Source organism: Hordeum vulgare, chromosome 6H, assembly GCF_904849725.1.
Source record: "Hordeum vulgare subsp. vulgare chromosome 6H, MorexV3_pseudomolecules_assembly, whole genome shotgun sequence".
In the NCBI taxonomy this organism is placed as follows: domain Eukaryota; kingdom Viridiplantae; phylum Streptophyta; class Magnoliopsida; order Poales; family Poaceae; genus Hordeum; species Hordeum vulgare.
In genome coordinates, this window is record NC_058523.1 from 513920122 (window position 1) to 513992210 (window position 72089).

The 72089-nt window shown below is 45.6% G+C and overlaps 1 protein-coding gene across 5 annotated transcripts; it reads right to left on the reverse strand.

Annotated features, from left to right (window-relative positions):
* Positions 1–21360: 21360 nt before the first annotated feature.
* Positions 21361–26201, reverse strand: LOC123404273 (pentatricopeptide repeat-containing protein At1g73400, mitochondrial-like). 5 transcript variants are annotated; one of them, XM_045098198.1, is made up of 5 exons: positions 24419–26201; positions 22856–22917; positions 22568–22694; positions 22168–22217; positions 21361–21903 (listed from the first exon to the last, which is right to left on the reverse strand). In XM_045098198.1, exon 1 carries the CDS (start codon positions 26140–26142, stop codon positions 24466–24468), a length of 1677 nt encoding a protein of 558 aa, XP_044954133.1. In that variant the 5' UTR covers positions 26143–26201; the 3' UTR covers positions 21361–21903; positions 22168–22217; positions 22568–22694; positions 22856–22917; positions 24419–24465. The 5 variants fall into 5 exon arrangements, with proteins under 5 accessions (XP_044954133.1, XP_044954134.1, XP_044954135.1 ...); XM_045098199.1 differs by lacking the exon at positions 22568–22694; XM_045098200.1 differs by lacking the exon at positions 22168–22217.
* Between the last annotated feature and the right edge of the window lie 45888 nt (positions 26202–72089).

Below are 72089 nucleotides of genomic sequence, written 5' to 3' on the forward strand. Positions count from 1 at the left end.
GACCAGCATAAAATATATCAAGCAATTCATTCTTAGGGACTCCATGTCCCGGTCTAGCCTTGAGTAAAGTGCAATACCTCCCGCAAGCTTTAGGGAGGTGCTCATCCTGCAACTGTTTAAAGTTATATATTCTTTGTAAAGCAGCATGTTGCTTATGAGCAGGAAAATATTTAGCAACAAAAGATTGAGCTAAATCTTGAGGACTCTTAATGGAACCACATGGTAGTGCATCATACCATGCTTTAGCATCTCCCTTCAAAGAGAAAGGAAGCAGCTTAGTAACATAATAATTTCTCTTCTTGTCCTCTCTAGTGAATAAGCCACCCAACTCAATGAGTTTGGTAAGGTGCGCAATAGCGTCGTCATTTTCTCTGCCACAAAAGGGGTCAACTTCAACTGTGGATATGAGTGAAAGATTGACAGAGAAATCAAAATCAACATCCTTAATGCAAATAGGAGATGAAGCAAATTCAGGATCACGAGTAAATTTGTTCTTCATAGAATGCTTTTCAAGCAGCTTCTTAACAGCTGCAGGGTCAGAGTCAGCACACTCTGTCCTGCATAAATCATCATCAAGTTCAGTATAATCATCATCAAGAATTATTTCCTTGAGACCACTCAAGTCTGGGTAACCAAAGGATCTACCAATGGGGTAGCATGTAACACGAATTTCAATTCCAGACTGCTTCACAGCCTTAGCAATCTGAGTCTCAATAGAATAACCAAGTAAACCGGTCTCATCAAGAGTAGTAGAAGCATCATGAAAAGTATCAGACATAGTGACAGACTTGGTAGAAGCAGCATGTGGTGGTGGCGAAGCAAACTTACTCATAACAGAAGGTGAATCAAGCGTAGCACTAGTGTTAAGAACAGTACCTTTTCTTGTAGTGGATGGTAAAATCAGAACCTTGGGGTCTCCTTTCTTACCCATAGCGGATAAATCGCAGCAAGCAAAATAACTCCAAGTAGACTTGTAAATAAAGCTATGCTCCCTGGCAACGGTGCCAGAAAATAGTCTTGATAACCCACAAGTGTAGGGGTTCGCAATAGTCTTCGCGGGTAAGATAACCCAATTTATTGATTCGACACAAGGGGAACCAACGAATAGTATAAGCTTTAACAATTGAGTTGTCAATTCAACTGCACCTGAAAGATACTTGCTTGGCAATGAAATATTAGTAGCAACAGTGATATGGATGTGATGGTGGCAACGGAAATAATGGTGGCAAAGCAACAAAAGTAAAACAGCGAAAGCAAAGCAACTTGTTACTAGCAGGATTAAAACACTGTAGGCTAGGGAGATGGATGGTTGGTCATGGATGAGAGATATCATGTATTTAACTTGGGGCAAGGCACACAGAAAAGTAATGATCATCTAGGCAAATATCAAACATTAGGCATGTATCCCAAGGTAGTCGTGCGTGCTTGCAATAAGAACTTGCATAACATCTTTTGTCCTACCATCCCGCTACCAACGGGGCAAAAAAGAACTTATGGAGATTAAGGTGCTCCTGTCAAAGAGCACCGGAACAACGCATTAACAATCAGTGGATACATGGAATCCTCAAATTATAGTCTATCCCCTTTGGTGTCCCAAGCTGCCACCATTGGGATTGGCGGTTCGGGACTATAATACTCATAGATAGGATCAAGAACACAAATATATTCATGAAAACATAAGGTATTCAGATCTAAAATCATGGCACTCGGGCCCAAAGTGACAAGCATTAAGAGCAACAAGTAGTAGTAAAGATAGCAAAGATGATAAACACCATAGTAGATGATAGGCAACATGCCCCCAACAATCTGACGAACTATTACATGATCTAACTCATCCAATCCCTACCACCCCCTTTGCCTACAGCAGGGAATTACTCACACATGAAAGAGGAAGTCATGGAAGGGTGATGGGGTGGTGATGGTGATGACGATGACGACGATTTCCCCTCTCCACAGGCCAAGGCAGCCTCCAGATTAGCTCTCCCGGAGAAGAACCACGGGTGGCGGCGGCTCCGCGTCGAGAATTGGCGAAACGACCTCTGTTCTGGAATTTCTCCGTCACGAGTAAAAATAGGAGCCAAGGTAGGGCACCAGAGGGGGTGAGCCCCACCCAGGTGGGCTCCCTGCGTGGCTAGGGGGCAGGCCGCGCCACCAGGTCGCCTGGAGGCCTGGTGACCCCCCTCTGGCCCATCTTTTGGTCAAGGGTTCCTCCTGGTGCGTGCATTTATCTATTTTTTATTGGAATATTCCGGACACCTAAAAATCCATTTTCCTGCACACAAGAAAACCAAACAGGCAGCTCTGCTGAAAACAGTGTCAGTCCGGGTTAGTTTCAATCAAATTATGAAAGAATGAGGCCAAAAACATAGCAAAAGTGTTTGCAAAAGTCGATACCTTTGAGACGTATCAGCGACTAGCATTTTTCAGCGTTGTGTCAAATCAGAGAAGGGACTAGAGATCCTCAGAGACATCCACCAGGGTGAGTGTGGGCACCACGCCGCCTCAAGAACCCTAGTGGCCAAGGCCTTTCGCCACGGGTTCTACTGGCCAACGACCTTGGAAGAAGCAAAGCAGCTCGTCGATGAGTGCGAGGGCTACCAGCGTTTCAGCACGTGAAGCCACCTGCCGGCTACGACCCTCAAGACCATTACCCTTTCATGGCCTTTCATCGTCTGGGGGCTCGACATGGTGGGGCCATTCAAGAAAGCTAGAGGCGGCATGACGCACCTCCTGGTAGCCGTCGACAAGTTCACGAAGTGGATAGAAGTAAGACCCATCAAAAAGCTGGATGGCCCCACGACCGTTCGATTCGTCAAAGATATTACCGTACGCTATGGCGTCCCCCACAGCATCATCACCGATAATGACAACAACTTCGCCAAAGGTGCGACGACACTTTTCTGCTCCAAGGAAGGCATCCGGCTCGACCTTGCGTCGGTGTCCCACCCATAGTCGAATGGCGCGGCCGAAAGAGCAAAGAGCTTGATTCTAGACGGCATTAAGCCGCGGCTCGTGACGCCCCTGGTCCGGTTGGCCCACTTCTGGATTGAAGAGCTGTTAGCCGTCTTATGGAGCCTTCGCACCACGCCCAACCGATCAACCTGTTTCAGTCTGCTCTTCCTTGTGTACGGGTCCGAGGCGATCATCCCCATGGACATCGAATTTGACTTGCCTCGGGTCACCTTGTACACGTAGACATATGCAAAAGAAGCAAGAGAAGATGGCGTCGACCTGATTGAGGAAGCACACGAGCTGGCTCAGAGCAGGACGGACATCTACCAACAGAAGCTTCGCCACTACCAAAGCAAGCATATCCGCCCCTTTCCTTCCGTGAAGGGGACTTGGTACTCAGGAGAATCCAACGAACCTCCGGCCAGCACAAGTTGTCCTCCCCATGGGAAGGGCCCTTCATCATCAGCAAGGCACTGCACAACAACGTGTACTACCTGATAGATGCCCAGAAGTCGTAGAAGCACAAGAGAGACACCTTCGGTGAGGAGTCGGAGTGTCCATGGAACTCAGCGCTCCTTCGCCCGTTCTACTGCTGAGAAAGAAAGAACTAGTGTACGTATGTATCCCCTACCCTTTTGGGCTTAATGAACGCAGCGGGTGCCCCAAGCCGATGTTTGGGGCATACCTTTTTGATTCCTTCGATCATGTCGCTTCTTGAGCAAGAACCCCGGTTCGACTCCTTGGACCCGGCTGCTCGCTGGCCGGCCCGAGTCTTCTCTCTGTGTCATAGCCGGTCAAGTAACGCGGGCCGAGCAAAAAACCCTACCACCCTGCCTAGCTGTAGACAGGCTTCAAGCTATCCGGCTAGCACGACTCCGGGACAGAAAAACTTGCCGCTCACCAACGCCGACTACAAAGGAGCATCCAACTCGGGCTAGTCGAACCCTCTGCGATTATTTTCAGCCGGCCTCTGCCGCACTCACCCTAACTCTAAATGTTCCTGCGGCTCCAAAGATCCACGGCCACCCCCAAGGCAGAAGTCCCGTCTTAGTCACAGACCGGCTCCGGCTGTCGGGCTGGCGGTGCGGAAGCCGGAGGAGGGCAAGGTCTTGGTTAAACAGAAGCCAAGGGAACAAAAAACGTAAGACGAGTCTGCAAGCACATTTTTTTCAAACATCCATGCATATATTACAGATAAGCATAAAACGGCCCACGACCATAAGTTTAGTACATCACACCCCCAGTGGGTGGAATTCCACACTAAGAAAAATGCAGGAAAAGAAGAAATTCTACTCGGCGGCGGCTTCGCCCTTGGCTCCGACGTCACGTGCGGCAGCCGAGGCGGACGTCTCGTCGTCGGCTCCGGAACGTCCCGCAATAGCCAAAGTGGACGCTTTGTCTACGGCTCCGGCGCCTCCCGCGTCGGCCTCCGCGCCCGTATCCTCCTCCATCGCGGGGTCGACATACGCAACACCGCTGGAGTCGGTGACCTCAAGCTCCGTCTCACCGGCGCTGCTTTCAGGGTCGTAAAGGGCCAGCCGGTACTGGACCTTCAGAATCACGTACCATCGCGCCTCCGCAAAGGGACGTACTCGTCTCATGGGGCAAACGACGTGAGGTCGCTCGCCTGCAGGAGCAGCTCGTCTTCAACCATCGCCAGCGCCGTCTCCATGCCGACACACTGGGTTGCAAGCTGGCCCAAGTTGAGGTCTGAGTACCATGACTTGGCGACCCAAAGCGCCATGTATGCACCAGCGCGCGCCGCCGAGTCACGCGAGTCGCCCAACCGGGCGCTCTCATCCTCCAGCCACCTCGACAGCCGGCTCATGGATTCTGGCTCCACCGCACCCGGCAAAAGCGCGTGGACCATGGCCAGCCCGGCCTCCTCGAGCCTCGCCAGGGCTCACTCTAGGTCCGCCAAGCGGGCCTTGGCGGCGATGCCCAGCTCCTCCACGGTCCAGCCGGCGAACGCCTCAATGTGCGCGCCCGCGTCCCACTGCTCGTGGGGGTGGAAAACGTACCCCGACCGACTTCTCGAGATGAAGCAACCGCTCCCGCATGGTCTCGGCCACCTGTGCCACGTGGCTGCGACACTGGACAAATTCCACAATCAGCATGGGGACCCCGCTCACTGGCGCACTAGAGGTCCCTCTCACAAGGCACTCGCCGGCTGTGTCCCAGGTCTCCATCGGCCGGCTCCCCGCGCTGGAAATGGCCCCAGATGCAACCGGGCCACGTGCCGATACCATCATGACACCGACTCCTCGAGGAGTATCCCCGACCGGCTCCTTCCATGCATCGGGATGGTGGGGCTCCTTCGTAGTAGGGGCCTCGGCTCCTGGGGCCCCGCCTCCCTCCTCGACCGCCAAATCACCGGCGGCATCCACCACCACCTGGGGCCTCCATCCTGGGCGGTGGGACCTCGACCTTCGGCGCCTCCGGTGCGATGTTTGGCGTGACCTCGGGCACGTCCGGTGCGACATCAGCCCCTCGCAGCGCCACCTCAAGCCCTTATGGTGCAGCATCGGGTCCCTGCGGGGCCACCTCGGGATCCTCCGGAGCATAGTTAGGCCCTTGCTCGGGCCCCGTGGCGGCCTTTGCCGCGCTAGCATCCGGGCGCTCCGCCTCCCGCTGTCGCAGGGGGTCGTGCGTCCGCTTGGACCGCTTCTCCCTAGCCAGCGACTCTGCAATGAAGTCGTCCGACTGCGGCTCCGTGCGGCTCCCCCCGGCTGCCATCTTCTGGGCTGCCTCCTCCCAAGGACGCCGCTCCTGCTCAATTAACGCCCGCTGCACCGACTCCATCTCGGCCCAGTCAGCATGCTCCCTCTCGAAGCTTCCCCCGTCCTCCATCATCGCCGTCCGGGCCGACTTCGCTAGGGCGCCAGGGGCCCTTTCGTCATCTTCCGATGAACACAAAACCTCACAAGGAAAAACAAAGGGGAACAAGCCGGTTGGGAAACTTACCCAGTGCTGACGGGAACTGGTCGTCTGGAGGGCCCAGCTGGCAGAATCCGCCACTTCTTCGTGCTGCCTCCGCGGCCCCCGACCGGAGGACCACAAACGCCTCGTTTGGATGCCACATGGGTCCCCACTAGCAATTTTATTTGCCTCCTGACCTCTGCCTCGTCTCCAGTCGAGCCACGACCGGCTCGGCGCACCCGTCTCCTCGACACGGTGGGGGCGTCTTCTGACGCCTCCGAATCCTCCGCGGCGGCTACATCGCACGACTCTGATGACTCATCATCGTCATTAGGCCAACCCAGCAACACAAACTTAAGGGACTCACCAGCTTGCTCGGATCCATCCGATTATGCCTTGTCGTCTCCCGACATCTCGTCTCCGGCGCGGGCCGCCACTCTCGGCTCCACCTCATCAGCGTCTTTAATCTCCTCCGGATCCAACTCCGACACGTCGACAGCTGGCGGGTTGTAGATCTGGAGCCGGGAAAACAAATGTCGCTGCATTTGGCACCCGACATCAAACACAAGGCGCAACAGAGACACTAAGGAAAAGGGGAGCCGACGCATCGCTTATCATCGAGGCCGGATGGGCCCGGTCATAGGGAACCTTGCCCCGACTCCAGTCGTCCTCGTCCATTGGGTTGTCAGAGATCAGGTTCACCCATCTGGGCACCCAGTGCACCCACAACTCCTTCGTTGAGAGACGCCACGGGTCGTGCCGGCCGCTCATCTGGCAAATGAGGTGTGGCCGGCGCGACACCATGGTGGCCAGCAGATCCACAGCAGTGAGGCCCTCCACTTCGAACATCTGCTCCAGCCGGGTGCAGATCCCTCCCACCTCCTCAACCACAGGCGGCAGCTCCATCTTCCAATTCAGTTTATGAACCAACGGCTCGTCAAAGAAGGCGGGCAGGTTGACGTGGTCATGCGGTAGGTCGAGATTCTTCACATAGAAGAACCCCATCTGCTAGTTCTTCACTGAATCTTGCAGAGGGAGCTGCGGGAAGCCGGATCCAGAGCGATGATACACGACTGTCGCTCCGCAACGGGTCATCCGCTTCTCGCCGGTGGCCTTGTCCATAACCAACGACTGCTTGAAGAAGAAAAGCCGGCACCGAAGGTCCAGTGCGGCTTGATCCCGAGGAAACCCTCGCGGAGGGTGACGAACGCGGCCAGCTACAGGACGACGTTGGGGGCAAGATGATGCGGCTCCAGGCCATAGTGCATCATGAAGCTGGAGAAAAAATGGCTCACCGGCAGCCGAGCCCTCGAGCGAAATGCCCCGCGAACACCACCACCTCGCCATCCCGCGGGGCCGGAGAGTTCTCCGCACTAGGATGCACGCGGCGACGAGCTCGGCCGGCGGCAACTTGCGATGTTGGCGGAGGACATCGATGTGTTCCTCGTCGATGTCGCTGCCGTCCTAGGCGCCGCGGGTCGGTGACATCTTCGGCGACGACTCAGAACGCGGGGCCGATGACGAAGAGCGCACGGTGAGGTGTGACAGGAAACGATGGCTAGTAGTGGCAACAGGTTCAATGACCGGCATATATCTTTGTCTCAGGTGGGGAGGGGTGGCATCAGAGAAGACACGGGCGAGGACGGGAGAGCAAATGGCTCCCTCGGCCTTTCCTCCTACCATTGAAACCCTACGCGGGGTAGTGGGTAGAGAATCCGACATGCATGCCCCCACTACCTCCGGGTTGCGCGGGCGACATAATTACGTCTCAAGAGCACCAACTGTCGCCCCCGAATCCACACAAGATTCGCGTGCGTGGGCTGAGGCTACCTTCGGGCGGGCCTTGCTCCGTAGCCCAGTCTTGTCACGCGTGTGGCCTGTCAGGCCTCGGCCTACGGGGTGCCACATGTGGCACCCTCCATCTGCGCACGAGAGAGCCTCAGGCGGCTCGCGCAACGGTCAGCTACGGCTCGAGCCGGCTCGAGCCGGCTCCGGCGGGCACGCGATCCGATCGCAGCACCGCGACGCGCTTAAGATGAAATCTAAGCCGACGAGGTCCGCCGCTCTGAGTCGCTGGCCCCTGCTTTGGGGACTACTGATGGGGGATAACCTCGGGGTAGGCCAAAAGTCAGGAGTCCTCTAGACCCCCTTTGAAAAACATAACAGGACGGCCGGCTGCGTCTGGCCGACTGCACCGTCGAGCCGGCTCGGGTGATGCCACTCCCCTTCAACTCGACTGCTCCCCGCTAGCCGACGGGTCAGCCTCAGCCACATTGCCCTGACAAGCCGCGTCAGGGGCATCATCAGCAAGGGTATAGCTACAACGTCTAGGGTACCGCTGACCTGATCGTGTGAGACTACAATGAAGGGGACGTACCACTGACCGCCGTCGACTGCGACCAGCCGAGACGGCACAGTGACGAGCACGCCCCCGTCCACTCCATTACCTGCTCCGGCTTAGGCAATAGTGCAACCGGCCGTATGATGACCGAAGCCGACTATGCAAGACGACGCACATAACGCGACGCACGCTGCTGCGTAACAAGCACACACCAATGGCGAGGCCTGACAAGCGGGCCCCGGCTCTAGATGGGGCCCACCAGCCGGTGGCCCCCCACGTGCGACAAGACTTCTCCAACCGGTGGGCCCCTTGCCGGCTCCATATGCTGACAGCCGGGTCCCATCCGGTACCTTCTATTCCTATTGTAAGCAAGGGGGTTGGCATATGAAAACTCCTGACACTACCCCATGCAAGGGGTCGTCCGATCACACACACGCACACACGGGAGAGGAAAAGAGAGATCACAACTCCTTATTCTTCCTCCATCATACAGCTCAGGGAGCATATGGTATTGGCAGCCGGCTCATCAACTAACTCAAGCAAGACTAGGGGTGTTACCTCCTACGAAGGGCCCCGGACCTAGGTACTTTGTGTGTCTCGCACCGCTCGTTCCCAATCCCGTTTTTGGAGCCTGACGGTGTCCTTTCGGTCCCAACCATGTACGATTAGCCACCCCATGGCATGTGTCGTGAGAAAACAACGACAGGAAGAGCTCACGAGCCTCGACGCCATAATGTTGGGAGCGATGGACCGCGTCGCCGAGGCGGCCTCCACCCTGGGTCCGTCCCTAAAGCCCGAACTAGTTGGTACACCCGGATCATCCTGAGCCGAGCACTGCTCCAGCACTACTCTAAACGTCCCTGGAACAGTGATATGGCGGATCAACCCCATGCACTCTAAGAACATGGACGCCAAAAATATCTCGGCCCTAAACGAGTTGTTTGACCGGATCCAGGCCATGGGAATATCAGACGGACAACCTCCGGTCTATGATCAGATCAGGCTTAGACCCGAAGATAGCGAGATTTATGCCCCGCATATCACACACCTAGTTGCCAACATCGAGGACCTAGTCGGAGGTTCGCCCTCTCAGCCACCGGAGCTACGAAAGGTTTATGTTCGGACTCCCGACCATCTAAAACGTCCCTCTAGCTTGGAATCCGTACTTCGCCCGAACTCAATTCGACGCGCGACTCAGATCCCGTGTAGTAGTGTCTGATTGATAAACCGGATCCCAAACGCCGCTTGTCAGACTCCATGATTGTATGAAGCACAACTGCCAAAGCTTGGGATTCACATCCTACCGGGATACAAAGGTTTTCCCCACCCACCTCCTAAGTCAAATACTCTCTAAGTAATTCGGTGGCACCCAATATACATGACCTATTTCTTGTCAAACGACAAAGAGGGGAAATGGTCCAGCACTTCTAGGCTAGATTCCTCCTGGCGAAGAAAAGGATAGCAGACTGCAACGGTCAGAAAATCGTAGCAGCCTTGCGGCATAATTGCCACGATGAAGGAATCCTGAACGCTCTTCGGCATAATCGATGTGGATACCCATGGTGACAATGGGGCATTCTATTGATTCACTTGATATATGCTATGGCATCAACTTGCAGATTCTGGTGACCTTGGGGACCTATGCATAGGGGTTGATTACATGTTTTCATACTATGTTCTTTGATAGAAATCTTGGGGGTACTCTTTGAAGTTCTTTGTGTTGGATTGAATATGATGAGTTTGAAATTGTTGATGCATGTTGTACAAATAATCCAAGGATACTTGACGTGACATTTGAGTGTCTAGGTGACATTAGGGTTGATTGATATGTATCATAGGTGTTATTCTACTACAAACTCTAGGGCTATTTGTGATACTTGTAGGAATAGTCCAATAGATTGATTGGAAATAATAACTTTGAGGTGGTTCTACTACCTACGACAATTTCATCTCATGTTCTCCGCTACTTATGAACTTTGGAGTGATTCTTTGTTGACCGAGTCTGTTTAACTACTTAGGCCAACCAAATCGGTGTCGCTGAGTTTTTACTTCGGTTCCGCCGAGTTGGGCAATAATGTTGTAATGGTCGGATTTTTGGAGATGACTATATATACCCCTCCACCTCTTATCATTCATAGAGAGAGAACTTAGAACAAGCAAACACTTCCACCATTCATCTTTTGAGAGAGAACCACCTACTCATGTGTTGAGATCAAGATATTCCACTCCAACCATATGAATCTTGATTTCTAGCCTCCCCAAGTTGCTTTTCCACCCATTCAAACTTTTCTACCAAGAAAAATCATGTGAGAGAGTGATTGAGTGTTAAGGATACCATATTTTAAAGCACAAGAGCAAGGAATTTACCATCCATACCACATCTATTAACTTTTGGAGAGTGGTGTCTCCTATATTGGTTAGGTGTCGCGTGGGATCCTCCAAATCATGTGGAGTTAAATCAACATGTTTGTAAGGGCAAGGAGATCGCTTACTTCGTGAAGATCTACCCCGAGTGAGGCTAGTCCTTCGTGGACGTAAGCCATGGTGCAATAGACAAGGTTGCTTCTTCATGGACCCTTCGTGGGTGGAGCCCTCCGTGGACTCGCGTAGCTGTTATCCCCCATGGGTTGAAGTCTCCATCGACATGGCCATACAATAGCACCACCTATTGGAACCATGCCAAAAATCTCCATGTCATCTTTGCTTTTGATCTTCCCATCCCTACCCTCTACTTACATGTGCATGTCTTTACTTTTCTCTACTATACTCGTAGACTTTCATGTGTAGGGTGTGCTAGACTTGATAAAATTGCTAAAACTTTCCAATAGCTAAAATTGGGAAAAGGTTAGGTTTTTATCTGGTCAAGTAGTCTAATCACCCCCTCCCCCCTTTAGACATACTTCGAATCCTACACTTTGTAGCGGCTTCCATTTTGTGGTTCTCTAACCCAGTGACAAGAAGGGACAAAACACATATTGTATTGTTGCCACTAATGATAAAACGCAGGCTTTTGTCTTATGGATTGATTTATGTTTGTATTATGTCATCTTGCTTATTGTGATACTCTAATTCTTGCAAACTTAATACCTTGAGATGAATGTTGGATAGCGTTTTTTGGCGCGGAGTACTAATAATAGATGTAGTTGGATTAATGGTCTACTTACCACAAATGTTATGCCTTTATGAGATTATACCATGTACAATCATAGTCATAAATATTGCAATTTGGTTGACTTCCCAACTTTAATTTGTTTACCATGCTACTTGTTTTTTTCCAGAGAGATCTCACTAGTGAACCTATGCCCCCTAGTTTATTCTTCATTGCTGAATTCTTCTACACAACTGCTACCTACTATTTATCGTTTTCACATTGCTGCTATTTTACTCTATCACTTGTGTTTTACCTTGTAACTAGCAAGACAAGGGGCTTGAGAACCCTCTTGCCATGTTAGGATAGGTTTGTCTGTGTCGTTTATGTAGGTGTTGTGACATGTCTAGCTTGGAAGCTCCTACTGGATTGATAATCTTGGTTCTCCAACTAAGGGAAATATTTGTTGCTTGATGCTTCACCCTTCTCTTGAGGGAATCCCAAAAACTCATGCAAGAGTAAGCATTGGGTGGGGAGTCAATTTTCAAAGGTGTGTGTCAATGAGGCATTCGATCTTGCGGCATCTAGGCTCGTCCTCATCAAACATGCCACGACAGGTATCTTGGACGGACTCCATAGACTAGGCAAGGTCAGTGACAAGGTGTGTGTTGTCCTACTGGATGACTAGGTAGTCACGAAGGACCAGCCGCTCTGCCTCATCTCCACCAACGGCGGCGACACGGCCCTGGCATTGGTAGGTCAAGGAGCGCCATGTCTATCCACTCACTCTCTCAATCTAGGCCCCATGTAGGTAGAGAAGATGAGGGACACTGGAGGGACATTTTTTTGTTCTGGCCATTGAGGAAAACAAAATCTAGATTTGACCTCACTTTCAAAAAAATACAATCTAACCTATTCTCGTGATGCCAACATGCCAGGCGTGTGGGTTGCATGGGAGACACTACGAATCCTGGCGTCTGGTGTGGGCCCCGCTCGATCGGCAGCTACGTTGACTCGCTGACGTGGCAAAGGTCGAGATGCCATGGCCATGGCATCTTGTCTTCAGACCGAGACGCCGTGGACTTTGGCATGTGGCCCTCGTAAGTACATCAGCCAATGGGAGAGTGGGTGGGACCCACCCCACTCACTCTCCCCAATCCAACCCGAGCTTGCCCATTCCACTCTCCTCTTCCCCTCTCTCCAACACTCAAGCCCCCCTCAAATCCTCTCCAAAATTTGGTTCCCTTGGGTGGATCTTTCCATCACTTTGTTTGTTGTGGTAATCACCCTTGAATCATCCTTTTTTTGCTTAAATCTTGTTATTTTGCCAGTTTTTTACATCTTGGAGAAATCCTAGTTCATGCTTTCCCCCTATTTTTGGTGTGTTTTAGTATCTTGTTTATCTTTGGTAATATGGACGAGCTTGTTGTAGAAGAAATATTTGCTTCATGAGTAGAAAGTTTGTTGTTTAGGGTTAATTAGTGTTTAGGGTAAATATTCATTAGTGTATCTTAATTAATGTATTTTTTTGAACATCAATAATAATTTAGTGTTGATATGATGTGGATTTTTAGAAAACCCACAATTCTCATTGATGTGTTTAATTGATTCATGTTGTCTTTAGATGAAGGGACTTGTTAATGTTCATTATATGGACAAGGAGTCATTCTTGACTAAGAATGTCGACGCAGATGAGGAAGCAATTGTTTTTTATACGATCCCCCTAGCTATGATGAGCTTGTTGCAAAAGTGAGACATGTCTTAGAGTGGATGGACCCCAATGATGGTGTTAAGTTAATAGGAAGGTAGGATGTTGGAGTTGGAACCAAATCTCGCTTGAAAAGTATGCCTATCACCTCTAACTTGCATTGGGATGTATACAAGGAAAAAGTTTCCCAATCAGAAGACAATTCACTTGAATTGTTTGCCACCAAGTTTGAACCTCATCAGTTTGCAATTGACTTGAACCGGCGTGTCTCTTCCCCAATGACCGAGAGGACAAGTGTGCCTTTTGTTGAGCATAGGATTGTGATTGATGCCTTCAATGCTTATAACCAACCACCAACTAGCCAAGAAAATGAGGTTGAATTGTACGCCCCTAATGCTTGTAGCCAACCACCAACTAGCCAAGCAAATGAAGTTGATGTGATTGCTAGTGACAGAGTAATTTAGGAGGATGGTGATGCTGATGCTGATGGTGATGAGGATGAGCTAGAGGAAGGGTTTCATGGTATTGATGTTGGTGACTTGGATGCGTACATAGCGCAAAAGGAGATGGATCGTGAGTTACCTTTTAGGCGTCTATATGGGTATGACTCAGATGACGAAGGTCTTGACAAACAATTGGATGAGGATGGATTCATGCAGGAGGAAAACCAAAATCACTTTGAGTTAACCGGCTTGGAAAAAAGAACTCACTTGTTTCGAGATCTCAACCTTGCCCATAAATCCATAGTTGATGGTGGCATGAGAAACACGACCATTGAGCCAACACCTTGCCCTGATCCAGGCGAACCAAGGGATGAGAACAAGGACGATAATGTTTATTTGAAAAAAGGAGTGAATTTTATAACTCTGTCTCACATGAAGGTTTGGTTTTGTGACTATGCCATTCGGAACCACATGCCATATTATGTTGATCACTCCGACATAATTTTGCATTACACCGTGAAGTAATGAGAAAGGAAATGAAGGATGCCCATGGAAGGCTCGTGCAAGAAAGTTAAAAGAAACCGAGAGAATGGGTGTTCAGAAGTTGTGTTCCCACTCATAGGTGCAAACCACCAAAGAAATGACTTCGTACGACACACCGTCAGCTCACGTTTGAGTACCTCAGATACAAATTTATGAAATACATAGCTACTGATCCCACTGTCAAAGCGAGGTTTCTCATGAAGATGGTGAAAAAACTATATGATTATCAAGTCAAGTATGGGAAGGCATGGAGGGCCAAGGAACATGCTATTAGGATGTTGTATGGTGGTTGCGAAGAAGCATAGAACCAGCTCCCGAGATTGTTGGGAGAGATTGCACATAGGAACCCACACATGTATCATGTGGTCGATGATAATCACGGAGTGTGGAAGCATTTCAGCATTGTCGTCCGGTCTTGTCTGTAGCTGGCACCTTCTTGACCAGTAGATGCAAGGGCACACTAATGGTAGCAATGGCGCACTCGTCGAACGACAATGTGTTGCCAGTTGAATTTTCTTTGGTGTCTTTCGAGCACCAAGACAATTGGGAGTGGTTCATGGGTCATGTGAGGCACAAGGTGATTGGTGATAGGGAGGTATGCATCATATCGGACCGGCACCATGGCATACTCAAGGCAGTGGACATTGTTATTCCAGGCTTTCCAAAGCTTCACCACCGATGATGCATGAGGCATTTCGTGGCCAACTTTTACCGGGCATGTAAGAGCAAGGAGTTCAGTAAAGACCTTACCCCATGTATGTGTGGCCTTCACCATCCAAGCTTTCGATGCTCGCTACAACAAATTCTTTGCAGCGATGAACGAAGGGGGAAAAGAATTCTTCACAAGGAATTTCAGCGAGAAGCACAAGTGGGCAGATGCTCATGATGATGGAGGAAGGCGATATGGCGACATGACGAGCAACTTGGTTGAATGTTTCAACAACGTGCTCAAGGGTGCCTGTTCATTACCGGTGATTGCAATAGTGGAGTATACCTTCTTCAAGATTAATGAGTACTTTCAGAGGCATTCGAAAGAGACTACCAACTGGATAGGTGAGAAAATGGATTATTCAAAGAAGGTTGATAAATGGCTTGAGTTACAAGCAAGCAATTCTTCGCAACAACAAATTATCACATTCGACAGAACTGAAATGAAATATCAAATTGACGAGCCAGGTGGCACAACACGAGACGGTCATTCATATGGTGGTGCCGCATTTGAGGTGCACCTCAAGACACGGTGGTGCCAGTGCGAGAGGCCTAGTAAGTATCATTGTCCATTCTCACATTTGATAACATCGGCGAAGGCGGCACACATATCATTTTGCGATGGAAAAACTGTGCGGATGCAAGAATTCCATGTGGAAGCTACTAGGTTGACATGGGCGCCTCGGTTTCACCCTTTCTTAGACTAATCACAATGGCCTGAGTATCATGGCACCCATATTAAGCCAGACCCTCTCTTGAAGGTGGAGACCAAGGGTAGAAGGAGAACTAAGAGGTCCAGGGGTGATATGGACGACCTTGCTGGATACACTGGCATGAATCAATTTGGTAGCGGTCATTTCATGGAGGCTCTTGATACTATCAACTGTGGGGGTGCGATGAAGGGCAACACAATGCGCGGACATGCAAGAAAATGAAAACGTCGAAGGGGGGCATTCCTAGTCGTAGCTGTAGAGATAGGACAAGTTGTGGAGGAGGATCTGATGGTGGTGGTCGAAGAGGAAGGACAAGTGTTAGAGGTGGTGGTGGTGGTGGTCGTACAGGAAGCACAAGTGCTAGAGGTGGTGGTGGTGGTTGTCAGACAGGAAGCACAAGTGCTAGGGGGGTGGTTGTCATAGAGGAATCACAAGTGCTAGAGGTGGTGTTCGTGGTCATAGAGGAAGCACAAGTGCTAGAGGTGGTGTTCGTCATAGAGGACATGTTGATAATGGATCAATATTCAGTTATTTGCTTAATCCAGATGGTTAATAGAAGAAGAATGGTATATTATGTGTTCATACAAGTCATATAATTTCTTTATTTTATTTTATTTACACATTTAGTTTGTTTTTGTATTTTGTTAACAATTATTCATTTTGTAGGCATGGCTTCATCCGGTTCCATGACGAGGCTGCCGTGCGCCGAACAAGAGGACATGCCGAAGATGTAGAGAGAGGCCGAGTTGGACAAGATCAAGGAGAAGGATGTGCCGACACCACCATGTTGGTGTGGTGATGTTTGCAAGGTGAAGGTGTCCACTGACCGTAAAAATTCATGGACAGAAGGCAAACGATTTTCCGTGTGTCCCAACTACACACATGATCGTGCGCGGCCAACTAACGGATATGACGTACCACCGGTACGTTAGATGTGACATCCAAATAATTTCAATTTGTTTGAACTCATATTACTAATTCAAACATGTCTTTTATTTACTCGCCTCCACCTCTTTGCAAGTACTTCACTTGGATAGATCACGAAGTTCCAGAACGTATCCAAGAAGACCAATATCGAGATTGCATGTGGAGGCAATGCATTTTCAATGAATCCTTAGCACGTGCGGAGGAGAGGGAGCATCGTGAGAAGGAGAAGAAGGAGCGCAAGAAGCATGAGGACGAGAGGAAGGGCAAAGAGAAGGAGGATCGTCAAGAAGAGAGGGCAAGAAAGCTTGCAAGGGCTCGTGGTGCACAAGCAGAGGACGAGGCACGCGACAAGAAGGGAAAATGGCCACGTACTACTCAGTAGACATGGGGTTCATGGCAACGGCGTCGATGATGGACTTTCCTCTTGTGTGTGATGAACTTCTCATGTTATTGGAGACCTCTTGTGTGTGATTAACTTGTCGTTATCAAGACTGTGTATGTGAACCAAGTGTGTGGTGAACTTGTCGTTATCAAGACTATGTATGTGAACCAAGTGTGTAGTGACCTTGTCGTTATCGAGACTATGTATGTGAACCAAGTGTGTGATGAACTTGTTGTTATCGAAACTTGTCTTTTTGGTTTCTCCCGCGCACCACCAGACGTCAAGGATGGTGGCTTTTGGTCTAAAGGCGACATCACCAGACGCCATGGACCTTGGCGTCTGGAGGGCAAATTTAGTTCAAGCCGTCTCTCTGTGGTTTCTCTCGCGCATCATCACACACCAAGGCTGCTGGCGTTTGGTCTAAAAGGCCACGTCACCGAACGCCATGGATCTTGGCATCTCGGAAGTGAAATTTAGTTCAAGCTCTCTAATTTCCCACGCGCACCACTAGATAAAAGTCCACGTAACCAGACGCCAAGTACCTTCCTGAACCAGGGCTGATAAATGTACTAGAGTGTTGGTGTGGGTCCCACCACACTCACTGTCCCCAATCCACCCCGAGCTTGCTGCTTCCATTCTGCTCTCCCCCTCTCTCCTACCCCTCAAGCCCCCATCGAATCCTCTCCAAAAGGTGGTTCCCTTAGATAGATCTTTCCATAACTTTGTTGCTTGTAGTAATCTCCCCCGAATCATCCAATTTTTTTTGGTTAAATCTAGTTATCCTGCTAGATTTTTTACATCTTGGAGAAACCGTAGCTCATGCTTTCCCCTAAATTTAGTGTGTTTAAATATCTTGTTTATCCTTGGTAATATTTGATTTGTGAGTAGAAATATTTGGTTTATGATTGTGGTTTAGTGTTAGTTAGTGTTTAGGGTAAACTTTGGTTAGTGATAGGCTTAAGAAAGTAATTACGTGAATAGTCATTCTTTGAAATGCAGGATGAGACCGATCATTTACGCTAAGGTTTCTGCTAAGGCGGCGGCGAAGCGTGAACGTGAATTTATTGAGGAAAAAATGAACCAGTGGGTGCAAGCCGTTGTTGCGTTGAATGCGGCGTGTAGAGCCTTTTCAAACTTCTATTTCTCTAAGGGCACTTCGAAAAATTTAATCGAAAAAAAGGAGAGCTAGATCACCAAGTTTAAGGAGGCATAAAAAAATTGTAGGTGTGATCTTGAATTCAAGTTGCATTGTGTGCAACAAGGGAAGAACATGATCAGTTTAACATGGAAAACCATGGCCGGGTCAATGATTGGTTAGCGAGGCAACCTTTTTCGTCGCTACCGAAGCATGCTTCTCGTTGGGCATGGGTCAAAGAAAGAAATGATGTTCTTTGTTGCAACCCGGGACCTTACACCAAATAGAATGGGTGTGCATTACCATGAGCCTATGTAACCTTTGTCATTTGAAACTACAATGACATGTACCCATTTGCTTAACTTGTTCTCATTTCAACTATTATGACATGTATCTTTATCATTTGAACTCCTTGAATATCATTTGAACTCCTTGAATAGATCTTGGTGTTGTATGTCATATTGGTCTTTTGTTATGATATTCTATTGTTTGAACTCCTTGAATATTATTTAAACTCTATGAAGATCATTTGAACTCACCGAAGATCATTTGAACCCTCTCTAGGCCAGACGTCAGGGCCCTGGCGTTTGGTGCCTCAAAGGCCATAACAAAAAAAAATGTCCACACTGGAGAGGGGTTAACAACGATGGAGGACCTTGTGTTGGCCCGAATCCTATTTGCGCACCGCCTCGTTAGCTACTCTAATGGGCTACCGACCCATTGTTTCCAAATGGCAATGCAGTAGCTGATGTACCCATATTTTCTTTTTGAACCAATTACTGATGGAGTGGAGTGACTTACTTCCATTTGCCAACGCCATAAAAAGCATCCCAAACTCATGCTACTGCCATTGCCATTTGGTGTCTATGTCCGAAGTAGGAGTGCAATGAAGCCATGCGCACCTCACCTCAACTCGGTCGAAAATCAATCAAACTCATCAAGATTTATGCATAACATTTTGATTGAAATACTCATTTATTCTTGACCCTATGAACATAGGTTTGAGTATCTTGAATACATGCAAATCAGGCCCACTGAAGAGAGGCCCTAGTTTAGTGTCCTTATTGTACTAATTAAACTCAGACTTGTGTTGGCCCGAATCCTATTTGCGCACCATCTCGTTAGGTACTTGAATGAGCTACACGCCCATTCTTTCCGCCCACCGATTTACTCAGCTAGGTTTTCGCTGTTTTTTTTTACTTTTTTTTTCTTTCCATTTTATTATTATTTTTCCGCTTCTTTTTTATTTTTACCTTTTCTTTCTGTTTCTTATTTTATTATATTTTTTGCTTTTAACAAATAAATATTAAGATTTTTTAAATCACAAAAAATAATAAAATTCATGAAACTTTTAATAAATCAACAAATATTCTTTCAAATTCGAAAACTGATCTTAATTTTTGTGAACTTTTTCCCAAGTTTTGTAAACTTTTTTCAAATCATGAATTATTTCATTTTGTTAACATTTCTCAGTTTTATGTTTTTTATTTTTTGTTCCAATTTTTGATATTTATTCATAAATTGATGATTCTTTTTCGTTTTTGTAATCTTTTTTCAAATTTATTAACTTTTCAAGTTCGCGGGCATTTTTTTTGGCTTTGTAAACATTTTGAATTTTCCTTTTTAATGCATTTATTTTTTGAAAAAGTCAATGGAGGACCAGTCAGCGTCAACAATTCAACATCGGATAGTAGCGAACGAACCTATCATTGGATGGTTAGTTTGACAGCAGTATTTCCAATCTAATAGGGTTCAAGTCCTAGATTTTACGCGTCGCATTTTCTTGGGTTTATTCCAATCGTTGCCAGAACATTCATGTGGTAAAAAATACCAAGCTATGTAAAAAAATATTCGTTGTGGCTGAAAATTTTCAGTGTGTAAAAATAGTATTTTGGCTCGAAAAAAATACCGAGCTATGTGAAGCTCGTTCTCAGCAGTGCTTTTCCAACGGACCATGTCCTATTATACTTGCTGCGAGTGAGTAGCCAACGGCGCACGAGCAAAGCGGCCGTCGTTGGGCCAGCCCACGGGAGCTTGTGCAGGAGCGCCGCTGTGGTAGCGGGTGCATAAGACGCGGATTAGGAGGTCCTTGTGTTGTAGTTAGTCAACATGTGTCTTTTGGACCCCAAGTGTTGATAGTTAAGCTTTCGGTCGAGATCAATTTTGGCATCTTGGTAGAATTACAGATGTGATGCTCCTACCCAAAGTTGTACTAAGAGTATCAATCAATTTGGATCGAATGGAGTATAATTTTTGGCACACGGGCCAATGGTGGTCCGGACCTAGAAGGCACACTCTTCTCCTTTCAAGGTCGATACAATAGATATGTATCATTATATCTTATGTCTTTTCCTTTCGAATTATATCTTATGTCCAACATGGTAAGCATGTGACCGCATATGTTAAAATGATGGTGAGTGAAAATAAATGTGTTGCATGTGCAAGGGAGTGGGTGATGATTGTTTTTATTCTTGAGCATCATGAATATCTTTATTTAAAATATATATACAAAATATATCCCAAAAAAATAAAAGGTAATTATAGCTTGTACATGTTAGACTGACACAAAAAAGACATTATATTGATCTAAAATCGTAAACACTAGCAGCGCTATTCACAATTATAGATCACCCTGTTTTGTTTCTCTACGCAATTTGCAAATATGACTAATTTTCTTCAACTCATCAATAGTTCATTTCGACATTTACACATTTTTTCCTGCTTCTAATATTGTTTGAAAATATAGAGCTGCTCAGGAGGCAATATTTATTTAGAAATTATTAAAGATTTTCTTTTCGACCCATTTGAAACAGTACTCGACTACAATATAACATATTTGTTTCAGTTGCATAAGTATATACAATTACATTTTATACGACAAACCACACGGTGTTTCGTAAGCAACTTCATATTTGAAATTGAACTATGATGCTTTAGGTCATTGGAAGATAAAATTAAATCCAAAAAAAAATTCTATAAGACAAGATGTAAAGATGTGGTTGTAAACGATTAAAAACGATCAAGAAACTCATACATGCCATATTTTGCTGAATATAAACAGGCTCGACAGATCTAATCTGTGTTCTGACTGGCTCAAGTAGTTTTCTGCTAAATTTTAACTGAAAGAAGTTTTTTTAAAATGCTACAATTACATGTATTGCGCTTGGGTCCAATAAGGACAGAGAAAAGGTCCCTAAAAAAAGGTGAATTCCTAAGTAACGGCTGGTACCGTTGATCCAATTTCACGAAATTAGGGTACCCACCTCATTTTATAGTTCCATATCTCCACAATAGTAGGCTAGGATTTCTTGGTTGATTTATTTTTCTGTGATAGTAATTTTTTTAATCGAGGGAAGGCCATCATGGATAGCTTTATTAACTCAAAAAATGTTTACCTCATCTCCTAGTTTACCAAAAAGGAAACTAGGGGATCACCATCCCAAAAATTATAGTGTTTATTATGAAAACTAAATTGAGCTAGCTCATGAGCAACACTATTAGTTGTATGCAAGGACGAAGACATTGGATTTGCATATCAATATATGTTACAGAATGGGCTTATTTTTATTGAAATAACTGGCCTCAATTTAGGCGTGGCACAAACCCTTCTATCCCTGCCCAAGGGTCGGCTCTGATGAGATGGAAACTGAAGTCACTTGGCAGAGGTTCATGTCTCAAAAAAAAAAAAAACTTGGCAGAGGTTTCTTTTCCGTCAGGACCAGCCGTATTTCTACCTCGGAACTCCTGAAAACTTGGCATACCCACCTCGTCGGAGGACAGGCCATGCCATGGCATGGCAACCACGAGTTCAGATAATTTGCTTGCGCTGCAGCACGATGGTATCCCGGGCTCTCAGTCCCAAAATATCTTCTGCGTCATTACATTCCAGGTTCTCAACATGCAGCTATTCTATGCTATGCGCCTATGCTGTCCTGCGCCTGGCTGACTAGTTGCTCACAGGTCACACAGCACTGCTGATATGGGGCTAGGAAGCCAAGCCCGGCCACGAAATTTTGCCCACTCTGTTCTTAACACTGGCCACCCCTGTAACAGTCAAACATCACATAGCCGTTAGTAAAAGCTTGACCGAGACCTCTTTTTTTTTTTTGAGATGATATGATATGATACGAGCTCAATGTAAACATGGACCAACTGGGGTATTCAGCAGCGCTGCTGCTCTTTTCCAAAAGCAAGGCAGCTGAAGAGATGGTATAACCCGTTCCAGTACAGAATTAGAGCTGGTCAATCTAATATATGATCAGTATAGCAAAGAAAGTGCAGCACAACGACAAACAGCAAGATGAAAACCTGATCTATCCTTCACCTGGCTCCAGTCATCAAAGCTTGGTAACATAAACCTTTAGAGAAAAGGGCATATCCAGTTAGTAACGATTTCAGCTACACTGAGGTGCTATGTGTGACACATTTTCGTTGTCAGTCAATTTGTTTACTCTAACATGTGATAGTTAATCCATTTCCTGGTGTTCCTAGTTTAATTCATCTGATCAGCAAACTAGCTACAGTTAGCAGGACAGTTTTCTCAGAGGTGGACAGCTTTGAATAGCAGCCAAGCAACCACATTTGTTCAGTATCACCATAGTGTATACAAGCATATCTGCTCATTGGTGTTTCTTGTTTTTTGTAGTGTACCAATAACACAAGAAGAAATGCAGATGTTCTGTGGAAAATAAGTGCATCTGGCATTCACCTCTTCTTTTTTAAGCCGGAACCCCCCCTCATTTCTGTTCTACTAACTGGATGAGTAAAATTCTGCTTGCAATAAGCCTGCTAGTAACATGTTCCAGAGAAGCCGGGCTCTCGAGACTCCAGAGTATCTGAAATTGATTTTGGTTGTGTCGAATTCCATGCTTAATGACTGAAAATTCAGTCCTGGGTCTTCATGGTTCATTTGAGAAAGACAAAAAAATAAAAGGGTTCCACAAGAGAACTATCGAAAATGCTTCATGGGATATAAAGCAAATGAAAACATACTCACATCGCCTGTTTCCTTGGCAAACTACTTCGGTTCATATGCTGCTTCTTCCACTGCAAATTGCCCTGACAAAATGAGCAGGCTCTTATCAACCACCCTCTAAGATGGAAAAATATGCATGTTTTATAATAAAGATAGCTCGGCTTACAGCAAGTCCAATCAGAAAGTAAAGGCCAAACAACTGCAAGTTATGTCCTTGGTTAGCCTAATCGATGAACTTGTAAAAAAACGATGTTCAAGTAATAGCCATCACTAGAATGAACACGAATATCTCATAGAAGCACATATACCACCAATAATTGCACTTCAGAACAAAAAACACCAGACACCATTACTGAAACTAGTTACTGCCTCGTACTTTTTTGAGCTAGATCATCACTGTTAAGATTCAAGTTCTCATCTCCCTACTGCTTACAGCCAGGATGGCGATGATAGGCTACGGTTAGTTATATCTGCTCAAACCTGCAACAACTAGCCATCTTGTCCTACATTAGCTTGGTAAAATAGGCATTCTAAACAAACCACTAGTGGTACATGTCCATAAATTCATGTTATTAAGTTTTCTCTGCCCTCAAGTATGCACGCTTTTTAAGAATAGGTATTTCTTTAACTTTACTCGGTGACAGTTAGCGTATTATCATTAATCAATATATTCTTGTGATTTCTGCAACAAAAGAAAAGGACATCACTTTTTTGCCTGAAGAGACCAACAATATGCTGGAATGGGAAAAACAACAAAGGGCAGTAGATTGGATTTAGCTGGCTACTTACATAACACAAACATTAAGTTTTAAACTAAGTTTCCATTCAGCCAATTCATTTTGGTCAAGTAAAAGAAAACCTCAGGGCTTTACAACAGAAAGTGTTTAATTTAATAGAAGCAAACAAGCAAGGGATTTTTCATATTTCCTTAGGTAAAATAAAAAATTGGTCCAGGTTCCAGAGTATTTACATCATAGCATGTTTAGATTAATATAGCGAGAAAAACCAGCCATTAGTATTAGTATATCTCTACTGCCACGTAGGTTTCTCTGCATTTCTGTCAGTCAGTGAACTGGTTTTTGTAGTGGGGTAAGGTACGATATAAAGAGAAAACTTTAGTCAACTGAAACATGCTGCTTTGTCATTTAGACTGGTCCATCTACAATATATTGTTGCATAGGTTAAACTGAATTTATGTCAGGCAGCAAACTGATTTGTAGAAAAGGGGTGGGTAGCCAACAAGTGCTAAGATATATGAGAGAAATTCCATTGAAACAATATACAAAACAGAAGTGTTAGCCACCAAAAAGATGATTGCCTGCCACTACTAATCTATTGTTGTAGCAACCATTGAGATTCTAAAGTTTAAGTTTGAAATATTACAACTACACATTAGAGTATTATTGTCTCACTATTAGCTACCATTTGGTAAAACGATGTCCATGTGATTAGCATTCCATATGTAACTTAGGTCTTCGCTCAGAGAAAAGTAGGCATGACCAAAACTGTAATGCAGCACATGTCTAATACGGCAACTAATAGTTGGCGACTGGCACTTGGCAGTAAAACCAGGGAAGTGTTTACCTCATATAAGCTCTTGACATTCGTGCTAACAATTAGTCTTGCAGAACTCATCTCCTTCTAATACCAATGCTCTTCTTCTTCTGTGTGATCGAAAAACGTCTTGACATTGCGACATTGTAAAATTTTCTCATATGCTCTGACAGCCGATGTATTGCGCCAAGGTTGCCAACAGCTGATAATTGCAGCATGATAGAATCAAACTTCTTGTACGACAGTTTCATGTCATGGTTTATTACTTCATCTAGAAGAGTGGTCGCATCTTCCGTTCTTCCGCAATCAAACAGGCCATCAATCATTATTTCATAGGTATCAACAGCACGCCGACATCCTCTCTTGTCCATTTCAATCCAAATATCGAGTGCCCTGTGTGGCTCTCTCGTCGCAAAAAACATCACCATCAGCATATTGTAAGTATGAACACTGGGCTCACAGTGTGCTTCTATCATCCTCTCGCAGAGTTTGAGCGCATCATCAGCCTTCTGAAGACTACAAAGCACCTCAAGAAAGCAATTGTAAGTGACAATGTCAGGAGGAAACCCAGCCTTCCCCATCTCCTCCAGAATGCAGTAAGCAGCATCAAGTTTATCCACCAAGCACATGCCTTCAATCAAATCTTTAAATGTTGATACATCAGGCATGCAGCCTCGTTTAATCATATCTGAAATCAGCTCAAAGCACTCGTCCATCCGATCAGCTTTCGCTAGCGCAACAATCATAATAGCATATACCTTAGCAGTGGGCGAGGATATCTTCGATCCCTCGGTCCTCATGAACTCAAACAACTCTCTTGCCTCCGAGATCAAACCAGCGCTGCAGAACGAGTCAATAGCAGCAATGTACGTGAAGTTCTCTGGGGTGTGCTTCATCTGAATCATTTCCTCGAGCACCTTCATGGCCTTCTTGGGGTCCCTGGCGCGGCACCACCCAAAGAACAGGATGCTGTACGTCTCGGCATTTCCCTGCAGCTTCTTCCTCACGCGACCAAACACCGTCTCCGCCTCCCTGACCATCCCGCATTTGCAGAACGCGTCCAGGAGGATGTTGAGCGCGTCGGTCTCCGGCGGCGTGCGCATCCGCACCCGCCGCTTCTTGGCCAGCTTCCTGAGGTTGGTGAGGTGCTTCTCGGTGTAGGCGCGCAGGATGCCCAGAAGGTCCTCGACGGGCACCGACCTGGTGCCGTGGCGCTTCATGTGGTCGAGCACGTCGCAGAGGACGCCGAACTGGCGGGACTTGTACCTCGTGCCGGAGAGGATGTCGATCATGTCGTTGTACGTCCGGTGCTCGTGCTCGTAGTTGTCCTGCTGGGAGGCCCAGGCGAAGAAGCGGAAGGCCAGCTTCTCCTCGTAGCGCAGGCGGTGCATCACGTCCGCCACGAGCGGGGTGGTCAGCTCGGCGCCCAGCGCGTCGAGGGCGGCCTCCGTGCCCTCGTTGGAGCCCTCCTCTGTCTCTGTCAGCGCGTCGTAGATCCTGTCGGACAGAGACGCGACGTGCTCCTCCTGGAGGTTGGTGGGGAGGAGGACGTGCCCGGAGGAGAACCGCCGCGCTGGGAGGTCCGGGAGATGGCGCGGCGAGGGCGGAGGCGGGGGCGGGAGCGGGGCCTGAGCTCGGTTTAACGGCGGGGAATATGCGCGCGAGTAGTATGCGGCGGCGGGGGAGGACAAGTGCGCGGCGGCGAGAAGGCGGCGGAGGTGGCGGAGCCGGAGGGGGAGGTTGGGGGATATCATGTGGCTTTGGAACGCGAGGCAACGGGGGATGGGGGATTCGGAGGCTGAAACGGACACGGCGGCAAGGCGACAGGCGGCGCGGAGGGTGTGCTTGTTTCTTACAAGAGTCTAACATCGGTGGCTGCGGCGGCCTGCCACGGGGATTGTAGGCCTAACATTGTGGCCCAGAGAGGCTATCTAGTCTAAGCGGGCCGAGCGTAATGGAAATGGACTCATTTCACACATTTTTCCTCCCCTAAGAGCATCTCTAGCACACACAGCGTTCCGCCAGCCTGCAAACCCGTGATGCGGGACGTGAAAAACGGATTTGCTGGTTCACTTTTGGCTGCGGCACAACAGACACCGCGTTGCCGAACTGTAAAACAGAATATATTTCTGTTTTGCTGTTCGGCAATGCGGTGTCTGTTCTGCCACAGCCAAAAGTGGATCTTCAAACCAAAAAAACAGAATTGCACAAATAAAGAAAATTGACAATTAATATGAAGAGTTTGGAAATTCAACATAGTTCTCACATACAAATAGCAAATGATATAGTTTTAAGCACCCAAACAACGAGTAGATCATTTTTGCATCAAAAGAACCACATTAAAGTGGCGAAAGCATGATGAAGAACCATCAAGCACCACCACCACCACCACCACCACCGATGGCAGCCATCCTCCTTCGCTCCAAGATCCCCTTTCTCATCAAATCATGCCACTCCAAGGTTATCTCATCCATCTCATTGCGGTTTATGGTCATATGATCTTGTTCTCCTCGGCAATGAGCTTGGAAAGAGCTTTGATTTCCTCATCTTGGGCTCTTTTGTCCTGAATGGCCGCCTTCGCAACTTGCTCTCCTTGATTTGGTGCCACTTCTCCTCTTTCTCTTGAGACCTCTTCATTGCCAACTCTTTTTTTTGCTTCAATAGTCATGGTGACCATCAACTCATTTAACTTCACCATATGGTCTATCTTCTCTCTCAAACTTGATGCCTCCAAATCCTTCCTCATATTGTCGTTGGCCTTCTTGGTGCCATCCGGCCTACCCTTGTTCCTCTCTTCTTCATCATCATCCTCATCATCCAACAAGGTGAAGGCACCTTTCTTCGGCGGTGCTTCTTTGTCCCTCACCTTCCATTTCTCACGATTTTTAAGCATCGCCCAATAATGCTCAAATGCAAAGGGCTTGCCCTTGGATGCCGGCATGTCTCTATACCTTGCGGCTGCAATTTTCTCCTACAACCAAAGGAACTATGTCAAAGCACTATCATTTGCAAACAATATGATGGTTGCAGATAAAACACTCACCCAATCGGCTTCATTGGTTCCACTTGGAGGAGCATTGTAGACTTGCTCCAAACATCCACACCACCGGCTAACTGCCAGCTTGATCACATCCCAACGACCTTGGAGTGATCTATAGGTGCGTGGTGTTCTGTCGACATTGTTTGGCATCAACCGGAAGAACTTGTCTTCTATCCTTTGCCAATACCTCTTCCCGGTTTGGTCGGCGCCGTGGATGGCATCGAGTGATACAACCTCCCAAGCCCGGATCAACGCTTCATCCTCCAATTGGGTATAGACCTTCTTCCTCTTGCTATACCCTGCCGTGGATTGCGATGCCTCGAAGACCTCCCCTCCAATCTCCTACAGCTCCTCCTCCTCTTCTTCGCCGCCACCGTGTACCCCGTCGTCCATGTCATTGTATCCATAGTCCCCAAGCGGTGCATCCTCAATGTACACCGTGTATTCCTCGAGGATAGCCGCGTACTCGGACCTAGAAAAGAGACGGCGAATTCTTGAGCGAAAACCCCAACGGCGGCAAAGAAGAAGACACAATTTGGTTGGACGTACCTTTCGGGCATTCCGTCGAACACCGGTGGGACGACGACGGTGGCAGGCGTAGAATTCGCGGGGGCCTTGTTGGCCGGAGGCGTCGGCTTGCGTTTGAGCATGACCTTCTTCTTCACTGCCTCCGTCGCCTCGGTTTCGCCAATATTGCCGGCGTCCCTATACCGAGCGGGAGGGCGACCTTTAGGGCGACCGGCCCCCTTGGTGCCGGCAACGGGCGCGCCTCCCTGCACGATGATCTTGATGAGGCACTTGCGAGGAACGACGTTGGAGGAGCCTCCCGGTGCGGCCCAGAGATGGTCGGCGGGGAGATCCACCGCGGCTCTGCTCGCCATTGATTTGGCTACCTCTACTTCCACGGTGACGAGCGCGGGGTCGGGGGCGTCCATGGCCGCGTTGGAGGGCTGTCGGGAGCTTGGTCGGAGTGGGGAGGTGAAGATCCTCAGCGGCGGGGGAAGAGGAAAGGTGAACTGCCACGGTGAAATGTCCCTCCCGCCAAATCGATCTAGAATAGAGGTCGCCGCCGGGTCAACCGCGCAAAACACGATTTTGTCAGTTCCGCGGGGGAAAACTATCGCGCACCTCAAATTGTTTTGCAGACCGGTCACGTTTGCGGGATCTGGTCTGCGTGCATTTTCGGCCCGAAACGGCAAAACGGCGGTTATTTTATAGCTTTCGCGGAAATGCGGGATCTGCTAAAGATGCTATAAAACACACACATTTTTATACCTGCTTTTTATAGGACATGGGTCCATGCGTTGCAACGGAAGAAGCACATCCTTTCCCATTGCCCCCTACCACACAGACTCGTCCTCGTCCTCTATTTTTTTGCAGAAAAATATCTGATCTATGCATCTTCAAAAATGGTAGTACAACGAACATAAAAAATAATAAAAATTACATCCAAATTCGTAGACCACATAATGACGATCTATTCAACATGGCATCCCACACGTTTCACCGTTTATCTTGCTTCATTTCTTCTCGCTTCCTCCTTCTGTTCTAGAATTGTATAACATGAAGTTGATTCCACATACACCCGTGCGTTGCAACAAAAGAAACAAATCGCACACCCCCTAACCCTAATAAGCATGGTGCGAGACGAACCTCCCACAAACCCATACACATATCACATCCTCTATTTAGGGCGTGTTCGGCTTCCAACTGCTCTGCAAGTCAGCTCTTGGAGCTGGCGGAGCTGAAGTGAAAAATCACGGAGCTGGGGTATAGATGATCCTCATATCCTTAATTTCCATGAAGCTAGTGTGTTGCCGAACAACTCCTTAACAGGAAGCCCCACCCCATGCCATTGTTCATCTTCCTTTCCACCCTTGCCGAAAGTGCCCATGGTAAATTTATGTCAATAGATTTGTATGCAATATATGCATATACTATCTAATTGTTTTCTATGCAAAACAAACTTATTATCATATGCATTAATGGTACAGATATTCTCAAAGGACCTGCAATTTTGTATTGGGCCTCTCAATTCTCATCAAGGTGTGAGGTGTGTCATGTGAGGCCATATCATCACAAGGAAAAATAAAAGATCCTCATCAACGATTTCTATTCATAAGTGAAAATAGAGAAGAGAGAAAGAATATCACATAAATAGTTTTAGTGTTATCCTAAGTTTCAACATTAGGTCACAAAGTGAATATAATTCTATTTGCCCTTATTTTATATAAGTATATTTTTTGTGACCTGCATGCTAATTTGTATGAAAATAGATGCTATTTTCCTCTAACTTGTAATTCTAAATTTTATATATCAAATAAAGTTATTTTTGATCAAATGTAGCTACTGGTTTCATAGAATCTTATTAACAAAAATCATGTGCATCTATTATGATTTTTTTTTGCCTCCTTGTGCCACAAGCAACCTCATAGATACTATAGTTTATAATGTAAACGATGCGACATATTTGGTATTGGTTTTCTCATATATGGTATTTAATATTCATTAGACACAATGTACCCATCGACCGGTGAGGTATTATTTGTGACTTTGTTACAAGCTTACAAAGTCACAAATGTTTGGTGATGTACGTATACATGCATACACATGGCTGATTTTCAAATACGAATCATGTGTCATTGATTAAGGTTTCACCCTAAATAGCATTTAAACAATATTTAACACATAGATCAACATCATATTCAGATTTTACACATTTTTTAATCAAACTTCATATATATAACATGTTAAAATTAAAGTTAGGGTTTAAAAGATATAGATATGTTTGAAAAACATATGATATAAATTGCGGGTTGATTAACCCAAATATCGGGGGGGGGGGGGGGGGGGGGTCAGCAAATAGTGAAACATCACTTAAATCTTGGCCACGGGTTGATTCCACTAAAGAACAAGGGATTTTTTGCAAAACATGAAATGATTTTTTACAATCACTTAAGCATGGATCACAGGTTAATCTCCTGAAACAGTAGGGGGGGGGGTCGGTCTGCAAATTGCGTGACAAACAGGAAGAAATATTTCTCCTTTATAGTAGGTAGGTATAGAAGAGGCGATTATTTGTGCACGCTCGTCATTAAATTTTGCAAGACACGGTGTGTCCTACTTTCTAGCTTTTGGCACCGCCAGGCCTCCTCCCCGGCTTCCGACCTTTCCCCAACCTTTGTTCGACATATGTACGACATCCACGACACATGAGGCCATCCCCCATGTCAGGCTGGTTGTAATGGGTAGTATCATAAGTTAGTATCATGCATATTATGATATTAGTGTATGATACTATCTTCCTAATACATAGTATCATATATTAGTATCATAGATCACTTTATTTATTGTCATAGATGGCACATAGTAGTATAGTATTTAATATGATACAATATCATGATATGATACTCAATTATCTCTTTATTCACTTAATGCCATGCCACCTCATCAAAATTGTCTCGTTGACATACATGATACTAGCTATGATACTCCCATTATGACAAGCCTCACTGTTGCTTCCTTCTAGCACGACCATAGCCTTCTCCTGTTCCAATGATCGTTTGCATGCTAACTGTTCGGTTATTTGACCCATGAGACTAGAGGTAATTTCATTTTTTTACTTTGGTGTTCCATTTAGTATTAATGTCATCATGAGCATAACCACTTGAGAAGACTAATCTTACGAGGGAGGCATCAATAACGGTTTCATCAAGGGGTGTGCCACTCTGTTTTAACATGTAATTCTAGGGCTCTAGCGGATGATATATCGCACTGTATTGCCCAATGTTGTAACAACTCGATTATTTTCTAGGATGATCAATCCCAATATGCTTATTTTTGTTGCGTCCAGATTTGTCGTTCCCGTCCGATACTTCTGAGGCGTCGAGATCGCTCTTGGGAGAGCTATGGGCTAGCCAACTGTCCTCGCCCGTGCAAAAGTGGGCCATTAATGAGGTAAGGGCTGCCATGATTCTAGGCTTGTCCTGTCCAAGCAGTTAGGCGAGCTATTCATACCAGATGTTATGCTGACATGACGCGATTGCCTCGGCGTCCGGACAATCGAAGATCTGGTTCTTTTTAGTTAAGAACCGGTTCCAGAATTTCTGAGCTGATTCGCCATTCTTTTGGACGATGTGGCTGAGGTCATCGACATCCGGGGGTCGAACGTATGTGCCTTGAAAGTTGGCCCTATGTGGAATATTGGGGTATTTATAAAGCTCGGAGGCAGTGGAGAAGGTGCCCGAGGCCCCCACTAGCCACCAAGCCGCGCCAGGGGCTGTGGGCCCACCAGGGGCCCTCGGCACGCCCTGGTGCCTAGTGGTTCGTGTGGGCCTCCTCTAGTGATCATCCTTGGTCCCCATGTTTCCTTCTGGTCCAAAAATATCTCCAAGAAGTTTCATGGCATGTGGACTTCATCTAGTATTGATTTTCTGCAATGCAAAAAAAAGCAAAAAATAGCAACTAGCACTGGGCACTATGTCAATAGGCTAGTCCTAAAAAATGATATAAAGTTGGTATAAAATGATCATAAAACATCAAAAAATGATAATATAACAACATGGAACAATAAAAAATTATAGATACATTGGAGACGTATCAGCATCCCCAAGCTTAATTCCCACTCGTCCTCGAGTAGGTAAATGATAAAAACAGAATTTTTGATGTGGAATGCTGCCTAACATGTTCATCATATTTTTTTATTTTTAGCATGGAGATATGCGCTTGTAGATGATGCAAAGCAATAGTCTATAATCTGACATGAAAACTTTAATACTCAAGCATACCAACAAGCAACCAAGTCTTTCAAAACATCAAAGCTAAAGAACGCTATCCCTAGCCCATCATGACCATCATTGATCCACTCATGCAACACACCAAAATATTAACTACATCCAATGCTCAAGTATGATAATCGTGTTCCTTAGTTAGTGCTTTATAAGATAAGATGGAGACTCAAATTCAAAATAAAAATTGCATAAAGTAAATAGATAGGACCTTCGTAGAGGGAAGTGGGGATTTGTAGAGGTGCTAGAGCTCAAAGTGGAAAATTTAGAGATATAAATTTTTGGGTGGTATGCTTTTCTTGTCAATGAAAATGACTAAGAGTTTCCAATATCTCCCATGCTAAACAAATCATAGGCGATTCCTAGACTGAAAATAAAAGTGTATTCCTTTTTCCACCATTCTTTCACATTCCACGGCTAGTCGCATCCACGGGTACCGTCCATACCAACACTTTCCAAGGAATTTATTGTTTGAGAACATAAAATAAATTTTGTTTTGCATTTTGGGACTGAGAATCCCTATTACCGCCATACTCTCATGCAATGACAAGTGGATAAACACTCATCTTGAGAATAACCTATTAAACATGGAAGATACCAGCCACCCCTCGCCACTTCATGAGCGGTACGGGCACACAAAACAAAAAATTATTTTGAACATTAGAGTTGGCACTTGCAAATTTACTTAGAACGGCGTTGAAATACCGCATATAGGTAGGTATGATGGACTCATTTGGCACAAATTTGGATTTAGGATTTGGATGCACAAGCAATATTCCCGCTTAGTACAAGTGAAGGCTAGCAAATAGATTGAGAAGCGCCCAACCAAGGAATGAAAATCATCATAAGCGAACATTTAAACATAACTAACACCGAATAATGCAACACAAGTAGGATGCAATTTCATAGAATAATTATTGACTTCATGTGCATGCATAGGGAATCACAAACCTTAACACCAATATTCTTATTAAAGCATAATTACTCATCAACATAACTCACATATCACTATCTTCATATCGCAAAACTATTGCAAAGAATCAAGTTTAATATCCAATGATCTTCATGAAAATTTTGATTATATCTCCCCTGGATATCTATCACTTCGGGACGAATTTTCATTTAAAGCAAATTGGCATTGCAAATAATAAGCTCTGAAACAAATCTAACTGAAGAACGATGTCACAAGTTTCTTTAAAATTTCCAACTCTTAAAATAATATAAGTGAAGCAATAGAGGATTTCTTCAAAATTTCTACTAACTCTCAAAATAATATAAGTGAAGCATGAGAGCAAATTTATTCAAAATAACGACACCACCGTGCTCAAAAGGATATAAGTGAAGCAGTAGAGCAATTCCATGGCTCTAAATTTTTTGAAGTGAAGCATAGATATCGATTCTAACAAATCATAACATAATTTTGCTCTCTCAAATAGGTGCATCCAGCAAGGTTTATTATGATAGACTAACCAACAAAGCAAGCAAAGACTCATATAATACAAGACGCTCCAAGAAAAACTCATGATATGTGACGAATAAAAATGTAGCTCCAAGTAAAATTACCGATGGTTGGTAAGGCATCCCCAAGCTTAGTTGCTTGGTACTCTTTGGATATTACCTTGGGGTGCCATGGGGCATCCCCAAGCTTAGGCTTTTATCACTCCTTATTCCTTCATCCATCGTGATCTCACTCAAAATTTGAAAACTTCAATCACACAAAACTCAACAAAACCTTCGTGAGATCCATTAGTATAAGAAAACTAAACTTTACTTTAGTAACTATTGCAAACCTATTCCAATTTTGTTTTTTCATTAAACCTACTGTATTCTAACTTTATCATGGTTTATACCCCCGATACAAACCATAGAATCATCAAAATAAGCACAGAACGCAAAGAAAATAGAATGTGTTAAAAACAGAACAATGTGTAAAGGTTCAAATTTTACTCATACTTCTGTAACTCCAAAAATTCTGAAAAACTGGGAAAACATAGGGTATTTGTATATCAATATTGTGTAACAAATTCAGACACTTTTGACGCTTCTCTGATATTTAGAATTGTTTCTATTGAATGCAAAAGTTTCTGTTTTTTCAACAAGATTAAAGAACTAACACCCCACATGATCCTAAAGGCTTTACTTGGCACAAACACTAATTAAACATAAAAACACAATAATAACAGTATCACAATTCTGCAAACACTCAAGAACAGAAAGAAAAAGTGAAAAATAAATTTTATTCATTGGGTTGACTCCCAACAAGCGTTATCATTTTACGCCCCTAGCTAGGCATATAGCAGAGATTCAAGTATTGTCATCTTTGTTGATTGATCCATAGGTTTCCCTCTTGATTGATTCACATGGTAGTTTAATCTTTGTTGTAGGGAAGTGTTCCATACCCTTTCTTAGTGTAAACTGGAATTTAATATTGTTGGGTAACATAGCATAAATTCAACATTTTCCTAGGCCATATTCAGATCTTCCTATGAAGAGACCAGCAACGAGAGAGGGGTGAGTGCATCTTCATACCTTTGAAGATCGCTAAGAGGAAGCGTTGCTAGAACACGGTTGATGGATTCGTACTCGCGGCGATTCAGATCGCGGTGTGATTCCGATCTAGTGCCGAACCACGGCACCTCCGCGTTCAACACACGTGCAGCCCGGTGACGTCTCCCGCACCTTGATCCAGCAAGGAGGAGGGAGAGGTTGGGGAAGATCTCCGGCAGCACGACGGCGTGGTGTCGATGGAGAGACGAGGTCTCCCGGCAGGGCTTCACCAAGCACCGTGGGAGAGGAGGAAGGAGGGGGGCAGGGCTGCGCCGAGGGAGAGGGAAAATCGTGTGCAAAACAACCCCAAAACCCCCACTATATATAGGAGGAGGGGACGGGGGGTGCCACCCCTAGGTTTCCCACCCTAGGTGGTGCGGCAGCCCCCCCAGATGGGAGGTGCGGCGGCCAGGGCAGGGGGAGGGGGTGGCGCACCCCTAGGTGGGCCTTAGGCCCACCAGCGCCTAGGGTTTCCCCCCCTCTCCACCTCATGCGCCTTGGGACTCTTTGTGGGAGGCGCACCAGCCCACTTCGGGCTGGTTGCCCTCCCTCTTTTGGCCCATGCTACCTCTTGGGGCTGGTGGCCCCTCCCGGTGGACCCCCGGGACCATTTCCGGTGGTCCCGGTGGTCCCGGTACACTACCGGTGACGCCCGAAACATTTCTGGTGTCCAAAACCATCCATCCTATATATCAATCTTTACCTCCGGACCATTCCGGAGCTCCTCGTGACGCCCAGGATCTCATCCGGGACTCCGAACAACTTTCGGTAACCTCGTATAACAATTCCCTATAACCCTAGCGTCATCAAACCTTAAGTGTGTAGACCCTACGGGTTCGGGAGACAGGCAGACATGACCGAGACACCTCTCCGGCCAATAACCATCAGCGGGGTTTCGATACCCATGGTGGCTCCCACTTTCTCCATGATGATCTCATCGGATGAACCACGATGTCAAGGATTCAATCAATCCCGTATACAATTCCCTTTGTCTGTCGGTATAGAACTTGCCCGAGATTCGATCGTCGGTATACCTATACCTTGTTCAATCTCGTTGCCGGTAAGTCTCTTTACTCATTCAGTAGCACGTCATCGTGTGACTAACTCCTTAGTCACATTGAGCTCATGATGATGTTCTATCGAGTGGGCCCAGAGATACCTCTCCGTCACGCGGAGTGACAAATCCCGATCTCGATTCATACCAACCCAACAGACACTTTCAGAAGTACCTGTAGTGCACCTTTATAGTCACCCAGTTACGTTGTGACGTTTGATACACCCAAAGCACTCCTACGGTATCCGGGAGTTGCACAATCTCACGGTCGAAGGAAAAGACACTTGACATTAGAAAAGCTTTAGCATACAAACAATACGATCTAGTGCTATGCTTAGGATTGGGTCTTGTCCATCACATCATTCTCCCAATGATGTGATCCCGTTATCAATGACATCTAATGCCCATGACCAGGAAACCATGATCATCTATTGACTAACGAGCTAGCCAACTAGAGGCTTGCTAGGGACACACTGTGATCTATTTATTCACACATGTATTACTGTTTCCTGTTAATACAATTTTAGCATGAACAATAGAAGATTATCATGAACAAGGAAATATGATAATAAACATTTTATTATTGCCTCTAGGGCATATTTCCAACAGTCTCCCACTTGCACTAGAGTCAATAATCTAGTTACATTGTGATGTATCGAACACCCATAGCATTATGGTGTTGATCATGTTTAGCTCGTGGAAGAGGTTTAGTCAACGGGTCTGCAACATTCAGATCCGTGTGTACTTTACAAATATCTATTACTCCACTCTAGACATGGTCCTGGATGGAGTTGTAGCGGCGTTGGATGTGCTTGGTCTTCCGATGAAACCTGAGCTCCTTGGCAATGGCAATGGCCCTAGTGTTATCACAGAAGAGTGTCATTGGACCCGACGCGCTTGGAACCACTCCAAGGTCGGTGATGAGCTCCTTCATCCAAATTCCTCCATGAGCCGCTTCTGAAGCAGCTATGTACTCCGCTTCACATGTAGACGCTGCCACGACTTCTTGCTTGCTGCTGCACCAGCTCACTACCCCACCATTCAAAACATATACGTATCCGGTCTGTGACTTAGAGTCATCCGGATCTGTGTCGAAGCTAGCGTCGACATAACCCTTTACCACGAGCTCTTCGTCACCTCCATAAACGAGAAACATCTCCTTAGTCCTCTTCAGGTACTTAAGGATATTCTTGACCGCTGTCCAGTGTTCCATACCGGGATCACTTTGGTACCTCCCTACCAAACTTATGGCAAGGTTTATATCAGGTCTGGTGCACAGCATGGCATACATTAGAGAGCCTACGGCTGAAGCGTAGGGGACAATACTCATCTTCTCTCTATCTGCTGCCGTGGTCGGTGACTGAGTCTTACTCAATCTCATACCTTGCAAAACTGGCAAGAACCCTTTCTTTGAGTTTTCCATATTGAACTTCTTCAGTATCTTGTCAAGGTATGTACTTTGCGAAATACCTATGAGGCGTCTCGATCTATCTCTATAGATCTTGATGCCTAATATGTATGCAGCTTCTCCAAGGTCCTTCATTGAAAAACTCTTGTTCAAATGGGCCTTTATGCTCTCCAACATCTATATATTATTCCCCATCAATAATATGTCATCCACATACAGTATGAGGAAAGCTACAGAGCTCCCACTCACTTTCTTGTACAAACAGGCTTCTCCATAAACCTGTATGAACCCAAACGCTTTAATCACCTCATGAAAGTGAATGCTCCAACTCCGAGATGCCTGCACCAGCCCATAGATGGAGCGCTGGAACTTGCACACTTTGTTAGCACCCTTAGGGTCGACAAAACCTTCTGGTTGCATCATATACAACTCTTCCTTAAGGTTCCCGTTAAGGAACGCTGTTTTGACGTCCATTTGCCAAATTTCATAATCATAAAAGGCGGCAATTGCTAACATGATTCGGACTGATTTCAGCTTCGCTATGGGAGAGAAAGTCCCTTCGTAGTCAATTCCTTGAATTTGTCGAAAACCCTTTGCGACAAGTCGAGCTTTATAAACAGTTACATTACCGTTTGCATCAGTCTTCTTCTTGAAGATCCATTTATTTTCTATGGCTCGCCGGTCATCGGGCAAGTCCACCAAAGTCCATACTTTGTTATCATACATGGATCCTATCACGGATTTCATAGCTTCAAGCCATTTGTTGGAATCCGGGCCCGCCATTGCTTCTTCATAGTTTGAAGGTTCACCGTTGTCTAACAACATGATTTCCATCACAGGGTTGCCGTACCACTCTGGTGCGGAGCGTGCCCTTGTGGACCTTCGCTGTTCAGTAGTAACTTGATCCGAAGCTTCATGATCATTATCATTAACTTCCTCTTCAGTTGGTGCAGGTGCCACAGGAACAATTTCCCGCGCTGCGCTACTTTCCTGTTCGAGAGGGGGTGTAATTACCTCATCAAGTTCTACTTTCCTCCCACTTCTTTCGAGAGAAACTCTTTCTCTAGAAAGGATCCGTTCTTGGCAACAAAGGTTTTACCTTCGGATCTAAGATAGAAGGTATACCCAATAGTTTCCTTGGGGTATCCTATGAATACACATTTCTTCGCTTTGGGTTCGAGCTTTTCTGGTTGAAGTTTCTGTTGGAAATATGCCCTAGAGGCAATAATAAATTAGTTATTATTATATTTCTTTGTTCATGATAATCGTTTATTATCCATGCTATAATTGTATTGATTGGAAACACAATACTTGTGTGGATACATAGACAAAACACTGTCCCTAGTAAGCCTCTAGTTGACTAGCTCGTTGATCAAAGATGGTCAAGGTTTCCTGGCCATAGGCAAGTGTTGTCACTTGATAACGGGATCACATCATTAGGAGAATCATGTGATGGACTAGACCCAAACTAATAGACGTAGCATGTTGATCGTGTCATTTTGTTGCTACTGTTTTCTGCGTGTCAAGTATTTATTCCTATGACCATGAGATCATATAACTTACTAACACCGGAGGAATACTTTGTGTGTATCAAACGTCGCAACGTAACTGGGTGACTATAAAGATGCTCTACAGGTATCTCCGAAGGTGTTCGTTGAGTTAGTATGGATCAAGACTGGGATTTGTCACTCCGTGTGACGGAGAGGTATCTCGGGGCCCACTCGGTAATACAACATCACACACAAGCCTTGCAAGCATTGTAACTTAATGTAAGTTGCGGGATCTTGTATTACGGAACGAGTAAAGAGACTTGCCGGTAAACGAGATTGAAATAGGTATGCGGATACTAACGATCGAATCTCGGGCAAGTAACATACCGAAGGACAAAGGGAATGACATACGGGATTATATGAATCCTTGGCACTGAGGTTCAAACGATAAGATCTTCGAAGAATATGTAGGATCCAATATGGGCATCCAGGTCCCGCTATTGGATATTGACCGAGGAGTCTTTCGGGTCATGTCTACATAGTTCTCGAACCCGCAGGGTCTGCACACTTAAGGTTCGACGTTGTTTTATGCGTATTTGAGTTATATGGTTGGTTACCGAATGTTGTTCGGAGTCCCGGATGAGATCACGGACGTCACGAGGGTTTCCGGAATGGTCCGGAAACGAAGATTGATATATAGGATGACCTCATTTGGTTACCGGAAGGTTTTCGTGCATTACCGGAAAAGTTTCGGGCTCATCGGTAGTGTACCGGGAGTGCCGGGAGGGGTGCCGGGGACCATCGGGAGGGGTGTCACGCCCCAAGGGGTCTCATGGGCTATGGGAAGAGATAAACCAGCCCCTAGTGGGCTGGAATAAGTTCCCACTAAGGCCCATAAGGTTTGAGAAGGAAAAAAACACAAGGTGGAAAGAGTTTCCAAGTGGGAAGGTGGAATCCTACTCCAAGTAGGATTGGAGTAGGATTCCTCCACCTCCAATTTCGGCCAAACCTTTAGGTTTTGAGGCTGCCTCCTCCCCTCCCTCCCACCTATATATACGGAGGTTTTAGGGCTGATTTGAGACGACTTTCTCACGGCTGCCCGACCACATACCTCCATAGTTTTTCCTCTAGATCGCGTTTCTGCGGAGCTCGGGCGGAGCCCTGCTGAGACAAGATCATCACCAACCTCCGGAGCGCCGTCACGCTGCCGGAGAACTCTTCTACCTCTCCGTCTCTCTTGCTGGATCAAGAAGGCCGAGATCATCGTCGAGTTGTACGTGTGCTGAACGCGGAGGTGCCGTCCGTTCGGTACTAGATCGTGGGACTGATCGCGGGATTGTTCGCGGGGCGGATCGAGGGACGTGAGGACGTTCCACTACATCAACCGCGTTCTCTAACGCTTCTGCTGTACGATCTACAAGGGTACGTAGATCACTCATCCCCTCTCGTAGATGGACATCACCATGATAGGTCTTCGTGCGCGTAGGAAATTTTTTGTTTCCCATGCGACGTTCCCCGACAGTGGCATCATGAGCTAGGTTCATGCGTAGATGTCTTCTCGAGTAGAACACAAAAGGTTTTGTGGGCGGTGATGTGCGTTTTGCTACCCTCATTAGTCTTTTCTTGATTCCGCGGTATTGTTGGATTGAAGCGGCTTGGACCGACATTACTCGTACGCTTACGAGAGACTGGTTTCATCGTTACGAGTAACCCCCTTTGCTCAAAGATGACTGGCAAGTGACGGTTTCTCCAACTTTAGTTGAATCGGATTTGACCGAGGAGGTCCTTGGATGAGGTTAAATAGCAATTCATATATCTCCGTTGTGGTGTTTGCGTAAGTAAGATGCGATCCTACTAGATACCCTTGGTCACCACGTAAAACATGCAACAACAAAATTAGAGGACGTCTAACTTGTTTTTGCAGGGTATGATTGTGATGTGATATGGCCAATGATGTGATGTGATATATTGGATGTATGAGATGATCATGTTGTAATAGAAATATCGACTTGCACGTCGATGGTACGGCAACCGGCAGGAGCCATAGGGTTGTCTTTATACTAACATATGTGCTTGCAGATGCGTTTACTATTTTGCTAGGATGTAGCTTTAGTAGTAATAGCATAAGTAGCACGACAACCCCGATGGCAACACGTTGATGGATGATCATGGTGTGGCGCCGGTGACAAGAAGATCGTGCCGGTGCTTTGGTGATGGAGATCAAGAAGCACGTGATGATGGCCATATCATGTCACTTATGAATTGCATGTGATGTTAATCCTTTTATGCACCTTATTTTGCTTAGAACGACGGTAGCATTATGAGGTGATCTCTCACTAAAATTTCAAGACGAAATTGTGTTCTCCCCGACTGTGCACCGTTGCGACAGTTCTTCGTTTCGAGACACCACGTGATGATCGGGTGTGATAGACTCAACGTTCACATACAACGGGTGCAAAACAGTTGCACACGCGGAACACTCGGGTTAAGCTTGACGAGCCTAGCATGTGCAGACATGGCCTCGGAACACATGAGACCGAAAGGTCGAGCATGAATCGTATAGTTGATATGATTAGCATAGGGATGCTTACCACTGAAACTATTCTCGACTCACGTGATGATCGGACTTGAGATAGCGAATTTGGATCATGTACCACTCAAATGACTAGAGAGATGTACTTTTTGAGTGGGAGTTCTTAAGTAATATGATTAATTGAACTAATTGTCATGAACATAGTCTAATGGTCTTTGCGAATTACGATGTAGCTTGCGCTATAGCTCTATTGTTTTTATATGTTCCTAGAGAAAATTTAGTTGAAAATTGATAGTAGCAACCTTTGCAAACTGAGTCTGTAAAACCGAGGATTGTCCTCGTTGCTACGCAGAAGGCTTATGTCCTTAATGCACCACTCGGTGTGCTGCACCTCGAGCGTCGTCTGTGGATGCTATGAACATCCGACATACACGTTACTGATGACTACACGATAGTTCGGTGCAAGATACTTGATGGCTTAGAAGCAAGGCGCCGAAAACGTTGTAAAACGTCACGGAACATAAGTGATGTTCCGAAGAGATGAAATTGTGATTTCATGCTTGTGCCCTTGTTAAGAGGTACGAGACCTCCAAACAAGATTCTTTGTCCACAAAGTAAAGGAGAAAAGCTCAATCGTTGAGCATGTGCTCAGATTGTCTGAGTACGACAATCGCTTGAATCAAGTGGGAGTTAATCTTCCAGATGAGATAGTGATAGTTCTCCAAAGTCACTGCCACCAAGCTGTGAGAGCTTCGTGATGAACTATAACATATCAAGGATACATACAATGATCCTTGAGCGATTCGCGATGTTTGACACTGCGAAAGTAGAAATCAAGAAGGAGCATCAATAGTTGATGGTTTGTAAAACCACTAAGTTTCAAGAAAGGCAAGGGCTAGAAGGGATACTTCGTGAAACGGCAAAACAGTTGCTGGACTAATGAAGAGACCCAAGATTAAACCCAAACCCGAGACTAAGTGCTTCTGTAATGAGGGGAACAATCACTGAGGCGGAGCAACTCAAGATACTTGGTAGATAAGAAGGCTGGCAAAAGTAAAGAGGAGTATATTTGATATACATAATGTTGATGTGTACTTTACTAGTACTCCTAGTAGCACAAGGGTATTGGATACCGGTTCGGTTGCTAAGTGATTAGTAACGCGAAATGAAAGCTACGACATAAACGGAGACTAGCTAAAGGCGAGGTGACGATACGTGTTGGAAGTGTTTCCAAGGTTGATATGATCAAACGTCGCACGCTCCCTCTACCATCGGGATTGGTGTTGAACCTAAATAATTGTTATTTGGTGCTTGCGTTAAGGCATGAACATGATTGAATCGTGTTTATTGCAATACGATTATTCATTCAAAGAGAATAATGGTTACTCTATTTGTTTGAATAAACACCTTCAATGGTTTATTGAATCTCGATTGTAGTGTTACACATTGGTGCCAAAAGATACGAGTTAATGATGATAGTACCACTTACTTGTGGCACTGCCGCTTGAGTCATGTTAGTATAAATTGCATGAAGAGGCTCCATGCTGATGGATCTTTGTACTCACCTGATTTCGAATCACTAGTGACATGCAGATCATACCACGTGAGCAAGGCCTTGTTTTCATTGAGATGAAATAAGATAGTAACTTATTGGAAGTGATACATTTTGATGTATGCAGTCCAATGGGTGCTGAGGCACGCAGTGGATATCATTATGTTCTTACTTCACTGACGATTTGAGTAGATACTAGAGTATTTACTCAATGAATCACAAGTCTGAAATATTGAAAGGTTCAATTCTGTTTCAGAGTGAAGTTCGTCGTAACAAGAGGATAAACTGTCTACGATATGATCGTAGAAATGAATATCTGAGTTACGAGTTTTGGTACGCAGTTAAGACAATGTGGAAGTTGTTTCGCAGTTCATGCCACCTAGAACATCATAGTGTGATGATGTGTCTGAACATCATAGCCACGCACTATTTGGTATGATGCATACTATGATGTCTCTTATCGAATTACCACTATCGTTTATGGGTTATGCATTAGAGACAACCGCACTCACTTTAAATAGGGCACCGCGTATTTCCGTTGAGATGACACAGTATAGACTGAGGTTTGGAGAAATCTAAACTGTCGTTTCTTGAAAGTTTGGGGCTTCGACACTTATGTGAAAAAGTTTCAGTCTGATAAGCTCGAACCCAAAGCAGATAAATGCATCTTCATAGGATATCCAAAACAGTTGGGTACATCTCCTATCTCAGATCCGAAAGCAAAGTGTTTGTTTATAGAAACGGATCCTTTCTCGAGGAAAGGTTTCTCTCGAAAGAATTGAGTGGGAGGGTAGTGGAACTTGATGAGGTTATTGAACCATCACTTCAACCAGTGTGTAGCAGGGCGCAGGAAGTTGTTCCTGTGGCGCCTACACCAATTGAAGTGGAAGCTGATGATGGTGATCATCAAGCATCGGATCAAGTTACTACAAGCCTCGTAGGTCGACAAGGTCGCGTACTGCTGCAGAGTAGTACGGTAACCCTGTCTTGGAGGTCATGTTGTTGAGAAACAGTGAACCTACGAGTTATGGAGAAAGCGATGGTGGGCCCAGATTCCGACAAATGGCTGGAAGCCATGAAATCCGAGAGAGGATCCATGTATGAAAACAAAGTGTAGACTTTGAAAGAACTACTTGATGGTCATAAGACTATTGAGTAAAGATGGATCTTTAAAAGAAGACAGACGATGATGGTGATAAGTCACTATTAAGAAAAGCTCGACTTGTCGCAAAGATGTTTTCGATAAGATCAAACAGTTGACTATGATGAGACTTTCTCACTCGTAGCGATGCTAAAAGTCTGTTAGAATTATGTTAGTTGTTGATGCATTATTTATGAAATATTGCACGTAGGATGTCAAAACATTGTTTTCTCGACGGTTTCCTTGAGCAAACATTGTATGTGATACAACCAGAAGGTTTTGTCGATCCTAAAGATACTAGCAAGTATGCAAGCTCCAGCGATCCTTCAATGGACTGGTGCAAGCATCTCGGAGTTGGAATAAGCACTTTGATGAGATGATCAAAGATTTTGGGTTTGTACAAGGTTTATGAGAAACTTGTATTTCCAAAGAAGTGAGTGGGAGCACTATAGAATTTCTGATAAGTATATGTGGTTGACATATTGTGGATCAGAAGTAATGTAGAATTTCTGTAAAGCATACAAGGTTGTTTGAAAGGAGTTTTCAAAGGAATACCTAGATTGAGCTACTTGAACGTTGAGCATCAAAGATCTATGGAGATAGATCGAAAGCGCTTAATGGAAGTTTCAACAAGATGCATGCCTTGACAAGTTTTTGAAGGAGTTCAAAATAGATCAGCAAAGAAGGAGTTCTTGGTTGCGTTGTAAGGTGTGAATTTGAGTAAGACTCAAAACCCGACCACGGCAGAATAAAGAGAATAGACGAAGGTCGTCTTCTATGCCTTAGCCATAGAATCTAAAGTATGCCATGCTGTGTACCGCACCTGATATGTGCCTTGACTCAAAATATGTTGAGAGGTACAGAGAGTGATCCATGATTGAATCACTAGCAGCGGTCAAAATTTATCCTTAGTAACTAATGGACTAAGGGATTTTTCTCGATTATGGAGGTGGTTAAAGAGTTTGTCGTAAAAGGTTACGTCGATGCAAGCTTTGACACTAATCCGAATAACTATGAGTAGTGAAACGGATTCGTATAGTAGAGTAGATATTTGGAGCATTTCCGAATAGCACGTAGTAGCAGCATCTATAAGATGACATAAAGATTTGTAAAGGACGCACGGATCTGAAAGTTTCAGAACCGTTGACTAAAACCTCTCTCACGAGCAAGACGTGATCAGACCCCATAACTATATGGGTGTTGGATTCATTGGAATCACATGGTGATGTGAACTAGATTATTGACTCTAGTGCAAGTGGGAGACTGTTGGAAATATGCCCTAGAGGCAATAATAAATTAGTTATTATTATATTTCTTTGTTCATGATAATCGTTTATTATCCATGCTATAATTGTATTGATTGGAAACACAATACTTGTGTGGATACATAGACAAAACACTGTCCCTAGTAAGCCTCTAGTTGACTAGCTCGTTGATCAAAGATGGTCAAGGTTTCCTGGCCATAGGCAAGTGTTGTCACTTGATAACGGGATCACATCATTAGGAGAATCATGTGATGGACTAGACCCAAACTAATAGACGTAGCATGTTGATCGTGTCATTTTGTTGCTACTGTTTTCTGCGTGTCAAGTATTTATTCCTATGACCATGAGATCATATAACTTACTAACACCGGAGGAATACTTTGTGTGTATCAAACGTCGCAACGTAACTGGGTGACTATAAAGATGCTCTACAGGTATCTCCGAAGGTGTTCGTTGAGTTAGTATGGATCAAGACTGGGATTTGTCACTCCGTGTGACGGAGAGGTATCTCGGGGCCCACTCGGTAATACAACATCACACACAAGACTTGCAAGCATTGTAACTTAATGTAAGTTGCGGGATCTTGTATTACGGAACGAGTAAAGAGACTTGCCGGTAAACGAGATTGAAATAGGTATGCGGATACTAACGATCGAATCTCGGGCAAGTAACATACCGAAGGACAAAGGGAATGACATACGGGATTATATGAATCCTTGGCACTGAGGTTCAAACGATAAGATCTTCGAAGAATATGTAGGATCCAATATGGGCATCCAGGTCCCGCTATTGGATATTGACCGAGGAGTCTTTCGGGTCATGTCTACATAGTTCTCGAACCCGCAGGGTCTGCACACTTAAGGTTCGACGTTGTTTTATGCGTATTTGAGTTATATGGTTGGTTACCGAATGTTGTTCGGAGTCCCGGATGAGATCACGGACGTCACGAGGGTTTCCGGAATGGTCCGGAAACGAAGATTGATATATAGGATGACCTCATTTGGTTACCGGATGGTTTTCGTGCATTACCGGAAAAGTTTCGGGCTCATCGGTAGTGTACCGGGAGTGCCGGGAGGGGTGCCGGGGACCATCGGGAGGGGTGTCACGCCCCAAGGGGTCTCATGGGCTATGGGAAGAGATAAACCAGCCCCTAGTGGGCTGGAATAAGTTCCCACTAAGGCCCATAAGGTTTGAGAAGGAAAAAAACACAAGGTGGAAAGAGTTTCCAAGTGGGAAGGTGGAATCCTACTCCAAGTAGGATTGGAGTAGGATTCCTCCACCTCCAATTTCGGCCAAACCTTTAGGTTTTGAGGCTGCCTCCTCCCCTCCCTCCCACCTATATATACGGAGGTTTTAGGGCTGATTTGAGACGACTTTCTCACGGCTGCCCGACCACATACCTCCATAGTTTTTCCTCTAGATCGCGTTTCTGCGGAGCTCGGGCGGAGCCCTGCTGAGACAAGATCATCACCAACCTCCGGAGCGTCGTCACGCTGCCGGATAACTCTTCTACCTCTCCGTCTCTCTTGCTGGATCAAGAAGGCCGAGATCATCGTCGAGTTGTACGTGTGCTGAACGCGGAGGTGCCGTCCGTTCGGTACTAGATCGTGGGACTGATCGCGGGATTGTTCGCGGGGCGGATCGAGGGACGTGAGGACGTTCCACTACATCAACCGCGTTCTCTAACGCTTCTGCTGTACGATCTACAAGGGTACGTAGATCACTCATCCCCTCTCGTAGATGGACATCACCATGATAGGTCTTCGTGCGCGTAGGAAATTTTTTGTTTCCCATGCGACGTTCCCCAACAGTTTCTTCACATAAGCATCGCAGCCCCAAACTTTAAGAAACGACAACTTAGGTTTCTTGCCAAACCATAGTTCATACGGTGTCGTCTCGACGGATTTAGACGGTGCCCTATTTAAAGTGAATGATGCAGTTTCTAATGCGTATCCCCAAAATGATAGCGGTAAGTCGGTAAGAGACATCATAGATCGTATCATATCTAATAAAGTGCGATTACGACGTTCAGACACTCTGTTGCGTTGCGGTGTGCCAGGCGGCGCCAGTTGTGAAATGATTCCACACTTCCTTAGGTGTGTGCCAAACCCGTGACTCAAATATTCTCCTCCACGATCAGATCGTAGACACTTAATTTTTCTGTCACGTTGATTCTCGACCTCACTATGAAATTCCTTAAATTTTTCAAACGTCTCAGATTTGTGCTTCATCAAGTAGATATACCCATACCTACTCAAATCATCGGTGAGAGTGAGAACATAACGATAGCCACCGCGAGCTTCAACGTTCATTGGACCACACACATCAGTATGTATTATTTCCAATAAGTTGGTCGCTCTCTCCATTGTTCCTGAGAACGGAGTCTGAGTCATCTTGCCCATGACGCACGGTTCGCATGTGTCAAATTATTAAAAGTCAAGAGACTCTAATAGTCCATTAGTATGGAGCTTCTTCATGCGCTTAACACCGATATGACCATGGAGGCAGTGCCACAAGTATGTGGGACTATCATTATCAACTTTACATCTTTTGGTATTCACACTATGGATATGTGTAACATCAGGATCGAGATTCATCAAGAATAAACCATTCACTAGCGGAGCATGACCATAAAACATATCACTCATATAAATAGAACAACCATTATTCTCTGACTTAAATGAGTAGCCGTCTCGCATTAAGCAAGACCCTGATACAATATTCATGCTCAAAGCTGGTACTAAATAACAATTATTAAGGTTTAAAACTAATCCCGACGGTACATGTAGAGGTAGCGTGCCGACAGCGATCACATCGACCTTGGAGCCATTCCCGACGCGCATTGTCACCTCATCCTTGGCCAGTCTCCGCTTATTCCGCAGTTCCTGCTTTGAGTTGCAAATGTGAGCAACAACACCGGTATCAAATACCCAGGAGCTACTACGAGCGCTGGTAAGGTACACATCAATAACATGTATATCACATATACCTTTAACGTTGCCGGCCTTCTTGTCCGCTAAGTATTTGGGGCAGTTCCGCTTCCAGTGAACTTTTCCCTTGCAATAGAAGCACTGAGTCTCAGGCTTGGGTCCATTCTTTTTCTTCTTCCCGGCATCTGGCTTACCGGGCGCGACAATGGCTTTGCCGTCTTTCTTGAAGTTCTTCTTACCCTTGCCCTTCTTGAAACTGGTGGTCTTGTTGACCATCAACACTTGATGCTCTTTCTTGATTTCTACTTCTGTAGACTTGAGCATCGAGTACAACTCGGGAATGGTCTTCTCCATCCCTTGCATGTTGTAGTTAAGCACAAAACCTTTGTAGCTTGGTGGGAGAGACTGGAGGATTCTGTCAATTATAGCATCATCCGGAAGTTCGACTCCAAGTGAAGTCAGACGACCATGTAACCCAGACATTTTGAGTATGTGCTCACTGACAGAACTGTTCTCCTCCATCTTACAACTAAAGAACTTGTCGAAGACTTCATATCTCTCGACACGGGCATGAGCTTGAAAAACTAGTTTTAGCTCTTGGAACATCTCATATGCACCGTGTTGCTCAAAACGCATTTGAAGCCCCGTTTCCAAACTGTATAAGAGCAAGTCTAGTAGAACCCTCAAACCCTCAAATCCTTAAAAATAACCGCTTTTTTACAGTTTTCGTCGACAAAACGACGTAGACTAGAACCCTTAAACCCTTAAACCCGTAAAAAAATTTAAAGGTCCAACCAGCAAACGCCATCGCAGCCTGTAGAAGTGAGGGTTGGGGGGAGAAACTGTCCCCAACCTGCACTCCACTTCCTCTCCAGCGCGGGAGGGAAGTTTCAGCTTCCTCCCTCGATCTGCCGCCGCCGCCGCTCCGCTCCAGCCGCCTCGGCCGCCCATCCGCCGCCCCGCCCCGGCCGCCCTCCGCCGCCGCTTCCCCGCCCCGGCGCAGCCCCTCCGCAGCGCCGCCCGCGCCGCCCCTGCCACAGCGCCGCCCCGTCCGCCGCCCGCGCCGCCCACGCCGCCCCTGCCGCAGAGCCGCCCCGTCCCCCGCCCGCGCCGCCCCTACCGCAGCGCCGCCCCGTCCGCCGCCCGCGCCGCCCCAGCCTCCCCTCCGTCGCCGTCGGCCGGGCCTCCGCAGCGTGGCCCCGTCCCGGCCGCCCCTCCCAGCGCCGCCTCCCCGGCCGACCCTCCGCAGCACCGAAGCTTGAGGTAGACATTTTTGCTTTTTTGCTTCATTTTTACATTTTTGCTTCATTGGACATTACTCACAATTGTTGCACTCACATTGTAGATGGACTCGTTGTCCGATGCGTCGGATTGGTCGACATCCGACGATTCAGACATTGACGAGTTGTTGCAAGACGAAATGTCATATGTCATATGATGAAATGTGATTGAATTTGTGATATGTCATATGATGAAATGTGTGATATATGAATGAAAGTTTTAAGGTTTGGGGTTGGGGCAAAGACTAGAACCCTCAAACCCAACCCTTATAACGGAATATTCCGTTATAAGGGTTGGGTTTGAGGGTTCTAGTCTTTGCCCCTGTTTTTCAACCCTTAAAAGTGTCAAAAATGTGCAATTCTCAACCCTTAAAACTGGTTTTTGTTTTAAGGGTTTGAGGGTTCTACTAGACATGCTCTAACATGCCACACCTAACGAGAGAGTAGTCGTCACTCCGCGTTTGCCATATGTTCAGAATGTCCTGGGCTGTTGCGGGAGCGGGAGGGTCACCTAGCGGCGCATCAAGGACATAAGCCTTTTTAGCTGCTTCAAGGTTGAGCTTCAAGTTGCGAACCCAGTCCGCATAGTTGCTACCATCATCTTTCAGCTTGTTTTTCTCTAGGAATGCGTTGAAATTGAGGTTGACGTTGGCCATCTATAATATTTGTAAAGATAACTTTTAGACTAAGTTCATAACAATTAAGTTCATTTAATCAAATTAAGTATGAAATCCCACTTAAATCGACATCCCTCTAGTCATCTAAGTGATACATGATCCATGTTGGCTAACCCGTGTCCGATCATCACGTGAGACGGACTAGTCATCATGGTGAGCAACTTCATGCTGATCGTATTCAACCATACGACTCATGTTCGACCTTTAGGTCTCTTGTATTCGCGGTAATGTATGTACATGCTAAGCTCGTCGAGTCAACCTAGGTGTTTCGCGTGTGTAAATCTGGCTTACACCCGTTGTATGCGAACGTTAGAATCTATCACACCCGATCATCACGTGGTGCTTCGAGACAACGATCCTTCGCAACGGTGCACACTTAGGGGAATACGTTCTCAAAATTTTAAGAGGGATCATCTTATTATGCTACCGTTGTTCTAAGCAATAAGATGAAAAACATGATAAACATCACAATGCAATCATATAGTGACATGATATGGCCATTATCATATTTGCTCTTTCGATCTCCATCTTCAGGCATCGCGTGATCATCATTGTCACCGGCATGACACCATGATCTCCATCATCGTGTCTCCGTGAAGTCGTCACGCCAACTACTACTATCACTACTACTATAGCTAATCGTTAGCAATGAAGTAAAAGTAGTAAGCACATGGCGTTGCATCTCATACAATAAATTAAGACAACTCCTATGGCTCCTGCTGGTTGTCATACTCATCGACATGCAAGTCGTGAAACCTATTACAATAACATGATCATCTCATACATCATACATGCAACATCACAACTTTGGCCATATCACATCACATGTCAAACCCTGCAAAAACAAGTTAGACGTCCTCTAATTGTTGTTGCACGTTTTACGTGGCTGATTTGGGTTTCTAGCAAGAATGCCTTCTTACCTACGTGACAGCCACAATGATGATATGCCAAAGCTATTTACCCTTCATAAGGACCCTTTTCATCAAATCCAATCCGACTAGAGTAGGAGAGACAGACACCCGCTAGCGACCTTTATGCACGATGTGCATGTCTATCGGTGGAACCAGTCTCACGTAAGCTTACGTGTAAGGTCGGTCCGGGCCGCTTCATCCCACAATACCGCCGGAAAGAATAAGACTAGTAGTGGCAAGCAATTGACAAATCATCACCCACAACCTTTTGTGTTCTACTCGTGCATAGAATCTACGCATAGAAAACATGGCTCGGATGCCACTGTTGGGTAACGTAGCATAAATTCAAAATTTTCCTACGCCATATTCAGATCTTCCTATCGAGATACCAGCAACGAGAGAGGGGTGCGTGCATCTTCATAACTTTGAAGATCGCTAAGCGGAAGCGTTGCTAGAACGCGGTTGATGGAGTCGTACTCGCGGCGATTCAGATCGCGGTGTGATTCCGATCTAACGCCGAACCACGGCACCTCCGCGTTCAACACACGTGCAACCGGTGACGTCTCCTGCACCTTGATCCAGCAAGGAGGGGGGAGAGGTTGGGGAAGATCTCCGGGAGCACGACGGCGTGGTGTCGATGAAGAGACGAGGTCTCCCGACAGGGCTTCGCCAAGCACCGTGGGAGGGGAGGAAGGAGGGGGGTAGGGTTGTGCCGAGGGAGAGGGAAAACCATGTGCAAAACAGCCCCCAAACCCCCACTATATATAGGAGGAGGGGAGGGGGGTGTCACCCTAGGGTTCCCACCCTAGGTGGTGTGGCAGCCCCCCAGATGGGAGGTGCGGTGGCGAGGGCAGGGGGAGGGGGTGGTGCACCTCTAGGTGGGCCTTAGGCCCACCAGCGCCTAGGGTTTCCCCCCCTCTCCACCTCCTGTGCCTTGGGCCTCTTTGTGGGAGGAGCACCAACCCACTTTGGGCTGGTTTCCCTCCCTCTTTTGGCCCATGCTACCTCTTGGGGCTGGTGGACCCCCGGGACCATTTCCGGTGGTCCCGGTACACTACCGGTGACGCCCGAAACATTTCCGGTGTCCAAAACCATCCATCCTATATATCAATCTTTACCTCCAGACCATTCCGGAGCTCCTCGTGACATCCGGGATCTCATCCGGGACTCCGAACAACTTTCGGTAGCCTCGTATAACAATTCCCTATAACCCTAGCGTCATCGAACCTTAAGTGTGTAGACCCTACGGGTTCGAGAGACAGGCAGACATGACCGAGACACCTCTCCGGCCAATAGCAATTAGCGGGGTCTAGATACCCATGGTGGCTCCTAGTTTCTCCATGATGATCTCATCGGATGAACCACGATGTCAAGGATTCAATCAATCCCGTATACAATTCCCTTTGTCTGTCGGTATAGAACTTGCCTGAGATTCGATCATCGGTATACCTATATCTTGTTCAATCTCGTTACCGGTAAGTCTCTTTAGTCGTTCCATAGCACGTCATCGTGTGAATAACTCCTTAGTCACATTGAGCTCATGATGATGTTCTATCGAGTAGTCCCAGAGATACCTCTCCGTCACGCGGAGTGACAAATCCCGATCTCGATTCGTACCAACCCAACAGACACTTTCAGAAGTACCCGTAGTGCACCTTTATAGTCACCCAGTTATGTTGTTACGTTTTTACACCCAAAGCACTCCTACGGTATCCGGGAGTTGCACAATCTCACGGTCGAAGGAAAAGACACTTGACATTAGAAAAGCTTTAGCATACGAACAATACGATCTAGTGCTATGCTTAGGATTGGGTCTTGTCCATCACATCATTCTCCCAATGATGTGATCCCATTATCAATGACATCTAATGCCCATGACCAGGAAACCATGATCATCTATTGACTAACGAGCTAGCCAACTAGAGGCTTGCTAGGGACACATTGTGAACTATTTATTCACACATGTATTACTGTTTCCTGTTAATACAATTATAGCATGAACAATAGACGATTATCATGAACAAGGAAATATGATAATAACCATTTTATTATTGCCTCTAGGGCATATTTCCAACAAATATCCCCTTCTTTCATGTTAATCACGACCCGTATAGTACACAAGAACGGTCTACCAAGAATTATTGGACAAGACAGATTGTAATCAATATCAAGAACAATAAAATCTGTGGGCACATAATTCCTATTTGCAAGAATAAGAACATCATTAATTCTTCCCATAAGCTTTTTGATAGTAGAATCCGCCAAGTGCAATTGAGAGAACATTCTTTAATATTGGTAAGACCAAGCACATCACAAAGACACTTCAGAATTGTGGAAACACTAGCACCCAAATCATATAAATCATAGCACTCAATTTTTTTAATCTTGATCTTAATGGTGGGTTCCCATTCATCATAATTTTCTAGGAATTGAAATCTCTAGCTCTAACTTTTCTTCCAAATATTTTATTACCGCATCTGAATTATGTTTAGTGAAAGCTTTGTTTTGTTCTTAGGCATTGGGTGAATTTATCATAGACTGCAACATAGAAATACACTCAATCAAAGAGCAAATATCAAAATTTCAAAAAAAAATTAACCTCTGTAATAGTGGGTGCATCACTAGCTAAAGTTTTGACCTCTTCAATCCCACTTTTATCAATTTTTTCAATAAGATTTTCACCCTCCAAATCATGGGAACGCCCTCTAGCTAAAGTTGATTCTTCTTCAGTTCCCTCGTCATTATTTTAACGTTACTCCACAATGAATCAATAGAAGAAACACCAATCATTTTAATCTCTTCATCATTTTTCTCTTCTAAAGATTCCGGCTTAGCTGCCATTTGATTCACTAACGTAGCTTGCACATCACATATCTTTCCTAGCAAATTTTTGGTAAGAGCATATTGGGATTCTATATTAGCAACTTCTTTGCTAACATGATCAAGTTGTTTTGTTATAGCATCAAGCAAAATAGAATGTTCCTTAAGTTCCTCGGTAAAAAAGATATTTTGCTCAAATTGCATAGTCATGTACTCCTTGGTACTTTTCTCAATCTCTAACAAAATATTTGGATACGAACATCATAATACCTCTTTTGAGGCATCATGTCTACACAAGCAAGAACATAAGCAAACAAGAGATCCGGAAAGAAAACGACAAACGGAAAGAAGGAAAATAAAAGGGCATTTTTTGTGAAGTGGGGGAGAGGAAAACGAGAGGCAAATGGCAAATAATGTAATTACAAGGAGATGGCAGTTTGTGTGTAGGAACGTGATAGATCTTGACGTGATCTTTCCCGGCAACGGCGCCAGAAATCTTCACTCGCCGCTGATTGCGTTGGTTTCCCTCCAAGCTTAAAGGATGATGTAGCACACCGACGACAAGTGTTTCCCTCAGTCAAGAAACGAAGGTATCAATCGAGTAGGAAGATCTATAAGACTATGTAAGTGGTTCCTGCACACAAATAACAAATCCTCGCAACCCAACGCGTGTAGGGGTTGTCAATCCCTCGTGGGTAAAGTGAAAGGATAGATTGATAGATGCAAATAAAGTGATGAAAAATAAAATGGAGAAAGATATTTTTGGTTTTTTTTATAATATATATCTAAAAATAAAAGAGGAAATAAAATGGAAACACGAATAAAAGAATAGAGATTGCAAATAGATGATGTGAAATAGACCTGGGGCCCTAGGTTTCACTAGTGGTTTCTCTCGAGAAAATAGCAAACGATGGACAGACAAATTACTATTGGGCAATTGATAGAAGAGAAAATAATTATGACTATATCCAATACAATGATCATGTATATAGGCATCACGTCCAAGACAAGTAGACCGACTTCTGCCTGCATCTACTTCTATTACTCCACACATCGACCACTATCCAGCATGCATCTAGTGTATTGAGTTCATGGAGAGATGGAGTAATGCCTTAAGAACGATGACATGATGTAGACAAGATCTATTCATGTAGGAATATACCCCATCGTTTTATCCTTAATAGCAACGATACATGCATGTCATGTCTCCTTCTGTCACTGAGATTGAGCACCGCAAGATCGAACCCATCACGAAGCACCTCTTTCCATTGCAAGATAAAAGATCAAGTTGGCCAGACAAAAACCAAATATGAGAGAAGAAATACGAGGCTATAATAATCAAGAATGGATATAATTTCATAGATCTGATCATAAACTCATAATTCATCGAGTCCCAACAAACACACCACAAAAGAAAGAGTTACATCAAATGGATCTCCAAGAAACCATTGTATTGAGAAGCAAAACGAGAGAGAAAGCCATCTAGCTAATGCCTACGGACCCATTGGTCAGATATGAACTACCCACGCATCAACGGAGGAGCAAAGTGAGGATGGTGAACCCCTCAGTGATCGTGTTCCTCTCTGAAACGAGCTCTAGATTGGATTTCATAGCTTCTGGAACTTGCGGCGGCTGAAACGATTTTTCGTTGACTATTCTAGGGTTTTGGAATATTGGGGGTATTTATAGAGCTCAGAGGCGGTGGAGGAGGTGCCCGAGGCCCCCACTAGCCACCAGGCCGTGCTAGGGGCCCTGGGAAAGCACTGGTGCCTAGTGGGCCGCCTGGCCTCCTCTAGTGATCATCCTTGGTCCCTAAGTTTCCTTTTCGTCCAAAATAAATCTCCAAAAAGTTTCATGGCATTTAGACTTCATCTGGTATTGATTTTCTATGAAGGAAAAATCAGCAAAAAACAAGATCTGGCAGTGGGCACTATGTCAATAGGTTAGTCCAAAAATTGATATAAAGTTGCTATAAAATGATCATAAAACTTCCAAGAATGATAATATAACAACCTGGAACAATAAAAAATATATAGATATGTTGGAGACGTATCAGGCACGACAAGAACAAGTCATTCATCCTCTCGCATTGTTGGATGCTCATCAAAGATTGTGTCAAGTTTAAAGACCAATATGTCGTTCATAAGAAGAAAGTAGGGAAGAAGGCCGTGACTAATGAGGGAGACTTTCTCAAGAGTCGAGGGGCAAGATAGGCTCGAAGGCCGACGAGAGGCGTGATGTGTTTTCCATTGCTTTGCAAGGGACTTTGAAGACCATGATGAGCCAAAAGGAAGTGAGAGATGAGAGGAGGAGCAAAGGAAAGGATGAGCAAATGAAAATGTACCTAGAGCCCCAAATGAAGAAGCTTGCCGTAAGGAGGCCACTGAGAGGAGGAAGCTTGACATGGAGGAGACAACAAAGAGGTTGAAGCTTGACATCGAGGATGCTGCTTGTAACAACCCAAGTGCCTCCCTTTCCTTATTTGTAATCCATTCCATGTTGGAACCATCCATGTGTGAGTTAATAAAGTTTGTTCTTCGTGACTCTCATCTTTCATCATTGCATCATGGCATCATAACCATCACTGCATTTGTTGCATCATGTTTGTTGAAGTGCTATGTGAGTTAGGGAGTGTGGTGTGATTGCAAGTGTGTGGTGTGGATCTCCATCCCAAAACCCTTTTCTTGAAAACTATGCAAAAACACCCCCTTTATTTCCAATTTGAGTTATGTGTGATTCGGAACTTGTCCAAGTCATTTATTTAAAATGTTCGATAGCTCCAAAATATCGAGTAGATAATTTTAGTATACACTTGGTAATATGTGGTGTTTTCTTGTGTTCAAGTTTTTGCAGAACATCCCATTTAATAATTTTTAAAGCATTTATTTTTCCTTCTCCTAAAAATGCCCTCACCATTTTTATTAAATGGTGTATATTTTTGTGAGTACAAAAATATCTTCCTTCTCCCCAAAAACCACCTGTCTTTTTCTGTGTGATTATTTGCATGTGGGGGTTTTTATAAAAAAAACCTTTGTTCTCCCTCAGAGAGAGAGGGAGGACAACCCAGCTAGGCCTCACCCTTCTCTCATGAGCGGCCCAGCGCAACAAGCAGCCCCGCATAGCGCCGAAGCGGCCGAGCCCCTCCCTCGCTAGCGGCTACCAGCTCCATCACTGTTGTCGTCGCTTTTCTTTAGAGAGGCAGCGAGCAGTGAGGCGCGCCACACCGTGATTTTCATGGACATCGAGGCGACACCGTCCCGCCATGCCCCTATAAAGCTGGCCCGCATCCCTAGGGTTTCCCCCTCCTCATAGCTCCACTGCCATCTCATCTATCTCCCTCCTTCCTCTGTCCCTGCAGTTGAATCTCAAAGAGTGAGTACCAGAGAGATTCAGAGAGACACCAGAGATCGTCAACCTTCTCTATCATTGTGATCACCGTCGGTGGCCTCCTCCCCTCCGGTCGCGATGTCAAGGAGGTCGAGGACGTATTCCTCGATCCGTTCCTGGAGCTAGGAGGAGGAGAGTGCCTTGACGCCGTTGGCTTCGTTTGCATCTTCCTTGAGAACCCGGAGCACCGTCGCAGCAGCATTAGGCTCCTACCTCGCCCCATCCACGTCTTTGTGCAACACAGCAGTGAGCAGCCGATCGCTGATACGTCTCCAACATATCTATAATTTTTGACGGTTTCATGCTATTATCTTGTCAAACTTTGGCCATTTTGTATGTCTTTTATATATTTTTTGGGACTAACTTATTAACTCAGTCCCAAGTACCAGTTCCTGTTTTTTCCGTGTTTTTGATCCTTTTCACAGGAGGATTTCGAACGGAGTCCAAATGGAACGAAACTTCTAAAAAGATTTTTTCTGAAACAGAAAAAGATCGGGGAGCCTGAGAACCAGGGCAGGGGGCCACCAGGGACCCCACAAACCCCCTAGCCGCGGCCAGGGGGCCTCGCGCCTCCCAGGCTTGTGGGCTCCCTGGGCCACCTCTGCCCTAGGTCTTTCGCCTATATAATCCCAAAAATTCCAGAAAAAATTAGGAGATCATCGAAAGTACTTTTCCGCCGCCGCAAGCTTCTGTCTCCGCAAGATCCCATATGGGGCACATTATGGTGCCCTGCCGGAGGGGGGATTCGGTTACACAGGGCTTCTTCATCAACACCATGACCTCTCCGATGATGCGTGAGTAGTTCACCATAGACCTACGGGTCCACAACTAGTAGCTAGATGGCTTCTTCTCTCTCTTGGATCTTCAATACAAAGTTCTCCATGATCTTCATGGAGATCTATCCGAAGTAATCTTCTTTTGCGGTGTGTTTGTCGAGATCCAATGAATTGTGGATTTATGGTCAGATTATCTATGGATCTTATTTGAGTTTCTTCTGATCTCTTATATGCATGATTTCATATCCTTGTAATTCTCTTCGAGTTGTGGGTTTTATTTGGCCAGCTTGATCTATGATTCTAGCAATGGGAGAAGTGCTTGGTTTTGGGTTCATACCGTGCGGTGACCTCACCCAGTGATAGAAGGGGTAGCGAGGCATGCATCGTGTTGTTGCCATCAAGGGTAAAAATATGAGGTTTTCATCATTGGTTTGTGATCATCCCTCTACATCATGTCATCTTGCTTAAGGCGTTACTGTGTTCGTCATGAACTCAATACACTAGATGCATGCTGGATAGCGGTCGATGTGTGGAGTAATAGTAGTAGATGTAGAAAGTAGCGGTCTACTTGTCTCGGACGTGATGCCTATATGTATGATCACTGCCTTAGATATCGTCATGACTTTGCGCGGTTCTATCAATTGCTCGACAGTAATTTGTTCACCCACCGTAATATTTACTATTTTGAGAGAAGCCTCTAGTGAGCACTATGGCCCCCGGATCTACTCCACACCATATTTTGAGCCTTACTGTTTTACTTTGTTGCACTTTTCGCCTTCAGATCTCACTTCGCAATCAATCTTGAAGGGATTGACAACCCCTTTATGGCGTTGGGTGCAAGCTCTTTTGTGTTTGCGTAGGTACTCTGGACTTGACGAGATTCTCCTACTGGATTGATACCTTGGTTCTCAAGCTGAGGGAAATACTTACTGCTCCTGTGCTGCATCACCCTTTCCTCTTCAAGGGAAAAACGACGCAAGCAAGTCTCCGTCAACTTGTCAATTTTTGGCGATGTTGTTTGAGAAGTAGCAATCGCCCCATCACTCCCTCCAGTCTGGTCTGTCGCATGACATGCCATGCAGCGCCTCGCTTTGCCCCACTGTGGCCGTTGTTGACATGAGCGAGCCGAGCTTCCGCTCGATCTCGGACAACTCACCCCCGTCCATGTAGCCGTTGTCTATCCTCGAGGATGGGTTCCCCATTTAGTCCGCGTCCCCCGCAGGTGGTTCCACTCACTGGAGTAAGCCTCCCGGCCGCGTAGCCGCCGTTCATCGCCGTGGTTTTGTCACCGTGCGGCGTTGCTCCATGTATTGGACATAAGAAGATTCGATCCCCTCTTCGGTTGAGATACCCCTAGTAGCGTAGTGGTTGAGCGCTTGCGCTATAGCCCATAGGTCATGGGTTCGACCCCTCCGACCGATTAATCTCCCAATTTTTTACCACCATGGGGATTGATGTCCCACAAGCGTATGGGATCGCAGCAATTTTTGAGGGTAGAGTATTCAACCCAAATTTTTGATTCGCCAAGACAGGAAGCGAAAGAATATTCTCAAGTATTAGCAGCTGAATGTGTCAGATTCAACCACACCTGAAAGATTAGTGTGTGCAAGCAAAGTATCAGTAGCAAGGTAGTATGATAGCAACGGTGCCAGAAACGATCTGTTGACGGCAGACTATTCCTAACTGTTGTATCAATGGCGTCAACACGTTGACGGGGGATTATTCTTGAGAAGAATGCTTCCCCGTCTACGGCTCCAACAAAGTCTTGCAACAAGTAAGAGCGGAGTAGCAAGGAACAACAGTAGCAGCAACAAAGTAACAAGTAACAGCAGTAGTGATAGCAGCAGCAAAGTGGCCCAATCCCTTTTGTAGCAAGGGACAAGCCTAGACAAAGTAACGTAGCGAGGACCAGTAGTAAAAGACTCGTACGCAGTGGATCGGTGATGGATGAGTTTGACGGATGTGATTCATCATGTAACAGCTATAACACGGAGAGATATGTAACTAGCTCCTGTTCGTCAATCTAATGTAGGCATGTATTCCGTATGTAGTCATACGTGCCTAGGGAAAAGAACTTGCATGACATCTATTGTCCATCCCTCCCGTGGCAGCGGGGTCCTAATGGAAACTACGGGATATTAAGGTTCTCCTTTCAATGAAGAACTGGACTAATGCATTAACACTTGGTGAATACATGAACTCCTCATACTATGGTCATCTCCGGGAGTGGTTCCGACTATTGTCACTCCGGGGTTGCCGGGTCATAACACATAGTAGGTGACTACAACTTGCAAGATAGGATCTAAAACACACATATATTGGCGACAACATAATAGGTTCAGATCTCAAATCATGCCACTCGGGCCCTGGTGACAAGCATTAAGCATAGCCAAGTAGTAGCAACATCAATCTAGAACATAGTGGATACTAGGAATCAATCCCCGTCAAGAACTAACTCGATTACATGATAGATCTCATCCAACTCATCACCGTCCAGCAAGCCTACGATGAGATTACTCACGAATTATGAAGAGCATCATGGAATTGTCGATGGAGAAAGGTTGATGATGACGATGGCGATGATTTCCCCTCTCCGGAGCCCGAAACGTACTCCAGATGTGCCCTCCAGATGAAGAACATGATGTGGTGGCGCCTCCGTATCGCAAAACGCGATGAAACCTTCTCTCTGATTTTTTTCCACGCGAAACGGAAGATATAGAGCTGAGTTTGGGGCGGTGGTGCCACGTGGGCCCCACAAGCCTGCACGGCGCGACCATAGGGGGTGGCCGCGGCCTGTGGGCTTGTGGCCCACTGGCACGCCCCCTCCGGTGGATCTTTGCGCAGGCATTTTCTTTTATTCCAGAAAAAATCTCCGTAAATTTTTAGGACATTACGAGAACTTTTATTTCTGCACAAAAACAACACCATGGCAATTCTGCTGAAAACAGCGTCAGTCCGGGTTAGTTTCATTCAAATCATGCAAATTAGAGTCCAAAACAAGGGCAAAAGAGTTCGAAAAAGTAGATACGACGGAGACGTATCAACTCCCCCAAGCTTAAAGCCTTGCTTGTCCTCAAGCAACTCAGTTAACAAACTGAGAGAGACAAAAGAAAAACTTTGACGAACTCTGTTTGATCTTGTTGTTGCAACTATGTCTAACTCGCAACCAGAATTTCAGCAAGATCACAAGCAAACCACATAAGCAAATGACATCTAGGTCTCACGGTAAACTCATATCAATGGCATAATCAACTAGCGAGCAAATGATAATAAGCCTCAAGTGTCAACACTTCAATCAAAACAACATGAAGCAGTACAAATAGATGGTATCTCGCTAGCTCTTTCTGAGACCACAAAACATAAATGCAGAGCCTCTTCAAAGACCAAGGGCTGACTAACCATTGTAATTCTAGGCAATGAAGATCCAGTCATAGTCACACTCAACACAGTTAAAAGCAAAGCATAAAAACGACAGAGGTGCTCTCTAATTGGTGCTTTTGTAAGAGGAGGATGACTCAACAGGAACATAAATAGACAGGCCCTTCGCAGAGGGAAGCATTGATTTGCAGAGGTGCCAGGGCTCAAGCTTTGAAAACAGAGATAATAATTTTGGGTCGCATCCTTTCATTGTCAACGCAATGACTAAGAGTTCTCAACATCTTCCACGCTACACATGCTATAGGCGGTTCCCAAACAGAAAAGTAAAGTTTTGACTCCCCCACCACCAATCAATCACACTCCATGGCTAGCCGAATCCTCGGGTACCGTCCAAACCAACATCAATCCTGGGGGAGTTTTGTTTGCAATTATCTTTTCGACTTGAGCATGGAACTGGGAATTCCAATTACCGGCCCCTTTCTCATGAATGATAGTGAATAAACACATATCGAGGATAACACGCCAAGCATGGAAGATACCAATAGCCCCCTGTCACCACATGAGCGGTCCGGGCTTGCAAAACAGATTATTTCTTGAAGATTTAGAGAGTGGCACATGCAAATTTACTTGGAATGGAAGGTAGATACCGCACATAGGTAGGTATGGTGGACTCATATGGCACAACTTTGGGTTTATGGGAGTGGATGCACAAGCAGTATTCCCGGTTAGTACAAGTGAAGGATAGCAAAAGACTGGGAAGCGACCAACTAGAGAGCGACATCAGTCATCAAAATGCATTGAGATTAACTAACATTGAGTGCAAGCATGAGTAGGACATAAATCACCATGAACACGAACATCATAGAGGCTATGCTGATTTTGTTTCAACTACATGCGTGAACATGCGCCAAGTCAAGCCACTTGAATCATTCAAAGGAGGATACCATCCTATCATACTACAACACAGTCATCTCAACATTCATGTGGGCATCCAAGACAAACCATTATAAGCTCCTAGCTAAGTAAGCATGGCATAAGCAACTATGATCTCTAAGTTGTCATTGCAAATATGTTTCTCTCACAACAAAGCTGAATCAGGCATGATGAGCTAGTCATATTTACAAAAACAAAATAGATCGAGTTCATACCAGCTTTTCCAGGCTCAATCACTTCATCATATATCATCATTATTGCCTGTCACTTGCACGACCGAACAATGTGAACAATAATAAGCGTGCTCGTGCATTGGACTACGCTGGAATCTACAGGCAAACACACAGGAGAAGACAAAGTAATATGGCTCTTTGAAAGCTAAACAGGTATGCATGCAAGAGCCACTAAACATTGTAACCAATATCTTCTACCTTGACCCAAAGAAAAAGAAAACTATCTACACAGGAAAGCTGCCAACAAGCAAACGAAGAAGAAGAAAATATTTTTGGGTTTTCTCAAACTAGACAGACACACGAAAAGAAAACGAGAAAAAGAAAATAAACTAACATGGATGATACAGTGGCAAAGTGTGAACACCGGCTAACAAAGTGAAAACATAAGCAAGAATGTAAAGTCGGTGAGAACACGTACTCCCCCAAGCTTAGGCTTTTGGCCTAACTTGGTATACTCCCAAGGATGGTCCTGGCGAAACCCAAAATCATAATCGGGGTTAATGGGAGTGCTGCAGCCACTGCGTGAATAGCTACCTCACGGAGACGAGCAGCCGTCGCCTCCCTCTCATACTCCTCTGCCTCTCCTTTGGTTATGTAATATCTCTGTTTTACCTGAAAGTCAAAGAAAACAGGAGCGGGAAGGGTAATATGGAAAACATGCTGCCGGTTAAATATAAATCTGTATAGGAGGGATTCATCATCCCTCTCAAGGAACTGGTAGCGTGTCAAAGCGACGCGGTCAAGGAAAGCTGTATGGAGCGGGGGATCCCCTTCGCGGATGGGTACTCCAAGAAAATTTGCTATGCGAGTGGCATAGATGCCACCAAAGAAATCCCCTTCAATAGCATTCTTAGTCAGCCTCCTTGTTATAATAGCTCCCATGTTGAAGCGTTTGTCACCCGTCACTGCATTCTTAAGGATACTAAGGTCGGGTGCGCACAGGTGACAATGCTCAATCTTGCCATTAATGCATCTGCCTACGAAGAGGGCAATGTAATGCAAGGCAGGAAAATGAATACTCCCCATGGTAGCTTGCGTAATGTCTCTAGTTTCTCCAACCGTAATACCAGCGCAAAAATCTCTAACCGAAGATTTAGGAGGATCACTGAGGTTACCCCAAATAGGTATTTTGCAAATTCTACTGAAATCCTCTAAATCCATGGTATACGATTTATCATAGAGATCAAACAGTACCGATGGCTCACGACCAACTGAGAATTTGAATCTACGAACAAAAGAGGCAGTGAGAGCAACATACTGTTCACATTTATCGGAGATGAATTCTTCAAGTCCGACGTTGTGAACAAGTGCATCAAACTCGTCTTTGAAACCTGCCTCAATCGTAAATTCATCAGAAGGCCATTCACATGGTTGTACCTGCGCGTCCCTTGGTTGGTAAGGATCAGGCTCCCGAATCACAAGACGGGGACCTCTCTTGCTTGAGGAACCACCATGAAAGTTTCTCCTGAATATCTTCCTTTTCTGAAATTTTCAGTGACCCAAAGGAAAAATGAACAAGGCTCAACTAAACTCGTAGCACCTACTCCCACAAGTGCCTAGAGGCTATATTACGCATCAAAACTACTTGGGACCAGCTAAAATCAGCATGCAAAGCTTAAGAACATGGTCACCAAGGCAGCAAAAATACGCGGAGTACAAGGCACTAGAGCAAAAACTAATTGGACCATTGGAGGAGTCACTTACGAAGGAGTAATTTCCCCAAAACAATTAGGAGAATGGTGATTTGAGCAAAGAGATCAAAAATCCCAGCAAGAAGAGCAACAACACGGGTTTGAGCTGCGAAACGATTTTTTCTGCAGGTAGGAGAAGCGGATGAGAGCAAGAATGAGTGGAGGGGGTGCCTGTGGGCCCCCACAAGCCTGAGTGGCACGGCTAGGGGGTGCTCTCTGTTGGAATTATGCCCTAGAGGCAATAATAAATATCGTTATTATTATAATTCCTGTATCAAGATAATCGTTTATTATCCATGCTATAATTGTATTGAATGAAGACTTATATACATGTGTGGATACATAGACAAAACACTGTCCCTAGCAAGCCTCTAGTTGGCTAGCCAGTTGATCAAAGATAGTCAGGGTCTTCTGATTATGAACAAGGTGTTGTTGCTTGATAACTGGATCACATCATTAGGAGAATCACGTGATGGACTAGACCCAAACTAATAGACGTAGCATGTTGATCGTGTCATTTTGTTGCTACTGCTTTCTGCGTGTCAAGTATTTGTTCCTATGACCATGAGGTCATATAACTCACTGACACCGGAGGAATGCTTTGTGTGTATCAAACGTCGCAACGTAACCGGGTGACTATAAAGATGCTCTACAGGTATATCCGAAGGTGTTCGTTGAGTTAGTATGGATCGAGACTGGGATTTGTCACTCCGTGTGACGGAGAGGTATCTCGGGGCCCACTCGGTAATACAACATCACACACAAGCCTTGCAAGCAAAGTGACTTAGTGTAAGCTGTGGGATCTTGTATTACGGAACGAGTAAAGAGACTTGCCGATAAACGAGATTGAAATAGGTATGCGGATACTGACGATCGAATCTCGGGCAAGTAACATACCGAAGGATAAAGGGAATGACATACGGGATTATATGAATCCTTGGCACTGAGGTTCAAATGATAAGATCTTCGTAGAATATGTGGGATCCAGATCCCGCTATTGGATATTGACCGAGGAGTCACTCGGGTCATGTCTGCATAGTTCTCGAACCCGCAGGGTCTGCACACTTAAGGTTCGACGTTGTTTTATGCGTATTTGAGTTATATGGTTGGTTACCGAATGTTGTTCGGAGTCCCGGATGAGATCACGGACGTCACGAGGGTTTCCGGAATGGTCCGAAAATGAAGATTGATATATAGGATGACCTCATTTGATTACCGGAAGGTTTTCGGAGTTACCGGGAATGTACCGGGAATGACGAATGGGTTCCGGGTGTTCACCGGGGGGGGGGGGGGGCAACCCACCCCGGGGAAGCCCATAGGCCTTGGGGGTGGCGCACCAGCCCTTGGTGGGCTGGTGGGACAGCCCAAGAAGGCCCTATTTGCCAAAGGATAAGAAATCAAAGAGAAAGAGAAAAAAAAGGGGAGGTGGGAAAGGAGAGAAGGACTCCACCTTCCAACCCTAGTTGGATTCGGTTTGGAAGGGGAGGACTTCCCCCCTTGGCTCGGCCGACCCCCTTGGGGCTCCTTGAGCCTCAAGGCAAGGCCAATCTCCTCCCACCTATATATACAAAGGTATTAGGGCTGATTTGAGACAACTTTTGCCACGGCAGCCCGACCACATACCTCCACAGTTTTTCCTCTAGATCGCGTTTCTGCGGAGCTCGGGCGGAGCCCTGCCGAGATCATATCACCACCAACCTCCGGAGCGCCGTCACGCTGCCGGAGAACTCATCTACCTCTCCATCTCTCGCTGGATCAAGAAGGGCGAGATCATCGTCGAGCTGTACGTGTGCTGAACGCGGAGGTGCCGTCCGTTCGGCACTAGATCGTGGGACGGTTCGCGGGGCGGATCGAGGGACGTGAGGACGTTACACTACATCAACCGCGTTCACTAATGCTTCTGCTGTGCGATCTACAAGGGTACGTAGATCGGAAATCCCCTCTCGTAGATGGACATCACCATGATAGGTCTTCGTGCGCGTAGGAAATTTTTTGTTTCCCATGCGACGTTCCCCAACAGTGGCATCATGAGCTAGGTTCATGCGTAGATGTCTTCTCGAGTAGAACACAAAAGTTTTTGTGGGCGGTGATGTGCATTTTGCTGCCTTCCTTAGTCTTTTCTTGATTCCGCGGTATTGTTGGATTGAAGCGGCTTGGACCGACATTACTCGTACGCTTACGAGAGACTGGTTTCATCGCTACAAGTAACCCCATTGCTCAAAGATGACTCGCAAGTGTCGGTTTCTCCAACTTTAGTTGAATCAGATTTGACCGAGGAGGTCCTTGTATAAGGTTAAATAGCAATTCATATATCTCCGTTGTGGGGTTTGCGTAAGTAAGATGCGATCCTACTAGATACCCATGGTCACCACATAAAACATGCAACAACAAAATTAGAGGACGTCTAACTTGTTTTTGCAGGGTATGCTTGTGATGTGATATGGCCAACGATGTGATGTGATATATTGGATGTATGAGATGATCATGTTGTAATAGATAATATCGACTTGCACGTCGATGGTACGACAACCGGCAGGAGCCATAGGGTTGTCTTTAAACTAACGTTTGTGCTTGCAGATGCGTTTACTATTTTGCTAGGATGTAGCTTTAGTAGTAATATCATGAGTAGCACGACAACCCCGATGGTGACACGTTGATGGATTATGGTGTGGCGCCGGTGACAAGAAGATCGTGCCGGTGCTTTTGTGATGGAGATCAAGGAGCACGTGATGATGGCCATATCATGTCACTTATGAATTGCATGTGATGTTAATCCTTTTATGTACCTTATTTTGCTTAGAACGACGGTAGCATTATGAGGTGATCTGTCACTAAAATTTCAAGACAAAATTGTGTTCTCCCCGACTGTGCACCGTTGCTACAGTTCATCGTTTCGAGACACCACGTGATGATCGGGTGTGATAGACTCAACGTTCACATACAACGGGTGCAAAACAGTTGCACACGCAGAACACTCAGGTTAAGCTTGACGAGCCTAGCATGTGTAGACATGGCCTCGGAACACATGAGACCGAAAGGTCGATCATGAATCATATAGATGATATGATTAGCATAGGGATGCTTACCACTGAAACTATACTCAACTCACGTGATGATCGGACTTGAGCTAGTGTAAGTGGGTCATGAACCACTCAAATGACTTGAGAGATGTACTTTTTGAGTGGGAGTTTAGCAAGTAATTTGATTAAGTTAAACTCTAATTATCTTGAACATAGTCTAAGTCCACTTTGAATATATTTGTGTTGTAGATCATGGCTCACGCGACAGTCACCCTGAATTTTAATACGTTCCTAGAGAAAGCTAAGTTGAAAGATGATGGAAGCAACTTTGTAGACTGGGCTCATAATCTTAAGTTGATCCTACAAGCTGGGAAGAAGGATTATGTCCTTAATGCTGCGCTAGGAGATGAACCACCCGCTACGGCTGACCAGGATGTTAAGAACGCTTGGTTAACACGTAAGGAGGACTACTCAGTAGTTCAATGTGCAGTCTTGTATGGCTTAGAACCGGGACTTCAACGTCGCTTTGAGCGTCATGGAGCAGATGAGATGTTCCAGGAGTTGAAGTCCATCTTTCAGAAGAACGCCCGGATCGAGAGGTATGAGACCTCCGATAAATTCTATGCTTGCAAGATGGAGGAGAATTCGTCTGTCAGTGAACATGTGCTCAAAATGTCTGGGTACTCAAACCGTCTAGCTGAGCCGGGGATTGAACTCCCGCAAGAGGCTATCACTCACAGAATCCTTCAATCACTGCTGCCAAGCTATAAGGGCTTTGTGTTGAACTACAACATGCAAGGGATGAACAAGTCACCCGGCGAGTTGTTTGCGATGCTGACAGTCGCAGAGTCTGAACTCCGTAAAGAGCATCAAGTGTTGATGGTGAATAAGACCACTAGTTTCAAGAGAAACGGGAAAGGCAAGAAGGGCAATTCAAAGAAGAGCGGCAAGCCTGTTGCCAATCCGACGAAGAAACCCAAAGCTGGACCTAAGCCTGAAACAGAGTGCTACTATTGCAAGGGTATGGGTCACTGGAAGCGCAACTACCCCAAGTATCTGGCTGATAAGAAGGCGGCCAAAGAAAAATCAGGTATATTTGATATACATGTTATTGATGTGTACTTAACCGGTTCTCATAGTAGTGCCTGGGTATTCGATACCGGTTCTGTTGATCATATTTGCAACTCGAAACAGGAACTGCGGAATAGGCGAAGGCTGGCGAAAGATGAAGTGACGATGCGCGTAGGAAATGGTTCCAAGGTTGATGCAATCGCCGTCGGCACAGTTTCACTTCAGTTACCATCGGGATTAGTTATGAACTTGAATAATTGTTATTTAGTGCCTGCGTTGAGCATGAACATTATATCTGGATCTTGTTTATTGCGAGACGGCTACTCTTTTAAGTCAGAGAATAATGGTTGTTCTATTTCTATGAGTAACATCTTTTATGGTCATGCACCCAATGTGAGAGGATTGTTCATATTGAATCTTGATAGTGATACACATATACATAACATTGAGACCAAAAGAGTTAGAGTTAACAATGATAGCGCCATATTTTTGTGGCACTGCCGCTTAGGTCATATTGGTGTAAAGCGCATGAAGAAACTCCATGCCGATGGACTTTTGGAGTCACTTGACTTTGATTCACTTGACACGTGCGAACCATGCCTCATGGGCAAGATGACTAAAACTCCGTTCTCCGGAACAATGGAGCGTGCCAGTGACTTGTTGGAAATCATACATACCGATGTGTGCGGTCCGATGAGCGTAGAGGCACGCGGCGGATATCGTTGTTTTCTCAACTTCACTGACGATTTGAGTAGATATGGTTATGTCTACTTAATGAAGCACAAGTCTGAAACATTTGAAAAGTTCAAGCAATTTCAGAGTGAAGTTGAAAATCATCGTAACAAGAAGATCAAGTTCCTACGGTTTGATTGTGGGGGTGAATATCTGAGTTTCGAGTTTGGTGCTCACTTAAGACAATGTGGAATTGTTTCACAGTTGACACCGCCTGGAACACCACAGCGTAATGGTGTGTCCGAACGTCGTAATCGTACTTTATTAGAGATGGTGCGATTTATGATGTCTCTTACCGATTTGCCGTTATCGTTTTGGGGTTATGCATTAGACACAGCTGCATTCACTTTAAATAGGGCACCATCAAAATCCGTTGAGACGACACCATACGAACTGTGGTATGGCAAAAGGCCAAAGTTGTCGTTTCTTAAAGTTTGGGGATGTGATGCTTATGTCAAAAAGCTTCAGCCTGAAAAGCTGGAACCCAAAGCGGAAAAGTGCATCTTCATAGGTTACCCAAAAGAGACAGTTGGGTACACCTTCTATCTCAAATCCGAGGGCAAAGTGTTTGTTGCTAAAAATGGAGCTTTTCTCGAGAAGGAGTTTCTCTCGAGAGAATTGAGTGGGAGGAAGATATAACTTGATGAGGTTGTCGAACCTCTCATCCCTCTAGATGGTGGCGCAGGGCAAGGGGAAACCTCTGTCGTTGCAACGCCGGTTGAGGAGGAAGTTAATGATGATGATCATGTAACTCCGGTTCAAGTTCCTGTCAAACCACGCAGGTCGACGAGACCACGTGCTGCTCCAGAGTGGTACGGTAATCCTGTTTTGTCAATCATGTTGTTGTTGGAAATATGACCTAGAGGCAATAATAAATTAGTTATTATTATATTTATTTGTTCATGATAATCGTTTATTATCCATGCTATAATTGTATTGATTGGAAACACAGTGCATGTGTGGATACATAGACAAAACACTGTCCCTAGTAAGCCTCTAGTTGACTAGCTCGTTGATCAAAGATGGTCAAGGTTTCCTGACCATAGGCAAGTGTTGTCACTTGATAACGGGATCACATCATTAGGAGAATCATGTTATGGACTAGACCCAAACTAATAGACGTAGCATGTTGATCGTGTCATTTTCTTGCTACTGTTTTCTGCGTGTCAAGTATTTGTTCCTATGACCATGAGATCATATAACTCACTGACACCGGAGGAATGCTTTGTGTGTATCAAACGTCGCAACGTAACTGGGTGACTATAAAGATGCTCTACAGGTATATCCTAAGGTGTTCGTTGAGTTAGTGGATCGAGACTGGGATTTGTCACTCCGTGTGACGGAGAGGTATCTCGGGGCCCACTCGGTAATACAACATCACACACAAGCCTTGCAAGCAATGTGACTTAGTGTAAGTCACGGGATCTTGTATTACGGAACGAGTAAAGAGACTTGCCGGTAAACAAGATTGAAATAGGTATGCGGATACCGACGATCGAATCTCGGGCAAATAACATACCGAAGGACAAAGGGAATGACATACGGGATTATATGAATCCTTGGCACTGAGGTTCAACCGATAAAGATCTTCGGAATATGTAGGATCCAATATGGGCATCTAGGTCCCGCTATTGGATATTGACCGAGGAGTCCCTCGGGTCATGTCTACATAGTTTTCGAACCCGCAGGGTGTGCACACTTAAGGTTCGACGATGTTTTATGCGTATTTGAGTTTTATGGTTGGTTACCGAATGTTGTTCGGAGTCCCGTATGGGATCACGGACGTCACGAGGGTTTCCGGAATGGTCCGGAGATGAAGATTGATATATAGGATGACCTCATTTGGTTACCGGAAAGTTTTCGGGCATTACCGGAAAAGATTCGGGCTCATCGGTAGTGTATCGGGAGTGCCGGGAGGGGTGACGGGGACCATCGAGAGGGGTGTCACGCCCCAAGGGGTCTCATGGGCTATGGGAAGAGATAAACCAGCCCCTAGTGGGCTGGAATAAGGTCCCACTAAGGCCCATAAGGTTTGAGAAGGAAAAAACACAAGGTGGAAAGAGTTTCCAAGTGGGAAGGTGGAATCCTACTGCAAGTAGGATTGGAGTAGGACTCCTCCACCTCCAATTTCGGCCAAACCTTGAGGGTTTGAGGCTGCCTCTTCTCTCCCCCTCCCTCCTATATATACTGAGTTATTAGGGCTGATTTGAGACAACTTTTGCCACGGCAGCCCGACCACATACCTCCACGGTTTTACCTCTAGATCGCGTTTCTGCGGAGCTCGGGCGAAGCCCGGCTGAGATTAGATCACCACCAACCTCTGGAGTGCCGTCACGCTGCCGGAGAACTCATCTACCTCTCCGTATCTTTTGCTGGATCAAGAAGGCCGAGATCATCGTCGAGCTGTACGTGTGCTGAACGCGGAGGTGCCGTCCGTTCGGCATTAGATCAGAGCGGATCGTGGGACGGATCGCGGGACGGTTCGTGGGACGGTTCGCGGGGCGGATCGAGGGACGTGAGGACGTTCCACTACATCAACCGCGTTTCTAAACGCTTCTGTTGTGCGATCTACAAGGGTACGTAGATCACTCATCCCCTCTCGTAGATGGACATCACCATGGTAGGTCTTCGTGCGCGTAGGAAATTTTTTGTTTCCCATGCGACGTTCCCCAACTATGGCATCACGAGGTAGGTTCATGCGTAGATGTCTTCTTGAGTAGAACACAAAAGTTTTTTTGGGCGGTGATGTGCGTTTTTCTGCCCTCCTTAGTCTTCTCTTGATTCCGCGGTATTGTTGGATCGAAGCGGCTCGGACCGACATTACTCGTACGCTTACGAGAGACTGGTTTCATCGCTACGAGTAACTCCGTTTCTCAAAGATGACCGGCGAGTGTCGGTTTCTCCAACTTTGGTTGAATCGGATTTGACCGAGGAGGTCCTTGGATGAGGTTAAATAGCAATTCATATATCTCCGTTGTGGTGTTTGCGTAAGTAAGATGCGATCCTACTAGATACCCATGGTCACCACGTAAAACATGCAACAGC

Coding starts and splice junctions, on each gene's coding strand:
- LOC123404273 (XM_045098197.1), bottom strand. CDS start 26,142: ATGATATCCCCCAACCTCCCCCTCCGGCTCCGCCACCTCCGCCGCCTT.